Source organism: Aotus nancymaae, unplaced genomic scaffold, assembly GCF_030222135.1.
Source record: "Aotus nancymaae isolate 86718 unplaced genomic scaffold, 86718_ANA_hifiasm-v0.15.2.pri h1tg000040l, whole genome shotgun sequence".
In the NCBI taxonomy this organism is placed as follows: Eukaryota; Metazoa; Chordata; class Mammalia; order Primates; family Aotidae; genus Aotus; species Aotus nancymaae.
This window is the reverse complement of record NW_026988454.1, coordinates 75652441-75724529: the sequence shown is the minus strand read 5'-3', so window position 1 is coordinate 75724529 and position 72089 is coordinate 75652441. Positions and strand designations below refer to the sequence as shown.

Below are 72089 nucleotides of genomic sequence, written 5' to 3'. Positions count from 1 at the left end.
AGAAAATTTAAGTATAGTCAGAAAGGAGGATTAATATCGAATGTTGAATTATAAATGTCCCATGATCAGTTAGCTTAAGTGACCTTTATGCTCCTTTTCAACACTAGGGTGGATTGAGTAGTGCAGGAGAAAGAATGAAAGCAAGAGGGGAAAGAATGAAAAGAGATGTCCCTCACCATTGGTCAGGCTTCCCCTACCCTCCTGCCCCCAGCTTCTACCTTCCACTCCCCGTTACCATGTGAGTAATGCTCAGGTTGGTCACAAGTAACAGAGGCAAGACCTGTGGGGGGTTATTTATTACAAGGGAGAGATATAATGGGAAATAAAGAGGCACAGGCTGCTCATAGCTGAACATCTAGGAGATCTGACATGATCTGGGACAGCAGTAGTCACTCTAGGAGGCAGCACCTTGGAGTGGGTTTGTCCATCACGTCCTCATTCTCAAGTCACCTGCTTTCTGCCTCTTCTACTGAATCTGCTTCTATGTTATTCCTAACTCCTCCTCTTGTTTTGGGTCTTTGAGGGCTTCTGCATACCACTTTTTCTCCACAAAATTTTTCATACCAGCTCTGCTCCACATCTGATCTGTGAGTGTCTTACATTCAAAATCCCTGAGACAAGATCCAATAGGATTGATCAGTTGTCCTTATTTATTATAGTCTTGTTACTGTGTGAATTTCTTCTCACACAAGGTGATGCCACCGGCTGATGTCCAACCCATGTTAGACTGCTTTAGATTCCGATGCTAACCCTTGATTTAGGCATCTAGGCAAAACAGTAGGGTCTCAGAAACCAAGGATCACGCCTAAGGAAATATTTATGGCTGCTTTATTCAGAAGGAGTTGGTGAGTGTGACAGGTGCTCAGGGTTTCTTAAGACTTTTGTTCTAGTGCAAAAACAATGCCAAGATCAACATATAGAATTCCTGCTGGGTGACAGGCATTTAAAACACATTATTTCTGGCTCTGAGAACAACCTTACCACGTAGGTATTATTATTCCTATTTTTACTTCAATAATCACACAACCGGTAAATGAATGGGCTAGAATTTAAATTCAAAGTTTCCATTTTCTTTGATGACATTATTAAGGTTCTTTAAGTATATAGACCTCTGAGTAAGAGAGAGCCTTTTTGTAAAGAAACAGTAACAGCACAGAAGGTCTATATACTATAAAATGTCAAAAATTTTTTGATGGACCATAAGGCATGAATGCATTAACTCATTTATTAATCCATAAATTACTTTATATGGGTACTGTGAATAAGGGACTAAAAAATAAAATGAATAAAAATAATCTTATCAGATACAAATCCAAATGGTTTTATGTGAAATAGCACTAACTGTACTGTTTTGCAATCAGAATGTCTGAATACTATGAAAATATGGCTAATACTTTTTTTGCAAGACAGAGAATTGCTTAATAATGAAGAAAGAACAGAGAAAGGAATCTTATGGGAATAAATGTTAATGTAAAATACTCATGTAAATTTTGAGGTTGACAATTTTATATAACTTTTTTTCTGGAGCTCACGAAAAACTATTGTCCCAAAACATTTCTTCAAGGATAACAGGATCCTATTCTGTAAAGCCCAGCAAATATAAGGCAAAGAAATTAAACTTTCTTTCAAAATAATGTCGTTTGCCATGTGAAAGAACTGTCAATGAGAACAAATATTTTTAATATGCCAAACATGTAGATGCTTTGTCTTTTTTCTTATTTTTTTGGTCAAAAGCTAGGAAAAAAGGTATTAGGAAGAGATAGGGTATTGTATATGAGTCATAATTAAGTAGGTATAAATTCACAGGGATCCAACCAAAATGTGTCACTTTAGCTGATAGGTGAACACCAATTGTACTCTCCTGGTTAGTGAAGGGAAACTACGGAAATAGAAGCCTGGGACTGGTGCCCCTGAATGAGCCCGGGTGTTGTAATAAGTTTTCAAAATAATTATTAAAAATCCTCAACAGGCTTCACTTTTTAAAATGGTCAAGGAAATTACTGCATCTACATGTAGCATAAATGGCCAATTGTGGATATAAATTGAAGCAGTTTGGAGAAAGGGATTGTTCACAGATCTGTTGCTGCTGCTGTGAAATAGCTTATCATTACATTCCGACACAGCTTTAAACACCTCAGAGTACCCCCACCATGGCCTGCCTGCCCCATGTCCCTTGACTCTTCTCTCTGCAACTGAAAACCACATTTTCTCTTAGCCTGTAGCTGGCTGGAGGGCTATGGAATATGAGTTTAATCACAGGTTATCATTTTCTACTTTTTACTTTTTATATTACTGCTGTCTTAACAGAAATAGTCAAGACTATAAATGTATCTACCAGATATCAATTTAAAGACATAATGAAAAGTGAATCAACAATACATTCACATCTGAAAGTCTTGGGTTTCATCTTTCCCTGATGGGACAAGGTAACATTTACTGAAAACAAAAATAATAATCACAATTGAAAAAAAAAATCTGTTAGGAATAGAAGTTCTAGGAGGAAAAAGATTATATCGTGAGAAACATTGTATGTTTCTTTTAGCACATGAATTTAACATTAAAAATGTCTATTGGTTTTGTTTTTCAGGCTGTAGGCTTTTTAAAGCCTTAGGAATGCTGTCGCCTACTTATAAGGGCTGCTATTCAGTTAATGAGAGGATACTGTGAATATGAGAGGACGAAAGATTCCATAAATCATAAGCAAAACAATCCACAGCACTTTGGTTTATGCTATGTCGGGGTCATGGTAGATAAAGAAATGAGAGATCTGGCTGGTTTTTCTTCAGGAAGTTGCTGGAAGGTGATTGAAACCTTGATTAAACTGAGCCGTGGACAGAGAGAGAGAGAGCTTTGTTCTTCTCTTCCTATCTCCAGCTTAGGTAGAAAATACTCACTTTGTGTTGGAAGATTATGAAGAAAGTCCGGACTATCATAACCTTTTAAATAGTGACATGAAGTTCGGATTAAGATGCTGGAGGCTTCTTTTTAAGACATGGGTGGAAGTTCAGCAGGAGGGCACCTCAGAAATAAAATTGGTGCCTCATTGCCACATGTTTGAGGCCTTCAGCTAATGCTTTGCTAGAGGAACTAGGATTTTCTGATTAACTTTGTAGAAGAAGTGCCGGAAATGCTTTTCAACATGTAGGTTATGATATTAACCACAGCATAAAAAAACGCTTTCATGTCTTCTGGGTCAGAAATCAGAGGGGCTTAGCATTCTCCAAATCCCATGACTAAGGTGGATTCAAAATTAAGACAGATAATTTCCTAAAACAAAGTGCTCTTATCCTGTTTTTTCAGACAAAGTTCCAACAACTGATATTGTGTGTGCTGTGACTGGTTTTTTGAAACCAAATACCTAGGTGCAATTGAGAAAAAACACTTCAGCTGCAAATATAATTTGCTCTCTTCTACTTTTTATTTAAGTTGATGACGAACTACTTGAAAAAAAACCCCCACCCACTTCACCTTGTCTTTATGTCTATTTTTTATTGTTTCTGGAAATAAATTCTGGGAGTAATTTTGATAAACATCCTGGAGGCCTTGGCTGTTCTAATTATGTCATTGAATTATAAGGATTGCCTTGGCCTGAGAACCACCCAACTCAAGTTGTGAAGTCCTGAAAACCTCTGCAAGGCCAAAAGCTCTACTGTAGAGATGCAGCATAATTAGCTCTTCTGATATCCTCTTGAACAAAATGTCAGTTCAGAAACCTGAAGTGTGTGCTAATGACAAGGGCCCAACTGTCCCATAAAACTAGGAAAGTGGTGTTTGTTGTCTATTTCAGGAACTGGAAATGAAAATCTTAATGACACAGGAAATGCTCTTCAAAGGCCAAGAAGTCTTAGTGAAAGATAAGAGGATCAATCAGTCTTAAATGCGAGTTTACTAAGAGTGAGAGGGGGGATGCTGCCAGCGTGGATATGTATTTCAAAAGGAATGAATAAAACTCAGCAATAGCGTTAATTTTACTTTGAAGTATATAATGAAACCCCTCAAGTACGGAGACTTCAACACCCCTTTCCTGAAATGACCAAAATTTCCATTTTTGAGCGTTTATCTTTCTGCCTTTTTCTGTTCCCTAAATCTTAACAGAATTTTAAAAGAGCAGCTAATAAATGAAGTATACTTCAGTTTCATGTAATGGATTGGATCAGAAGTGAACAGATAAGATGATATTGGAAAAGCAGGTGGGGGTCGAAAAGCTGCCAAAGTGCTAAGCTGTATGGGTTCAATTGATTCCTGGCGTGCAGACCGCAGTCCCTGGGTCGTTCCAGCTAATGGGGGGAAAGCACTCCCCGCTCTGTTACAACTGCCAGCTCTTCCTTAGGGACCAGTTACCAGCAGGGCCAGAGGTGATGAGGCAGAGATAAGGCCAATTAAGAATTCAGAGGAGGGAAGCAGGAAACAGAAGCCACAGGGTGAATTCCAAAGGAGAAGACGGGAAATGAGACTATGGGTCACTGTAAGCATTCAAGGTAGAATACAAATATGAGTTTTAAACCCGCTCTAGAGAAACTCATTTTAGTGGGAGTCAGGATCAAAGGAGGCTGAAGCTTTGCAATGTGGTTTCTAAAGGCAAGGCACCCGGGCAGAATAATTGAGTAGAAACTTATCATTAAAACCTAGCCCGGTGCTTATCATCCTTTCTGTGTTCTTGGCACACTTTGGGATACTAGAAATTTTAGTGGTGTACTTGAAGGAATTGAAAAGCTCAAAACAAAACTAAACAATTCAGCAATAATTTCAACACAATCACGACTATGGTGTGACTATAATAATGGCACAGTGTTCATAATAGCACCCCAGGGATTGGGAGCTAGACCCGCCTGCCATGAAGGGTAGACAGATGGAGGTCTGGGTACTGGCTCAGTGACACTAGTCCCCTTACTTAATGATTCTCATCATCAGATTCTGCATCTGTAAAATGAGGAAGAAGAGTGGACCTCTTCAGAGGTGTGAGATGGAGAAGTCACTGTCCCTGGCCCTTGCGAGTGCTCATCTTGACGCTGGCCTCTTGGGCCCCATTCCCACCTGTCACCGTCCCCTCTTCTCTGCCCTGAGAGCACCCCTGCTGTGCTCCAGAGGCCAAGTTCTTGCCTGGCCAGTCAATATGAAATCGTTCTTGGGCAAAGGTGCACTGTCTTTTGTTTTACTCACAGCAAGCTGTAGTTTTGCTGTTACTAAATCACACAGCCCACTTGGCAAAAAGTTCTAACATCTGTGGTAATAAAAGTATATGCACTTGAGTAGCAAGGACCAATTTCATACACTCAACAAAATTTGGGGGCATAACTGAAAGGATTTGCAACATACTAGGGGACCCTGAGCTGGTGGTTCAAGAATGGTATTTGCAGAAAAAAGACAAAAAATTAGTTTTCTCCCTAAATCAAGGCTTCCCTTCCACCCCAAATGACTTAATTGTTCTGTCTCCAGGCTGGCTGCTGCGGAGCACTGTAGAAAGTACTTTATATCTATCATCTCATTTTGCCTTTCTTGAAAGCAACCCCTTGAGGCAGATGAAGTTACTGTTTTTAAAAATAATTTTATAAATAAGAAAACTACGGATTAGAACCATTAAGTGACTTCAAGTTTTTATGGTGTCAAAGCTGCCGCTCTAACTGGGTGGTTCTCAATCATTAGCGAACATCAGAATCACCTGTAGGGAGTTGTCAAAACCAATTGTTGGGCTCCACCTTCAAAATTTCCCTTTCAGTAGGTCTGACTTGGGGTCTGAGAATTTGCCTTTCTAAGTTTCCCTGGACGCTAAATTTTCTGGTACTGGAACCACAGTTGAGAAACATTGCTATCATATGTCCTGAAACCCTTGTTGATCCCCTCCAAAAACCACAAGAAAATACAGGCGTGTACTCCTAAAATGAAAACATAGCACTTGTATGAGAAATCAGAAAAATATCTTCATCAGAAAAACTTTGATAACCCTAGTCCTAAATTAGATAGTCACAAAACACGCTATGTAAGATGACTTCTTCAGCCTCGGGAGGTTTTCTGTGGTGAGCTTTGTGTTTCCCAGCATATCTAGGGCATATAACCTTGGTACTGCTTTGCCTAACTTCATGATTTATTGTTGTCATTTGGAATAAAATACATCTATGCTTAGTAAAACAAAGCAAGGAATGACTGCCTAGAAGTGGTTGTGGTTTGTCAGTGGTGACACCATTGGTATGATGTTTGTTTGTTTGTTTCTGAGGTTTTGAAAATTGCTTTAGTAAGCCTGGGGACAGAAAGCTTCACTTAATTAAAATATTTTAAATCAAACCACAGGAACTTCAGTTCATAGAGCCTCAGGGTACAGCCAGCGATTGTGAGAAACTCAAATGGAATAGGGTGGATAAATATAATAATATGGGGTATAACTTTCTGTTATTATTTCTGTCAGTTGTGTTGAAGTAATTAGGCAACAGAAATAGTAACTGAAAATCTTTAGTTAACTATTGGAATTCTGAGGCTATTTATAAATTGCTACACAACTGGTTTAGTGTTTCTCAGAGTGGCCTTGTAGTATTGGGAATAATGTTCACAGGATGCTAAGTGAAGACAGAATTTTCTTTTAAAATAACTTTAGGAAGTATCACCCCACTCTCTCAGAAATAGGCATTGCCTGCTTGCTTAGGAAAGGCTCTTAGAAGTCCTGCATAAATGATGGTTTAACTTCGTTTAATGTTTCCCAAAATGTTTTGATCACACAGCTTGTGACCCCTCCCCACCCCAAATAAAACCATTTTATAACCTATGGAATGAAAAAAAATTCCAGAAAACACAGATGTTTATTTTTCAACCAATTGTGTGTATATATCGTGAGGCCTTCCTCCCCTCACCCCCGGGCCCTGATGTCCTACTCGATCCCAGGTGTTGACTATTTTCTCTTTGCTGAAATAAGAAGCTGAACATATAATACTTCCACACCATTTGATGGCTGAAACAAGGAGCAAGGGATAGTTGGTTTGCTTTCAGAGTTTATCAGTAGGTAGGATTCAGTAAAACCATAGAAGTTTGTTCTAACTGAAGAAAATATCAGAATTGTGTAGAGTTTAAAAATTTCCTTTCATTTCTTCCAACAGATAAGTTTATTTCTAGAATGCTGCCTAGGAAAGAACCTTGGGCTAGCCTATGCTGATTACTAGAAAGGGATCATTTATAATTACAATAGCATTTGTTTGTCTGCTAAACGTACCTAAATTGCCTGAAAACTACTTACTGGCTCAATCAGGTAAACGTTTTTCTCTTTGGAAATATTAATTTGCTTAGCAAATTCACTTTTCCTAGGTACAGGAAAGTAATCTTCAGCCACTTTTCCCCTAGCTAGAGGAAAGGTAAACTTTAACCTAACCATTTTTCTAATTATCACACGTTTTGAATTAATGGGGTCCAAATTAATTAAGGTTTTATTATAGTTTCATCCTTAGGAGACAAGGTTTCATTTCCCTCTTTTGAGGTATTTTCCATCTGAATCAAAAGAAGATTAACCTCACTACTCTCATTGCTTGAAGCCAGTGGGTTTCAACTTCTCTTTTCCCTTCTCAGTGTACCTGAGGGTTATGGAACACTCCCTCTGTAAGGAAAAGATGAGGTGTGTGGGGGGCTATAATTAGGAAAATCTCCCCAGGTGATTCTGATAAGCTCCCTGCCCCTTCTTAAGATTCCTGGCATTAAGGCTTTGATTAAAAACTTGTAACCCTCAGGCAAGAGTGGAATTGGGGCGGGAAGGGCAGTGGTGGCCCTGACAGGACTCCCGCTAAGCAAGTTGGCAGAGGGTTTTGACGCAAAGGGTCGGCTGAGGCATGAAGAAACACAAAGATAACAGGTCACCTAGCCAGCATCAGGCAGAACATTGCCATAAGCATTTTTTAGCATGGTTAGCTGCCTCTACTTCATGTACTGAACACCAGCTGTTGATAACCCAGGAGCAGCCAGGAGGAAGGAAGCTAAAGACCTCAGAACAAAACCTGCCTTTGGCACAAGCAGGGACAGAGATTGACATTTAATCTGCTTGATGCTGGATCTGTGAATGAGATGGAAAAGTAAACTGCATTCAAATACTTTCCCACTTTCTCCAACCTAGTCTACAGTAGCCTGGGGTCTATGATACACAAACACCCTGATGGATATGGGTTCATAAATGATATGGGTGTGTACTAACCTTAGAAGAGGCTAAACTCTGATGTTTGGAGGAATTTATCTGCATAATGGAATATTAAGAGAGTTACCAATTAATATTAGGAAAATCACCATAGTCATTGTTTTCAATTCCTAGTATAATCTATCCCTTGAAGGTTTAGACTGAATACAACATCCAGTAATGATAAACAAACACTGAAAATATTTTGATTTCCAAGCAAATTAATAAATATGAGTAAGGAATATATTTCCTTTGATATTGATGTATTGAATCCTACAGGCTATTAACTAAAAGCCCTTTGGGAAACAACCTGACCTTGCCTAATGCTGTTATTGTTTTATTCTGTTTAAACTTGGATGCTTATTTAATTATATCTATATGATTTAAGTTCTTCCTAACTAGTTGTCCACATCTGATACCGTTGCAGCTAGCTTCTAATACACTAACTTAAGGGTAGGTCTGTTGATTAAAGGCGAAAATTGCTGTAAAAGAGAATCTACTCTGTTGTCTTGAGAATATCTGAATGCTTAATAGCTGTTCTGTTCCCTTGTCACACTGAATTGAGTTTAGGCAACAAGGATTGGGCTAGTTGTCAAGAGGTCCGTTTTCTTGCAGCTCTGTGAACATGAGCAAATCATTTTAGTTCTTTGAGTTTCAGTTTCCTTATCTGTTGAATATGGTTTATTCTTGAGGCTGCTGTTCGTGAGATTTTATAGGTCAGTGATATCTGACTTAAGTTTCAGGTTTTGGACACTAGATGGTGATGTTGTGTTGCAATTTAAAGAGGTCTTCCCCATCGTAGCCAAGGTCGACACTCAGGCCTCATATTTGCTCAGCTTTTAATAAATATGGTGTATGATTAATGAAACTCTATCCATGAAATGTATATAATTGATCATGGAAATAACACAAATGGAAGAAGAAACCAAAAATAACTCTGGCTCCTTTTTTCATCCTACTTATGTGTTAGGCAGTTTATGCATCTATGGAGGCTTTATTGGCTGGCCTGGGCTCCTGATGCCCACGTCCTGTTTCTCACATCTCTTATTCATCCTTTTGAATTCCTAAAGCTACTCACCTCAGAAGAGCTTATGAGACTTTAGGCTGCCCGTTGAGATGCCAGAAATATACAAATTAATGTAATTTTTGTTCAGATAAAACTCTCTATAAGTACATTTCCTCATCCTCAAATGTCCTGAGAGCAGCTCTCTCAGAAGCCTCTTCATGGATGATTTTCTGCTTGTTTACAAAATCAGCAATAGAAGGAGAATGGGTTTATAAAAATGGTGGCTGCCTTTTTCACTCTTCTTGGGAGTGAATTCTTTTGAGCCCAAAGCACAGAAGGACATAAGAGTTCCTAGTACTCCCTTTTTCAGGTCCTCTGTTTCCTGACTCCCAGTCTGCAGATTTTCCTGATGGTTTTAGGCTGGGTGATAGCAGTCACATCACCACTCTGCTATGGCTCCCTCATAGCTACTCACTGAGCCACTCTGCTGCAGAACAACTTGCTCACAACAGGAAATGACAGGTTAAACCCTTGCGAGCCTGGGTCCCCCAAACGTGGAATAGGTATGTGAGGGAAGGAATGAGTTCAATTTGAGCAATTTAACTGTGTTTTAATGTAAGTACGCCCCATTAAAAAATGTAGCTCTTCCCCACAGTGGCATACTCCTTTACTGACATGAATGAGTGATTGGAAATGAGGAAGTCCTTCCACTGGTGATCCTGTGTGCTTCTCAGCAAGAAAGCTGTACCAGACAGGGCTGGGCAGCGATACCACTCTGGTAGGTACTGCTCCCTCAGGCACGGTTGTCCCGATTTATGAAACTGGCAGTTGTCCTGGTTCTTATGATAGGTCGGGTCATCGTATTACATGACCTAATCCTGAATCTCAACAAGAGTGAGTAAATCTCTGCTATCTTTTGGCTAGACGACACAATCGTCACTTTACTTTTCTTTGACTTACATACTTGAACACATAGAACTATAATTCATTTGAAGCTTACAAAAAGAAAAATGGTTTTAAATTTGAAATGTTTCACTCCCAGCAGATAAGGCTGAAGGAAAATTAACTTGACTCTTATAGTCTAGTAATTTAAGGCTAAGAGAAAAAAGCTTCCTTTATAGAGTTCCAGAAACATCTACCTCATGGAATATTTTAATTCCTCGGTCTAAGAAACCTAAGGCAGAGATAGACTCCCGGAGGACCCGAGACTCAGAATTTACAAATTAAATTCTTACACGTCCCCTGCCCCGCTCCCCACTCCATTCAGCAGCAGAAGAAACACAACTAAAGAATGCAAAGAAACAAAAAAACTTTGAGACAAATGTAAAGGGAACTTGGAGTTAATTTTAAACAGCCAGAAGAATGGACTCATAGGGGTAGCACAAAGACCATTTTTGAATGAATTGAGCCTGTACTTGAGTGATAGCAAGGAGATAAATAAAATGTGGAACTTGGCATGAATGAATAGAAGTCCTCACGGCTACTAAAACCATGTCTCTTTTAGTTTCATTGTGTAGTTACAACAGAGTAGTTTAAAAGACCAGAATAAATATGACCAGAACATTTGTCTATCTTAGGTTTTATGAGTACAATTTGAACTAAACTGTGCCAAATCAGTAAAGAAAACTATGAAAATAAATACGTAATAGTCTAGCATCGTACTTAAGATGTAATATAGCTCACTAACCAAATAGACCCCAGATTTAAAATACATTTCAAATATTATTTAGGGCATTTTCGGATCATTTTTTTTTCCCCAGGTACAGCAGATAATGGCAAATTCAGTAGGACCTGGTAAGAGAATTTCATCAGAAGCAATAAACAGGCAGAGCGAAAACTGATTATATTCTGATTTATGTAGTTCATTCATGTTCTGGGCTGTTTGTTCTGGCAAATGTACATTCCCTGATTCAAAAACTTCTATAAAGGTGATTTGGTTCAAAAAAAGGTTTTGTGTCTAGGGACCATAGAGACTTTAATCATCTTCTTTGTGCTCTCTTCTGTGTCTTCTTTGTGAGACTTTTCTACCCTTCAGTACTATTGTTTGACAAGGAGGATTTTTATCGAGAAAAATATGCAGAGAGTAAAAGATTTAAATCTTAATAGAGGTTTATTTTCCTTTATTATTATTTTTTAATTTAAGCTGGCTAGGTGAAATAATAATAATAAAAAAACCTCTTTCCAAAGCAAATGTAGTATTTGAGATGGATAAATAAAATAGGAATGAGTCCCTAGCACATGATCAGTCATTATGGTGAGGAGTGAGATTCTGTTCACTCACTGCAAGAAGGGGACTGTTTTCATAATGTCTATGTGGTGGAGGAGAGGGCTGGAGTGAAAGCTGTGGTCAGGTGTCATGGGGACATTAGTAACCTCTTTAACAAATAGCATTTTGAGTTGTCGCTGCTCAACCTAGGACTCAATACAGTAGTGAATAAATGAATCACCTAGGGGAAGCCAAACATTGAATGACTGAGTATGTGAGGAATGAATGTTGTGGTGGTATGCAGCCTACTTTATTTTTAATTTTTTCAGTTTTTGTAGACATGGGGTCTCACTTTGTTAACCAGCCTGAGTCCCAATCCCATCTTGGCCTTCCAAAGTGCTGGGATTATAGGTGTGAACCACCGTGCCTGACTGGTGCAATGTACTTTAGAATTTACATAATAGGAGAAGGAATAGGACGGAGTTAGCCCAGTGAGGAGCCAGATGGGCAGGAGATAAGTGTTTTTGACAAAGGAAACAAAGCCTGTGGAGACAGAAAGCAAGAGGGAGGACAGCACGTGGTTGGGCTGGTGAAGTCAATCTGGTCCTTACAGTCCATATTGAAAATACTGGTCGCTAGTCTGAGAATAATGGGAAACCTTAGAAGTGTTTCACAGACCGGTGCTTTAACCACTGACCTGTGGAGTCATTTAAAAGCATTTTACAGAGAGGGATGTTATCATCAGTTTTGCCTCTAATAATATTCTGATTATGCTGTTTTATAGTTAAACATTATGAAAATTTTCTGCTATTTCTAAATTCCAGGAGGAAAGTCTCATTATAATTCTTATATAATGGCACAAATTCATTCAAGTTGGGAACTGACTTTATTACCTAATCAGGAGAAGGCCATTAGACTTTTACATAGAGATAGAAATTTGTATTATAGTAACTAACATTGTAAAAAGATAGTCAATTTATAAAGAACTGCTTGTTAAAAGAAGTTTTTTTTTTCTCTTTTTTTCTTCAAATTCTATAGAAGAAGCTTTTAAAAAGTAACCTTTCTAGTGTTTGAATATTTATTCTGGAAAGTTTAAATGTAGTTTTGATAGGATAATATGTACTCATTTGACCAAGTCTTCTAATTTCCAGCACTGTAATTTTTCTCATATGCTTTGTTTAATCTTAAAAATCCAATAAGCAATATAAAAACAGAGATATAAAGACTCATTACACTATATGGACCCACCAGAAAGTCAATAAGCAATCGACTTACTGAGCCCTCTGAGATATGGCATTTTTAAATGCAGTAATGTGAATGGGCAAAATATATCAGTTTAATTCTGGTTTGCATGGATACTATACAGGATATTGCCATTGTTGTCATCTCTTCAGTCTCTAAGAATTCCATCATCCACCAGAATTATCAAAATCAGGATGTTTCTCTCTGTGTATATATGTGTGTGCATGTGTACATATATGTGCATATATATACTAACATGGTTGTATAAGAGATGTCATATTATTTTTCTGAAAATGGTTAAAGTGTTATCCTGAGTGCCCACCACACCAGAGTGGCAGGGAATTTAGTCTTCGTCATGACTAGGTCTCCCTTCCTGAGAAGATTGATACAGAAGTCCAGAATTTTATTGTGTTGGTGCAAAATTAACTGTGGTTTTTGCCATTAAAGCAATGGCAAAACCGTAATTACTTTTGTACCAACCTAGTACATGCAGTAGTATGTTCACAGACCCCTCCCTCTTGTTTTCACATTGGTCACAATGATGTCATTATGATTGTCAAAAATGGTGGTTCTGCTTGTTCCAGGCCAAGCTCGGTTCCAGGAAACTTGGCTGAGCCTGAGAACTCCAAACCAGCTTCACCTGGGGCACCACAAAGCAATCGGTTTCTGTGGTCCTGAGATGTTCCTAGGACACACTGGGGAGAAGGACACAGACTCTCCTATTCTCCACTTTCTACCTGACCTTGGAAAGTCTTTGAGAAAGTCCTCTATGAATTTAAGCGTTTGAAACCAAAGCCAGGGAGTGGTCCAGGGATGTTTTTAGTCAACTTTTGCTTTCAGCCCTAAAACACAGGGCACAAAAGGGCATTCTCTGACTGGGAAAGGGACAAATGCAATAAGAATTAACTTAAAAATGTCAGAGATTACCCAACCTACATGTGCTGATTTTTGCAAGAGAGATGCATATAATAATAATTAAAGGAATGATGAAAATGATAGCAGGAAGGAAAACCCAGCACCTGCCTGCTTTCCATAGGCCAGCCCACAACGACACAGAGAGATTTATAGGTGCTCTCTCATTTTCTCCCCATGGCCCCGTAAGGCAGGCACTATTGTCCTTACCTTATGGGTAAGGAAATTGTAGATTTGAAAGGTGAAGTAACTTGTTCAAGGTCCTACAGGTCCAATGTGGCAGCCTGGACTTGGCCAGTGTCCGGGGCCCTGATGTCAACCCTCTACTCATCTTTTGTGTCTCATAGGAACTGCTCTTGAGGCTTTCCACTAAGATAGACATCCATCTGTCAGCTCCAAAGCAACAGGAGCATGCTCTTTTTTACCACCAAAGTTCTTTTGGTGCAAATTTTCAGTAGATTGCACATCTCAGGAGGGTCTGTTAAAGGTGGTCAGAATCCAGCACTGAATTCGGAATAAAATTTATTTAAAGATTTGTTTACGTAGCTGATATTGAAACATGGGCTCTAGGTAGGTATGTTTCCCAACATGAAACCGAATATATTACCCTTGCTTTCATCTTCATGTCTACATGTTTTCCCAGTCTGCGGCAGGCTTTTAGCTTTGTGAGGATTTATGTAAGACATTTAACGTCAGGTTTAACATTAGATAACTTAGTTATAAATTTGTTTTCTAGGTAAAAACACTATGCATAATTTCATAATGTTTCTCTTTAGGCTAATGAATGAAAAAACAAACTGTAGCCTAAATCTACCAATGTCAGTAAAAACTAATTTACTATCCTTCTGCTTTGCCACCTCAAGTACTTTTTAAAGCTTTCACGTTATACTGAATTTAATATACATACATATAAATGTATATGCATGTATCTATACATATATATGCACATATATATTGGTATATATGTTTGCTTTTCTTGGCATGTTTCAATATATACATTATATTATAATATCATTATTAATTTCATTGCTACATTATCTAATAACTATGACTATTTAAGACCCACACTATTTTAATGTGTGTTAAGCACATTTTGATGAAATATACCGCACACCCTGAAAGTGGTCTTGTGTCCTGTTGTGGGATAGGCATCTATGACAGCTTGGAATCAGCTTGGGAATTTTGCCAGACCCTCTACCTGTAGACCAGCAAAAATCCCGACCAACTATCAGAACAGGCTTTCATTCACTCCCTCATCCTGGTGTGGATGGCAGCTGCAGGCCATCTGGAGCGGTCACTGCCATCGCGCTGGCTACAGCGGGGGAGGCATGGGCAGTGGCAGCAGAAGGGCTACAGAAGCAGCAATGGCGGTGGTTGGTCCCCTCTGCCCATATCCCTGAGGCAGCTGACTCTTGCACGGTGGGGCAGGATTTGCTCCCAGGCCCGGACCTTCAGCTGCTCTGGACCCTCAGCTGCTCTGGACCCTGACCTCATGTTGCTGCTCTCCCCACTGCCGCTTCAGTGAGAGTGCAGGAAGCAGGCAGAGCTGGGCCCAGGGTGGTGCTGTGCTCCATGGAGCTGGTGGGAGCCAGGGACAAGTGAGGGCCAGGGATAAGCGAGAGCCACCCCCCAGGAGCCCACTGCCCTGGAGGCCACTGCAATGGGGCCAGGCAGAGCTGCCTGTCAACGGGGGAGCAGCAAGGTCAGTCTGCACCTATGGGTGCCTGGGAAGGCCCTTCTTTCCCCTGCAGGCTCGGGAGTGTCTGCTCCAGCTGCCTGGCCTCTCCCCAGTCCTGGTGCCCTGTACAATCTTAGAGTGGGATTAGAGCTGAGCAGTCACTGTCACAGCGTGGCTGGGTGTGTGTAGGCTTGGTGCAGTGCTGACACGCCAACCCCATGCTGCCTTGGCTCCCTCCAGGCTTTGGGCATGAACGAGTGTGGAAGGAACCCAGGGGCCGTGTAAGGGTGGGATCCCACTGGCCTGTAGGTGCCCCTTGGTGTGTGCAGCCTGGGCACCATAGACAGTGGCAGGAGGCAGACAGGCTTGTGGGCAAAGGGGGTGGGTCCCTGGTGAGGCCCCACCTTCATGCCAGGGAGGGCCTGAAGGCTGGACGCTGGTCTGGCACTCCCACAGACTGGAGTGGGAACTTGTGGTGCCTTTTCCCGGCCAGCTCATGGGTGCCCGTGGACACATCGGTGTGCACTACCTCCCCTCCGAGTCCCATAAAACCTACAGCCAGGCTCACAGGAAGGAGAGCTGAGGAGACTATAGGACCACCAGCTGTAGAGAGGAGCTACCCTCTCTGCTGGGAGCTGAACATTTGTCGAGATACCCTGGCTACAGAGAGGAGCTGCCCACTGCAGGTATCCTCTGAGCTGTTCTGTTCAATAAAGCTCTTCATCTTGCTCACCCTCCACTTGTTTGCATACCTCCTTTTTCCTGGTAGCAGGACAAGAACTCAGGACCTGATGAATGGCATGGCAAAGCTAAAAGAGCTGTAATATAAACAGGGCTGAAACATGCCCCTTGCTCTCCACGTTGCAGGCAAAGAGGAGAGAGAGCTGTGGCTCTTAGGGAACTCCCTAAGCCAGGGCTGCGATGCCCTCTTTGGGGCCCTGTGGTTCCTGGCATCTCCAAACTTCTAAGTACCACTATATTCCCTGCTTCCAGCCTTTTGCCAGCTGGGGAAACTGCTTGCAGTGTGCCTGGTCCAGCCACAGCCTTGCAGAGAGCTAGTGTCTGTGATGGCATGTGGATCTGCCCAACTCGTGGCAGCAGCTGGTGCTTCTAACCCCCCTCACCACTCCATGCCTGGCTCACCCTTGGCAGGTGTGGAATCCAGGTCAGTAGCATGAGCCTAGCACAGTCTGCCAGGCTGAGTGGGTGGAATGAGCCCAGCAGGCCTGAGCAAAAGTCAGAAAAAAGTGCCAATGGCTATAAAAGTTTCTGGCCAGAAAAGCGACACCCCAGGGATCCTGTAACAGTGTGAGGGACTCACTAGGGGAACACTTCCCTCAATTGTGTTGTTGAAATGAGAGGGCAAAAGGAAGCCCTAGGATGGGGAAGATTCCCACCACTGGTCAGCAGCCTAAATCTTCTCTATTACAGAGTCAACTCTGATTGCCTTAGATTTTTGAGAAAATTCCTTTTGCCTCGTTAAACTGAGGATGGTTTGAAACAAGTTATTCCACATAGACTAAATCCCAAGTCTATACAGAGGAATCAGCTATGTTTGGAAAGCAGCCCTGTGGGCAGTGGGTTAGCTCATTACCTCTATGAAACTCTGGTTGTGCAGGATCAACCCCTAAAGATACATGAATGTGATGTTTTTGATGATGTTTAGCTCCTTGCTTTTGATCCAATGACCCATTTTAATAAGCAGAAATGGTATTAGGTTGGTGCAAAAGTAATTGTATCTTTTTCCATTGAAAGCAATTACTTTTGCACCAGCTTAATACCTAAAATGGTGTGATATTTGTCTAGCGTAATTTTGAAAATGACCCTTTTCCATGCTATTGAATTATAGCCCTCAAATGTCCTTGACGTTTAAATGCATTCCTATGGCTCTTAAACAGACTTTGTGTTTAGAAAATGTAAAGTATTTCTGCTGCTTCTGATAAAACTTTTCACAAGTCTTCTAAGCAGAAAGTCCTTCCAGTTTGGCGATCCACAGGAGGAATTTGCTTGAATTATTTCCTCCCCTGTTTCTTTTCCTAATAATTTGTAATACAAGTTCTAATACGAAATTAAAATTCTTTTATAATTTCATTATCTAGAAAGTGATTCTGCAGTCTGCTGAGGATCCGATGTTGAAGTACAGCACAGTGTACAAAATAATTCTTGTTTTAATACATTGCTATGGCTCTCAAAGGAGTCTGTGCTTGGCTCAGTTCATCATTAGTTTCTATATTACTCAGGTTTCCAAGTCTTTAATACAAAATGAAAATTAAACAATATTCATTTTGCCAGGGTATTTCATAGAGAAATTGGTTTTAAAAACCTTCTATTTTTCAATTAGAAAGGCTCTTGTTGTAACTACGTCTAGTTTCCTTCGTTGTTTAGAACCCAAACACTAGAAGCCAGAAAACCTTCAGAGAATGGACTCAGAGCCCCCGAGCCCCCATTGCAATACACACTGTTACTACTGATGGGCACTAGTTAAAACTTTATGAAACCACTAAGCACATTGCAGGAAACCAAAATCAAACAATACACACCCCCAGTGAGTTCTTCAGGAGATACAAAGAAACATTTTTAGCTTGTACGTAAATTTAAAAATGAGTATTTTTAACTAGAAGTAATTATGGTATTTTGGCTTATTTAGATTAGGGCATTTTTGTATTCAATTATCATAAAGCCACATGGCATGGTGAAAAGGCATGAACTTTGCAGCTTCAGAAAAGTTGGACCAAATTCTGTTCTGTATCTTACAGGAACAAACTAAATTAGCCACTTGAAGCCTCAGTTTGCTCCTTTGTAAATAAGAGATAATCATACTACTTCTTAGGGTTGTTATGAGTATGAGATAAAGTATAAATGAACATCTAGTGTGTAACTTGGCATAGAGCAGTCTCCTATTAAATTTTCCTTTCTTTTCCTTTTACCTATCAATTATTTAAAAATGGAACTGGGTAGAGAAGCATGAAAGTAGAGCCTCCTGAATTTTGCTGCTGAAAGTCAGGCTCAGATACATGGATCAGGCTTTATAAAATCTCACCAAGCCCCCAGCATTGATATTTCTATAGCATTAACAAAAGGGAAAAATGAGATTTTTTTTCTTCCTCTGGCCTATTATTTTTTGATTCTTTTTTTGTTCTCTCACTTACAGTGTATTTAAGTGGAAATCACTTCAAGCCCTTGGACCACCCTCCGAAAGCTTTGCTAAATCTCACATTTTTGGTTTCACTCCAGATACAGTACTGTGTCCCCTACCTTTGAAGTCTTTGAAGTGTCCACATTGTAGGCTGAACCTGTAGTGAAGCCCAAACTGGTGGTTTTGACTGCACAAACCCACGTAAAGCTGGGACAGGTGGATTTGAAGCCTGATATGAGAAGGGGTGGTGTTCGCTTCCCTTTCTTGACCCCCACCTCTCTCCACTCTTAGTCTCTTCAAACACTCCTGCTATAGTCACAGACATATCAAAGACCACTGTACTATGGCTGCAGTGACACTGAGGCTGGAAGTGACTGCTTTACCCGACCATATCTGTTCACTGCCTTAGGGAGTGAACTGAAGCGAGAAGTACATCATCAGGTGTTTTATCGGAGCTGATGACCTCATGTTTCTTTACCTGGGAGAGATTTGAATCAGAAGTAGAAGATGGCATGAGACCTTTGCAATGTGGACTATATATTGCAAATTATTATAAAATGTTACTGTTATAAATTATAAATATAAATGTTATTTATATTTTTACAGTTCTGCAATGTATATGGATATCTTCTGACATTATCATATCTTTTTCAGTTTAAAATAAATGCGAATGGTATCATACTATTTTTTAGTTCAGAAGTAAAAGGTTAGTGAAGTTAAGAGCTAGACTGCACTGGAATACTTCTTTGCCACTAACTAGCTATATCACCTCAGGTAAATCACTTATTCTTTCTGTGCCTCAGTTCCTTCCTCTATTAATGGGATTATAATAATATCAATCTCTCAGGTTTGCTACTGTTGTGACTTGTGCAGAATATTAAATATTAATATGAATATAATTAAATAGTACATAAATTAATATTTATAAGTCACTTAGAACAACACAAGGCTTTGTGTTATAGATACATTGTAAGCACTATGTATTTGCTCTTATTATTGTTAATACTATGTTTAACTGCTGTGTCATATATTATTGTCTAAATATGCCATAATATATTTATCTATTCTCCTACTGATGGGTATTTACTTTTTCCAATGAGAAGTATAAACAATAATGAAAATGAACATTTTTGCATGCAGTGCCTGAATATGATATGCAAAAATATCTGAAGATGAACACTCAGAAGAGGAATTCCTGGCTTACAGGGTATGAACACCAACAGATTTACTTGTTACTGCCAAATTGCTCTCCAAACAGTCAGACTAATTCACGCTCCTAATGTCAGTGCATGAGAATTTCCATTTCTCTATATCCTTGCCAACTGTAACATTTTTACCAATCTGGTGGGTGTGAAATGGGAATGAATGGCATCTCATTGTTTACATTTTATTATCAATTGGGCTGAGAGCCTTTTTCCTGTGTTTATTGGCCATTTGTGATTCCTCTTCAGTTTCCATCCATCTCTTGCCCGTTTTTTTTTGAGTTTTCTTTTCCTTATTGATTTGAAGGAGTTCTTTAAATATTTTTAGATACTAGTTATCTATTCATTATATTGATGTAACAGACTGTTCCATGTCTGTGACTTGCCTTTTAACTTTGATTATACTATCTTTTTGTGAAGAAATTTAAATTTTATAATTAGTTCAATGTATCAGTTGTTTCCTTTATAGGTTGAGATTTTTTGCAACTTGTCTAGAAAATTCTGCCCTAACCCAAGTTGGTAAAGGCATATGCCTACATTTTGGTTTTTATGCATAGATTTTAAGTTCAGTTGGAATTTGTTATTTATGGTGTAAAGCATGTTTCTATTTTTCCATATTGATAACTGATTATCTCAACAAAAGTTTTGAGTGGTCTATTTTAATTTTTTCATAGATTTATAATGCCTGTCCTAAAATGTAGCCGTATATGCTAAGAGTTCTTTCTGGGCTTCCTGTTCCATTTGATTAATCAATGTGTTATCTTGCATCAAGACTGTATTGCAAAATAGCTTTAAAATACATCTTAATATCTGTTACAGTTTTTTTTTTCACTTTCTTTTAAACTATTTTTGACATTTTGTTCTTTTGTGTCAAGTTCCATGAAAAACTCCTTTGGCATTGTAGGCTGAATACATTGGTGATATAGATGAATTTAGAGAAACTGATCTATTTTATATGCCTTCTAATCCACTAACATGACATAGTGTTCTATTTATTTAGGTCATATTTTATGTCCTTCATATTGTCTTCATATTTTATATTTTTATTCGTAAAAGTGTTGAGTCTTATTTCTTAGGGGAATTATGAAGAAGCTAAAGATTCTGCTTGCTATTTTAAATGGAAGGCTGTAGCTTTTTTTATTTACAATTTTTAATTTGTATATGTGGGTATATTTAAGTGCTATATTCTTTTAAAGTCATAATCATAACTTTGTAAGTCTCCTTCAATTTCCTCTGTAGGCAAGCAGTTTGTATCTTCATTCAGCCTTTATGTTTCCTGCTTTTCTTGTCTTATTGCATCATCTATAATATATAGTACAATGTTGAATGGAAACTATAACAGAAGGCTTTCCTGTCTTTATCTGATGTCAGTATTATGCAGTCATAGGCTGCTGATTGCCACAGGTTTAGTTTTATTTTTTTAAGCTCAGTAATTTTTGTTCTGGTAAAAAACACATAACACATACTTTTCTAAACCATCTTTAAGTATACTGCAGGTTTTTGACTGATGTTTTTGGTAAGGTTGAGAAAATTTCCTAGAATATCATTATATTTTCTAACAATTTTTAAATCATGAGTCTTGAATATTGTTAAACTCATTTTTGCATATGCAGAGCTAATCATTTAGTTTTTTCTATTTTAATTTGTCAGCATAATATTTTCCATTAATGGCTCATTTTTTATATAAACTATTTTTGCATTCCTGAGATAAATGAAACATGGGTATGGATGAAGAGGTAGGGGATGGGATATGTAAATGTCTCAAGAAGAGAAGTCCAAGAAGACAGGTCAGTAAGTATGAAGCTATTGAGTTAGCAAGGTGTTTGATATACTTGGAAGACGGCTGAGTAGCATGGTCTGATGAGAGTACTATTCCATCTAGGACGTCTCTGGTGACAAATTATCTAGGCTAGGAATTCAGTGCTTCTCAGGGCAGTGTGCTCCTTACACACCTCCCTTTATCTTCTATCCTAATTATTCTATTGATTCAGACCAGATATGTTACCCTCTTTTGCTCTTTGGAAGCAGAGCTAAACTCTGCATTCTCTCAATTCATAAAGCTATGTCTCTGTGGGCTGACTTCCTCCTATGACAAAAGTCTGTAATTCACTTCTAGACCTTTTGGCCAACTTTTAAACCTGACGTATATAGATAGTGGTGAGTGAACAAAAAGTATGCCTGAGCCACACTGAACTATTTCCTGGGTCTGTGCAGCTAAATACTATCTATTATAAGTGATTGGAAGAACATTAGAAAAATCTCCAAAATGTGATCCTATTGTGAAACACAGGAAGAGAAGATACCATTCTACTACAAGTGAGTTGAATTAATGGAGATAATATATTTTTCTGGACTTTGTTCAAAAGTAAGATGCCCTGGAAGTCTAAGCATAGTACACAAACTCCTTGTATACTTTGGATCTAAGGTTTAGTGCTAAAACTGGAAGGGAAAGAATTGGAAATACTGAGTGGGACACATGTAATACATTTTAAAAAGGCTAGAGGGGGAAAACACTACCACTGTCTAACCTATGTGTGGGGCCAAAGGCAGAATGATCTCTATATGCCTTTTGGGACAGATAAACCCATCCATCAAGCTGCATCTGGTGCACAGACTGAGGCCTTGACACCTATGTGCTGAAGGATTTATTGGCTTTGTTCAGGGACTCATAAACCTACTTCTTGGTTTTCCTCTGGCTCCTTGTCCATGCCGTACTTTGAGTCACTAAGCCTATTGGTTATGCTGGTCGGTGTTTCAATCCTCTCTTTTGTGAAGAAACAGTGCTACACTTTTTATGCCTTTGAGTATCTCACAGGCTTAGGCAATTCCTTAGCAAAGAAATCTTCATACTTGCCAACAGATGACACAATGACAAAGCAAGGGGATTATATTTTTCTCTTCTTACCTTTGCATTTTCTCTCCATTTTTACATTTTGCAGTAGCACAGGGTTTAGCCTGCTAGTTTGATGGGATTTTTTTTGCTTTTATGTTATTTGGAATTGGTGGCTGGCTGCGTGCTTATGAGCGTGGACATGTGGCCCAAACACTCTTCCATCACAGCTCTGTGGCCTCAGGTAGCTAACAGCTCAGACACATTCACCTTTGTCTTTTGACACCCTAGTGTTGCTCTGGCCTGAGACTCCCAATCATATACTTACATGGGCAGGTGGGGTAAATTATTTCTGTCTCAAAAGAACTGTTTGACTAAAAAAGCACTTATCTTGAGATTTCTTTAAATGTTAAACTCTCCAAATGTATCTCTAATTAATTCTATTTGTGAACATTCTATTTAGATATTCAGTAGATGTGGTGTGGTATGAATTGGCACATGTGCCTATTGCAAGTTAACAATACTAGATGTAAAACATATTTGAAATGAATTGTTATCATTTTGAAGCTGTTCAAATTGATGTAGTATTTTAAAATGATAAGCTGTCCTGTGCTGCATTGAAAATCCCTTGAAAGGTGTGTGGGGAATGTGCTATTGGAGGCAGAAAGGTGTCTGGTTTTAAAACAATAGTAACAATAGATACATATTTGAACTTTAATAATTCCAAGTATTTTTCTTATAATGTTTCTTGTAAGTCTCACATTAACCCTTTGAGTTATGTAGTATTTTTATCCCATAGAGAATCAGGATAGTTTAGTGAATAAAAGCTTGTGTCTTGGATCCAGACTGGGTTTTAAATCTGGGCTCTGTTACTTAACTAAATGTGGAGCTTGGGCAAATATACAACCTCTCTGTGTCTTGTATTTCTTATCAGTGAAATGGGTACTTACCTTTATTGATGATTAAATACATTAAAATGTCTAAAACTGGCATACAGATTATGTCTTACAGAGAGGGAAACATTTTCACAGATGCATAAACTGAGATACTGAGGCACAGAGTGGTTAAGTGACTTATCTGAGATTAACGTAAGTATAAAAGCTAGAATTTAACCCTGGAAGTCTCACCCAATGCAGATGTCTTTTCACCAGTACTCAAACAGGGAACTATTCCTTGTTACAGGAGGAGCCAACCTATATATTTTATTAAATGTATTGATTCTGTAAATGTGTAGGTGATATTACCCATTATTATTCTCTGAATGTACTAGAAATCGCAAAAATAAATTCTGGCTAAAGTTTATCTTTAGACAGAGTTAGCTTTGTTTGTAAATGCCAAATAATCTTATGTAACTTGTTTCTGTTCCTTTTTGGAAGAGAGAGCATCACTGCTTTGACAAGATCAATTAAACTAAGCAATGTATATGGACTTACCTTAAGGGTAACAAGGACTCCAAAGACCAAATGTGTAACTTGGAGTCCCTGCTCTCTACCAGCATTTTAAAGCCCCTGTCTTCCTTTCCTTCACTGCCTGGACTCTCTTGTATCAATGTCTCCAAGGCTCTCTGTCCTTAATTTTTTCCTGTCTCAGTATTTAATAATCTATACCTATATCATACTACAAATACCAAGGAAGACAAAGAGTGCTTATTTTTAAAAGTTATGATTATAAGTCAGCTAATAGTGAATATGTTGGACTGCAGAATTAAGAATTAAAATAATAATGGACTATGGAGTAAAGAAAGAAATTTAACAGGAGAGAAATATCATAAGTTAGTTTAATGGAGTATTTGGCTAGATTTTGCTTGATGGTAGTTCATATAATATTTATCATTTTGGGTAATACAAGTTCAAAATGAATCAACAGGCACACTTTTGCTTTAAGAATTTGTATACTTTTGGACAATGTGAACAGATGTAGGGTTCCCAGGTGGAGCAAAGTCAGACATCAGTTGTGCCAGCCATGCTCAATGCATACTGTGTTGCATTTTAGAAGGAGCTTTGAGAAACTAAAGATTTCAGGCGCTGATAATTAGTAGGTCATAAGAGTCATGATTTAAGGGTCTGAAGGATGGTTGTTTTGGTAAAGAACAAATGTAGCATGTGCTTCTGTTAATGTGTTTCCACAATGTCCCAGTTCACATGATTGGAAGGAGGCCCCTGACTGGATTGGCAAGCAATACATTTGTCTCCTAGGAGAGGCAGTTGGCTTTCTGCTGTTGTATGCAGTTTATTCAGTGTGGTGGCTGTGGGTCCACAGACTTAGTCAAAATCAGGAGAAAAAAATGAAATAATCACAGGAGACCTTGGCTTCAAATGGAGCAGAAGAAATGTTGGGATTACCAGGAAATATTTTTGTTGAGTGAAAGGATGTTCTGAATTTCATAATACAATAATCATTTTAATTAATTTAATTATAAGTACATTTTTATATCACATCACTTGGGATGATTTTCAAATTGCCTTATAATTAACTAGAGTGACTCAGTTCTTTCAAATAAGTTACTTTGGGAACGGCTGAGAATATGGTCCTAGACTACACACAACATAGGTGAGCAAGAAACAATTCTAGAAGCAATATAGGGTGAGTATGTATGTGCCTGTGTTTTTAAATGGTAGAGTTGGTTAGTGCTATGTTTTTTTAACAAATCAAAATTGATAGCATCACTTTAATGGCTGTGTTAATTTTCCATTTTACAAATGCATTGAAATTTTAAAAAACAAATCTCTAAATTGAGACATTTAGGTTTGTCAACCTTTTCCTATTATAAATAATATTTTTTCCGTATATGTCTGTACACATTCTTATACACATGTATAATTATTTCCTTAGTACAGGTTCTCAGAAGTAGAATTGCTGGCTAAATGGAATACATCATTTAAGGTATATTTCCAGATTAGTTTATCTCAACCCATATTTCTACTAGCATTTAGCAAGAGTACCATTTTCCCCAGAGTATCAATAGACTCTTAAATTTTTTCCAGTGGATAAGTGTAACATGTTGTTTCCTTATAGTTCTAATTATATTTACTTGTGAGAGTCAATATATTTTGTTAGGTTCATTAATTATTTCTATTTATTTTGGTGAATCACCTTTTCTTTTTATGTTGTTCTTTCAGTTTAGTTTAAAGAACACTGTAGCAGAAGACATTGGTGCTTCACCCACATGCCCTCAGATTTCTTTCCTATTTTTTTCAGACACTGGTTTTGATTATGTTCTTTCTCTCAACAAGAAGCATATTTATCTCTCTGCAGATGCGCTGCACAGAGGCTTCCAGAAGTAGCTTTGCTGTGTGCCTGAGTGGGTGGGCAGTGGTGTCCTCAACCAAGGGCTGACTGGCAGGGCATATGTATAAACACCGAAGCTCCCTCAGCCCGTGAGGGAGGAGATAGATTTGAAGTGTGACTTGCACTGTGTCCAGTGCATGTGCATGAATGATCTGAGGTTACCCTCTGCACGTATTTGCTTGATATTTTACCCTTGCCTGGCTTCCTTTCCTTTCTTGTCCTTCTGCCTCTGTTCTTGACATTTTTTCCTAGTTAATCCCTTTCACACAAATCCTTGTCTCAGGATCTGATTCTGTAAAATGAAACTTAGGGCCAGGTGAGGTGGCTTGCGCCTGTAATCCCAGCACTTTGAGAAGCCGAGGCGGGTGGATCACCTGAGGTCAGGAGTTCGAGACCAGCCTCGCCAATGTGGTGAAACCTCATCTCTACTAAAAATACAAAAAAGTTAGCCAGGTATAGTGGTGAACTCCTGTAATCCCAGCTACTTGGGAGGCTGAGGTGGGAGAATCACTTGAACCCAGGATAGGGAGGCTTCAGTGAGCCGAGATCATGCCACTGTACTCCAGTGTGGTGAAAAGAGTGTAACTCCATCTCAAAAAAACAAAACAAAACAAAAAACTTAGTATAAACACTTTCTTCATTAAGAATATTTTCTCTCTGTTGTTAAGGATTGGAAATATTTGCCATGCTTATTAATCTCATTTTTTTAAACTTTAAGTTCAGGGTGCAAGTGCAGGTTTGTTAGATAGGTAAACTTGTGTCATGGGGGTTTGTTGTACAGATTACTTCATCGCCAAGGTATTAAGCCTGGCAATCATTAGTTATTTTTCCTGATCCTCTCCTTCCTCCCCCTCCACCCTCTGAAAGGTCCCAGTGTGTGTTGATCCCCTCTATGTGTCCAGGTGTTCTCATCATTTAGCTTCCACTTATAAGTGCGAACATGCTGCATTTGGTTTTCTGGATTAGCTTGGTAAGGATAGTACATGGATGGAGCTGGAGGCCATTATCTTTAATCTCATTTTCTTTTGGAAGTGCTTTACCATATAGTTATTGCTGTATTATTTTGTCATATACTGAGGCAAATTAGGTTTTCCTCTTTTATGTACTTTACTTTTGCATATTTCTTAACAATTTATGTATAAAATTATATATAATTTTTTCTATTTTTATATAAATAGTTCATCTTTATTTAGTTTTCTATTTAAATTCTTAGATTGACTCTGCCTATGGTTTGTTGAGGTTCTTAAACAGTTTAGAGTTTTCATCAAATTTGAGACAGTTTCAATATTATTATTCTTAAAAATATTTTTCTACCTCTGTTTGCGACTTCAGTTGTATACTTTAGACTGCTTTGTACTGTCCCATAGAAACCTGATGCTGAGTTAAGTTTTTTAAGTCTTTTCTCTCCATTCATAGCTTCATTTTGAAGAATTTTCACTGCTGTGCTTTCAAGTTCATCGATTTGTAGTATCTAATCTGCTAATTATATCCAGTGTATTTTTTATGTCAGATGCTGTATTTTCCCTTTTTAAAACTTCCATTTGTGTTTTGTAATATCTTCTATTTAACTCCTCATGATATTCATATTTTTCTCTATCTTCTGTAGCTTTCAAAGTGTACATATGGTGGTTTTGACATCCTTGTCTGCTAGGTGTTATCTTCACTGTGATTTCTGTGTCTGTTTCTATTGATCGACTCTTTTTTTTTTCTGGTTTGGATCATATTTTCCTGCTTCTTGGCATGTCTGGTAACATGCAGAGTGTTATCATTCTTCGAATGGCAGACATCATGAGTTTTGATTGGATGCCATACATTGTGAGTCATATACTATTGGTTGTTGGATTTTATTACATGTGTTTAAATAATGATGTGTTTGTCCTGGTATGCAGGTATGTTTTATGTCCTCAATTAGATCTTTTTGAGACTTTATTTTAAGCATTGACAGGGCAAGTCCAGAGCAGCTTTAGTGTACTGCTAATTTAGCCCCATTACTAAGGTAATACTCTCTGAATGTTCTACCCAATGATGCATATCTTACCCGTCTAGTAGTTGAGCAAAACGATTCCCAACCCAGTGAAAGCTCTATGTATTAACTACTCCTTTCTGGTGGTTTCTTCCCTGTCCTCAGATAGCTTTTCTCCTACATGTGCAGAGCAGAGCTCAGTCAGTCTTAGAGTAACCCTTGTGCATACTGGCAGCATTCTGAATGTGGACAGCCTCCTTCTCTCTGCTACTTTGCCCTACACATTTTAGCTGCCTTGGTCTTTCCAAACTGTAGTCTCTGTCTCCTCAACTAAGTGGGACAACTGAAATCTGTTGGGGTTTCTCTTCTCTGCTCTGTGGCCTGAAAATTCTTTAGGCAGGAAGCCTGTGCAATGGAAAGGCTCACCTTATTTGTTTCCCTTCTCTCAGGTACCACAGTCCTGTCTTCTCTCTAGTTTAGTATATGAAACCATTGTTTCATAGACGTTGTCCAGTTTTCTAGTTGTTTAATGTGGCAAGATGAGTATGGTCCCTGTTACTCCATCCTTGCTGGAATCAGAAATCTTTGGTGGTATCATTTGACATCCTTTTCTTCCTTAGTTCTTCATCATCATTTTGACTGTAAACTGAGCAGATAAATGAAAGGTCAGTAGTTAGTGAGGAGTCAGTCCAAGACAGTAAAGAAGATAGGTGGAAAGGAAAAGATAGTTTTAAAAAAGGGCGGCAGAGGGACTTCCATAACTGTAACTGTTCTTGGAATTAGATATCTCTGTGCCTCTTAAATTTCTGTGTTCCATTAGCCTACCAGCTGTGCTTATTAAAGATCTCCAGGTAATAGCCATCAACCTTGTGAGAAGTAGGAACTTCCATATCCCTTGGGACTTCTTTAAGCAATATTTGAATCTCACAAATAGCCACTTGTGCCATTCTCTCAGCATTCAGCTAACGAGAATTTTTTGTCTACTCTAAACACTTCATTTTCTGCCTCTCTTCACAGGTAAGAAAAGTTACACATTGAAGAACTGGCTAATGATTCAGTTCCACACCACTGAACTATCTCAGAGGAAACTTAAAATGCTGCAAAATCATGATTACTTATCCAAAGTGTATATGGGGTTTTACAAATACATTTTTAGTGCCTGGGTGGATCTGTCGATATGATCATTACTTTAATCTCTTTCCTTGACTCAATAAAAAACCCACTGGCATGTTCTATGTTACATATATAGCTACCCTGTATGGAAATTTTAAGGAATAATAGTGTGGCTTGGCTGGCAGGGTGTCTCACGCCTGTGATCCCAGCACTTTGTGAGGCCGAGCTGGGTGGATTACCTGAGGTTAGGAGTTTGAGACCAACCTGGCCAACCTGGTGAAACCTTGTCTCTACTAAAATTATAAAAATTAGCTGGGTGTGGTGGTGGTCACTTGTAATCTCAGCTACTTTGGAGGCCAAGGCAGGAGAATCACTTGAACCTGGGAGGCAGAGGTTGCAGTGAGCTGAGATCACACCATTGCACTCCAGTCTGGGCAACAGAGCAAGACTCTATCTCATAAAAAAAATAAAAAAAAGAAAAGGCGAATAGTGTGGCTTTTAGGATTGACTTACTAGAGAAAATAAATAAACATAAGATAATATTTTCATCTAAGTTTAAAAAATATTTTCATGTGAAGTAAATCATATATTATAGAAAAATATATACACCAAAAATCCATAGTTTAATAAGTAATAGAAGAGAATCTGTAAGGTTCCATGACCTAGGTCAAGAAATATAATGCTGCCAAGACCTGAAATGTCTCCTATGAATTCCTTCATTATTGTAACTCTCTCTCTCCTCTAAAGGGAATGGCTACTCTGAATTGTGTAATAATCATTTCTGTGCTTTTCTTTGTATTTTACCACCTACGTATGCATGCCTGAACAATATAGTATATTTTTATATATTTCTGAACTTTATTAAATTAAATCATAGTCTGAATTCTACTGTCTTCCTCTTTTACTCAATATCATATTTGTAAGATCCATTGATATTGTATATAGACAGTTTATTCCTAAGAGGAGATCCTAATACGGTATTCCAGAATGCCATATTCATCTATCCACTCTACTGCTAGTATATATTTAGGGATATTCAATTTGGGTCTCCTAAGAACAACGTTAAAATGAGCATATTGGGGCATATGTCCACAATGTTTTCTCTAGGGTAGATACCTAGGAATCAGTTGGCATAAAGTATTATCTCATTGTAGTTGTTTGAATGTGTAATTCCCAGGCTACCAGGGAAGTCAAGCTCCTTTTATATGTTTATTGACCATTTAGTGCTTTTCTTTTTTGGGCATGCCCTTTTGATTATTTTGTCCAATTTTAAATTGTGTATATGTGTGTGCATGTATTTGGAATATACATCCTTGTATGTATTGTAAATATTTTCTTCCACTCTGTGATTTGCCTTTTTGCTCTCTTTGTGGTGTTTTTGATGAGCAGAAGTTCTTAGTTTACTGGAGTTAAATATACTAGTCTTGGCCATTATTATCAGGGCTTTTGTGATTTACTTAGGGAATTTTTACTACTCTGAAGTCATATAGATATTCTCCTCTATTATCAAACTAAAGCTTAGTAGACTTGCCTTTAATTCCTAGATATTTATTCCACCTAGAACTGATTTGTGTGTATGGTTTGAAATCGTGGTTTAATTTTTGCCCATATGGACGTCAAATTGTCCCAATAGTATTTGTTTATTTTTATTTTAAGACACAGTCTCGCTCTGTTGCTCAGATCTTGGCTCACTGCAACCTCTGCCTTCCAGATTGAAGCAGGTCTCATGCCTCGGCTTCCCAAGTAGCTGAGATAACAGGTGTGCGCCATCATGCCCAGCTAACTTCTGTATTTTTAGTAGAGGTAGGGTTTTGCCATGTTGTCCAGGCTGATCTCGAACTCCTGGCCTCAAGTCATCTGCCTGTCTCAGCCTCCAAAGTGCTGGGATTATAGGCAAGAGCCACCATGCCCTACAGATATCTGTTTAAAACAAAGTCTGATCCATTCTCACTGATTGGCATTAACACTTCTGTTCTCAAGCAAATGTCCATACATTTGTAGTCTGTTTCTGGGCTTTCTTTCTTTCAATTTAAAAAATTTTTATTTTTAAATTTTTGTGGGTAGGTGCATATATATATGGGGTACATGAGATACTTTCATACAGGCATGCAATAAATAATAATCACATCATGGAAAATGAGATATATAGCCCCTCAAGCATTTATCTTTGTGCTACAAACAATCCAATTGCTTTTAATTATTTAAAAAAATATAATTAGATTATTATTGACTATAGTCACTTTTTGTGCTATCAAATACTAGGTCTTATTTATTATTTCTAACAATATATATAGTAACCTATATAGAGTTATGTATCTCTATATATAGTTATTTCATTTTCCATGATGTGATTATTTATTGCATGTCGGTATGAAAGTATCTCATGTACCCCATAAATATATGTACCTACTATGTACCCACAAAAATTTAAAAATAAAAAGATTTTAAATTGAAAAAATATATAAAAAATATATATGTTTTGTACCCATTAACCATCCCCATTTCTCCAACCCCTACGACCCTTCCCAGTCTCTGGTAACCATCCTTCTCCTCTCTGTCTCCATGAGTTCAATTGTTTTGATTTTTAGTACCCACAAATAAGTGAGAATATGAGAAATTTGTCTTTCTGTGCCTGAGTTATTTACTTATTTCACTTAACATAATGACCTCGAGTTCCATACTTGTCTTTTTTTTTTTTTTTTGACTTCTGAACTTTTTATTGGCCTCCTGCTCCCCAAAGGGTCCCCTGCTTCTGCTGGCTTAATGTCTCAGAACTTTGGTGTTTTTGGTCTCAGATACCACTTTGCCATCCATTATCCGGCTGGTGGTGGTCTTTTGTATGGTTTGCATGGAGTTGCTGCTGTCCAGGGCATCACCAAGACTGAAGTACTCACCATCTTCCAGCAGGTGGCGGTAGGTGGCGATCTCAGCCTCCAGCTTGACCTTGATGTTTGGCAGGGCCTTATATCCCTAGGCCTGGAGCTGTTCCTCTGTCCGGGTCTGTGCCAGCTCTCACTCCAGGTGCAGCAGGATCCTGTTGAGCTGCTCCATCTGCAGGGTGTACCTGGCCTTCACCTCCCTCAGGCTGTTTTCCAAGCTAGCCTTCAGATTTCTCTTGGACTGTACATCTCAGCTCCCATCTCACAGCTCCAACTTCGGTGGACTGTGTGGTGACCACTGTGGTGCTTTCCTCAATCTGCTTAGACCAGTACTTGCCCAGCTTCTCTCGGTTCTTCTGACCCAGGTCGTCATATTGAACCCTGATGTCTGCCATGATCTTGGCGAGGTCCTGAGATTTGGGGGCATCTACCTCCACCGTCAACCCAGAGCTGGCAATCTGGGCTTGTAGGCCTTTTACTTCCTTTTCATGGTTCTTCTTCATGAAGAGCAGCTCCTCCTTGAGAGCCTTGATCTCTGTCTCCAGCTGCAGCCGAGTGACACTGGTGTCATCAATGACCTTATGGAGCCCCTGGATGTCACTCTCTGCAGGCTGGCACATAGCCAGCTCTGTCTCATACTTCACTCTAAAGTCAATCAGTAGCAAGACAGGCATTGTCGATCTGCAGAATGATGCAGGCATTGTCCACAGTATTTGTGAAGATCTGAGCCCTCAGGTCCTCAATGTTCTTGAAGTAATGGCTCCAGTCTCTGACCTGGGTCCCCTTCTTCTCCAGGTGCTCCCGAATTTTGCTCTCCAGCTTCCAGTTCTCAGTCTTCAGGCTCCTTATTCTGTCCAGGTAGGAGGCCAGGGGGTCATTCAGACTTTGCTTGGTTTCCTTCTCATTCTGAATGCCCTGCTTTCCTGCCAGACCCTTGGCCATCCCTATGGCCAGGCCCCCAGACCCCATGCTGCCCCGGAAGCTGGTGGCGGGGGACATGGAGATCCAGGAAACAGAGTCCCCAGAACCTGCATAGACACTGACCACCATGCTGATGACCAGCTGGGCTCTGTAACTGGGTGCCTGGACAGAACCCAGGGACTGGTAGTTGGGGGAGAAGGTGGAATGAATGGTGAAGCTCATGCTGTCCAGGGAAGAGAGCGAGAGGTCAGGACTCAGGTTTTGCCAATGACCTCCATACCTGTTTTTTCAAATGACAGAATATCATTCTTTTTTTTATGGCTACATAATTGCCCCATGTGTATACATACCACATTTTCTTTATCCAATGATCTACTGATGGACGTTTAGGTTGCTTCCAAATCTTGGCTATTGGAAACAGTGCTGCAACAAACACGGAAGTACTGGGCTTTCTATATTGTTGAGTTGCCTGTTATTCTATCTTAGCATCATTATTACACTGCATTAATTACTAAAGTTCTATAATAAATATTTATGGTTTGGATAAGTTTCCAAATTTGTGTTTCTTATTTAATGCTGTCTTGATTCTTGGCTCTTTTCAGCATATAAAGTTTCATAGCTGTTTTTCCTTTTTTTAAGGCAAAATTTCTAGAATTTTGGTTGGGTTACAATGAATCTAAAGATAAATTTTGAGAAAGTTGACAATCTTTATATTATTGATTTTTTTCAATCCCCAAAGATAATCTATTTCCCTATCCATTTATGTATCCTCTAATATTTCTTAATAAAGTTGTATATTTTTCCCCTCAGAGATTTTTTACATTTGTGTAACATTTGTGTAATATTGCTACCTAGTCAATTAATATTTTTATCTAATTATAAATCATTAAAACATTTTTATTTCTTCAATTTTTTTCATCTATTATGATTATATGATTTTTTTCTTTTACTCTGTTAGTGTGGTAAATTGCTTTGATTTAAAAATGTTACATCAAAATAATAAAAGCTATTTACGACAAACCCACAGCAAATATCATACTGAATGGGCAAAAACTGGAAGCATTCCCTTTGAAATCTGGCACTAGACAAGGATGCCCTCTCTCACCACCCCTATTCAATATAGTATTGGAAGTTCCAGCCAGAGCAATCAGGCAAGAAAAAGAAAAAAAGGATATTCAATTAGGAAAGGAGGAAGTCAAATTGTCACTATTTGCAGACAACATGATTGTATATTTAGAAGACCTCACTGTTTCAGCCCAAAATCTCCTTAAACTGATAAGCAACTTCAGCAAAGTCTCAGGATGCAAAATCAATGTGCAGAAATCACAAGCATTCCTATACACCAGTAACAGACAAACAGAGAGCCAAATCAAGAATGAACTGCCATTCATAATTGCTACAAAGAGAATAAAATACCTAGGAATACAACTAACAAAGAATATAAAGGACCTCTTCAAGGAGAACTGCAAACCACTGCTCAAGGAAATAAGAGAGGGCACAAACAGATGGAAAACCATTCCATGCTCATGATTAGGAAGAATCCGTATCATGAAAATGGCCATACTGCCCAAAGTAATTTATAGATTCAATACTATCCCCATCAAGTTATCAATGACCCTCTTCACAGAATGGGAAAAAAAACACCTTAAACTTCATGTGGAACCAAAAGAGAGCTCCCATAGGCAAGACAATCCTAAGCAAAAAGAACAAAGCTGAAGGTATCATGCTACCTGACTTCAAACTATACTACAAGGCTACAGTAATCAAAACATCATGGTACTGGTACCAAAACAGAGACATAGACCAATAGAACAGAACAGAGGCCTTTGGAGAGGCAGCACCATACATCTACAACCATCTGATCTTTGACAAATCTGATAAAAACAAGCAATGGGGAAAGGATTCCCTGTTTAATAAATGGTGTTGGGAAAACTGGCTAGCCACATGCAGAAAGCAGAAACTGGACCCCTTGCTGACACCTTACACTAAAATTAACTCCAGGTGGATTAAAGACTTAAACATAAGACCTGACACCATAAAAACCCTGGAAGAAAACCTAGGCAAAACTATTCAGGACATAGGCATAGGCAAGGACTTCATGACTAAAACACCAAAAGCATTGGCAACAAAAGCCAAAACAGACAAAGGAGACCTAATTAAACTCCAGAGCTTCTGTGCAGCAAAAGAAACAATCATCAGAGTGAACCAGCAACCAACAGAATGTGAAAAAGATTTTGCAATCTACCCATCTGACAAGGGCTAATATCCAGAATCTACAAAGAACTACAACAGATTTACAAGAAAAAAACAAAGCCATTCAAAAGTTGGCAAAGGATATGAATAGACACTTTTCAAAAGAAGATATATGTGAAGCCAACAAACATATGAAAAAATGCTCATCATCACCGTTCAGTAGAGAAATGCAAATCAAAACCACATTGAGATACCATCTCACCCCAGTTAGAATGGCGATCATTAAAAATTTACTCTACAGGTAAGAAATGAGGTAAAAAGATTTTTCTGTGCTTATAAAAGTTAGAGAGGCAGTTGCCTCTCCCCTCCTAAATGGGTTTCCTTGGAAATGTAAAGGGCTTGAGTTCTAACCCAAACCCTTTGATGTGGAAATACAATTCTCCAGGAACCAGATAGGTCCATGTGTCTCCAACCCAGAGATATCTCTAAGTTCTGGTCTTCATCTCCTTTGATGTGTAAATATGTAGAAAGTTCATGCTCCCTGTCATTTTCAGTGCTAACCTAGGTGTCTGTCCCGGGATTAACTGTTTGGCTTTTCTAGAGGTAAGAAAAACTTTATTATCCTTTGAATCAGTACAATTAGGGAAACACATGGCTACAGAGCTCATTTTTATATATGTGAAAATGTTTCTATTATAATTAAAAGGAAACAGTTTCCATCTTTAGAGTTTATGTGTTGTAATGGCTCAGTAAGAAATCGAGCAGGAAATCCAGAGAAGTTTTATTTCCTCCTCACTGGCCCAAGGAATGCTTTTTATGCCACCTTGGGTGAAAACGAGGACTTTGCAATTGGTGTTCCTATCTCTTATCCTTGGGTTCTTGGACTTATTCCTGGAGGGGAGCTACTCTCCTCTAATAATAAAAGACAGTAAGATATCATTTTCGTAGAACTCCTGAAAACAATGAAATGCCTCTAGTCTTACCAATGGAAAACACGTCCACTTTTTATTTTTGGTCAAATAAACTTTTGATTTTCTTGAATCTAAGCTGGTCATTTTGTTTATAGATTCCTTTTTAGAAGGCTAGCTGATAATTACTTACACCCATAGAATGATCAAATTTCTTTGCATCAGTCAACTGTTGCTGAAGAAATGCTACATGACGAGCCTCCAACCTTAGTGGCTCATAAGCTTTTTTATTTTTATTTTTATTTGACAGAGTCTCGCTCTGTCACCCAGGCTGGAGTGCAATGGCACAATCTCGGCTCACTACAACCTCTGCATCCTAGGTTCAAGCAATTATCCTGCCTCAACCTCCTGGGTAGCTGGGATTACAGGTATGCACCACCATGCCCAGCTAATTTTTGTATTTTTAGTAGACACAGGGTTTCATCATGTTGGTCAGGCTGGTCTTGAACTCCTGACCTCATGATCTGCCAGCCTTGTCCTCCCAAAGTGCTGGGATTACAGGCATGACCCACTGTGCCTGGGGCGCACGCGCGTGTGTGTGTATATGCGCACGTGCACATGCTTGATATTTGACTGGATTTGGCTGAAATCAGCTGTGCTTTGTTCCAGACTAAGGTTGGGTTCAGGTTTTCTCCACGTAACTACTTGCTCTGGAAAGAGTGGTTAATTGTGGTATGTTCTTCTCACAGTGGATGGCAGAGAAACGAGAGGCTGGCAGACAAGTATGTTTCTTAAAGCTTAACTGTAGAACAGGGACACTGTCACTTTCACCCACATTCACTGGTCAAAGCCAGTCATCTTATCAATCCCAGTATCAATGGGGTGGTAAAGTGTTTTCTCTGCCCATAATGGAAGACAAGTATTCATGGCCAAGGGCATGGAAGTCTGATTCTCTTAATGGAGGAAAGAAAAGGATGGGATAGATAATCCAATCTGTCCTGCCAGGTTTTGATGTTTAGGATAACTTAGAACTCTTCTAGTAGATGTTTGAAAGTGGAATTTGCTATCTAGGAGGGATGTGGCAGAAAAACAAATATGACAGAGATAGATAGCTGTCCACCAAAAATGTATGTTCTCCCTTCTCCAGAGTGGTTATTTTGCTGGAAAACACATAACTGACAGGGAATACACTTTCCAGTCCTTTTTGCATTCGTGTATGGACACATGACTAGTCTTCACCAATGCAGTGTGGGCATAAATAAGCACCACTTCCATTTTGAAGTGCAGGAATGTCTTTTCCATCTTATGTTAGCTAGAAACAGAGGGCACTGAGATCCCAGAAGAAGTTGAATCCACAATATCCATAGGACCCTTGCTTCCTCAGTTGTTCTCTAGAGAAAAGCCACTTGCCATGCAGAAACTTCCACTTTGACTGATAAGGAATGATGAATATGTTGAGCCCACGAAATTTTGGTATCTATTAATTACAAAAGCTCATGTTACCTTCACTATTCTAAGTAACTCAACGAGAAAAGTGTTTAAAGTCATGTGAAAGCTGGGCAACAGGAAAACAGTGACTATCTAGATTGGAAAAAAGGTCATAACTTCTGATTCCTGCTCTGCCAATAAGGAACTGCTTGACACTAAGGACGTTTTAAAAACAAAAGGGTTTAGGGTTAGTTAATCTTTAAGCTCACTTTCAACTTCAAGATTTTAGTTTCTTCCCTCCCTCCCTCCATCCCTTCCTCCCTCCTTTCTTCCCTCCCTTCCTTTCCTTCCTTCCTTCCTTCTAAAACTGAGTCTTGCTCTGTCACCCAGGCTAAAGTGCAGTGGTGGTATCTCTGCTCACTGCAGCCGCCACCTTCACCTCTCGGGTTCAAGCAGTTGTCCTACCTCAGCCTCCTCAGTAGCTGGGATTACAGGCGCGTGCCACCATGCCCAGCTAATTTTTGTATTTTCGGTAGAGATGGGGTTTCACCATATTGGCCAGGGTTTCAAGGAGCCCTTTCCACTGTCTTCAGAGTATATGGAGCAGAAATAACATTCTGTATCTTACGGGACTCTAACAGATAGAAAATGGGCAGGCCATTTTCTGGGAGAGCATGAACAAGAGAGACTTTGTTTTTCATTCCCAAATAAGGCCCTACAGTGATTTGAACCTCAGCATCAGAGATGGATTAGAAGCATCTTTAAATGGCCTTGGGTAAGTCATTTAAACTCTTTGAGCCTTGGTTCCTGTCCACATAATAGAGATACGATAGTGACTTTGCAGCATGGTTGTGAGAATTAAATGAACTATTGCACATAAATTCCATGCTGCAGTGATTGGCACATAATAGTCATACGATACATGTTCATTATTATTATTGCAGTTATTCCTGTCTAGATTAGGTTAGAAGTACAGGATCTCCCTGGATACAGGCTACTCATGGGACTAGAGAATTGAATCATTAAAGCCCAGGAAAGATTGAAGAAGGTGTCTTTGTGGAGGGCCTAGAGTCATGATAATGAAACCCAAATGACATAGATCTATCACTGCCAATCCACTGGGCTTAGTATTGACAGGAGAGGGTACTTACACTGTCAGTGTCTTAATGTGTCAGAGAACTTTAAACAGATTTTCTAGGTTATACTGTCCAAGCAGACACAATGCTAAGTAACTACACAGGGAGGCCATGTATCTGAGTGATCATCAGAGAGTTATCTGCCTTGTTTAGCTTTTGACAGCCACTAAAGAAAGCAAGAAAACCAATGGAACTTTATAATTTAAAAACAAATAATAAAGGGATAAGTCTTTGGAATAAGGTTAAGAGTAGCAATTCAAATCTACTGTTTCTAATGACCATTGTATTTTGAAAGAAGAAAGCAGCTTCTGCCTGAATCTTCAAGACAGCCTCATTGTGCTACTAGGGGCCACATAGTGTGAGTCACTTACTGAGGGCAGATGGGAGCCACAGGCCACTTTGTGCCAGGGAGGCTTTTAAACATGAGAAGGACTGAGTTTTGCTTGGAGATCAATTAGACAAAGTTAAAAATTCTCTTGAGGGAACATATGGGATCTCTGAACCATATCCAAATAGCCAAATCTCCCTAGCAGTAAAGACACTCAGTTCCGTCTTTGCCATCTTCTTTGTCTCACTTGGATCTTTTCTCTCCCTAATAATGTCAGTTGTAACCTTAGGTTATCATTTTTGATACAATCTTGAAATTTGTTTTGCATGCATAAACCACTTCTTTATGTAGACTGCAAAATTTATGTGTGTGTGTTGGGGGGCAGTGATTATCTCATTTCATGCAATCTAGTGATCTTCAAATGTGACTAGCAAAAAGTTAAATACCAGGAGTTTATTAAAAAAAGAAACAACTAATTGAAACGAGTTTCCAACCACCAGTGTAGAGGACATTCTGCATTTTTCTTTTGGTAAAACAGGATTATTTTTGAGCTTTTAAGGCAATACTGAAGGTGTCTTAAGAATGCAAATTCAGAATTTACATTTCTATTTTGTGCTAACGCAGCAGCAGCTCAAGATTCCCTGAGTTGCCCACCAGGTATAATATGGTGGAACTGTGGGAGTTGAGAAAAAGACAAGTTAACTTGGAATATTCTTGACTCTCTGAGTTCAACTCTGAATAGCATATACTGGAGTCAACATTTTCAAATTGCCAGTGATAAATAGTTTTAAAAGCCTATTTTTTTTTTTTAAATTATGCCAGTTTAAAAGATGCAATTGGAACATAAGGCACATGCTTTAGTGAAGTCTAGTAGATAACTTTTGGTATGTGAAATATTTTTGTAAAAGCAGAAGAAAATGGTAGGAAGAGTTGTGTTGAAAAAGACTAATTCTACTGTCTTGGTGATTTATTTTCTCTAATATACACTCACTTTGAAAAGGATACTTGGTTTAGAAGGAAAAGGAAGATTCATTCTCATAATGTGAGAGTTCTCCGAAAACCTCTTTTCCTATTGACCCAGGATCCTTATTTTACTTTGCCTTTCAGTGCTAAATTATCTTTAACTACTATGACATTAAAAGAGACATATGAAGAGTCACCTTGATTAAAGAGAAATGATTGGGTCAAATTTTGCCTCTGGGTTCCAGAGCGTATTTTTAGGAATCGATTTGCTACCAGATTTGTATCTTCTGTTGACTCCTTAGGTGACACAATTTATAATGCCCATAAATGGAAGACTAGGGGCACTTTGACTAGTTAACAGGCTCACAGTCATTTCATTGTAAAGACAGTCCTTGATAGAACAATGAGGAAAGTAATTATGATCTACAAAGACTACAGATAATTACTATACTGATGAGTACCAAGGCACAGGACCCTTCCAGGGTCGTAGAGAGCACAGATGGCGTGCTAAGAGCCTTTAGGATTTGCCTCCTAAGGGTAAAATGTACCCTTGGTTGGGTAACACCTATTAACCCTGTGTGTTTTACGATTCTGTCTGAAGTTTGAAGATAGAGATACTAACAGTGGCTAGGAAATTGGATTCGATGTTGGAAAGAGTCATTTGAAGGGAATATCAGGGACACTGAGAAACAACTTCGTGTTCTCAAAATAAACTCATGAATAGAGGGCTGGTTTTGTGCTTCCAAAGTCTCTAGCTGCTGATCAGTGCGATAGCTGTAAATTTCTTGATTACAATCAGCAAGGTTTTTCCCAAAGGACAATAATGGCCTCAATTGAAAAGTCTATAAGCAAGTTAGTTTGGACATTTAGACATGGCTCTTAGCTATACAAATAATGAATTTATGTCTTGCAAAGCTGAACTGAGTGAAGCATTGTCCCTCCTTTCGCTACTCTTCTCTGATGCCCAATCCCAACCACAATCGTTTAGCCTGAAGTTTTGGTTATCTAAGTCTTTTTACTATCTTACAAAACAAATTAATTTTATAGTTTCTTTCACTGCAGTTCAGTCAAGCTTGTCTTAAAGTAAGAACAGTGTTATTTAAGATTTCCTTATGTCATGTGAGACTAATTGGTCTAATTCATTATGTAAAAAACTATATGGGCCATGAGACAAATGAGGTAATGTATTTTGAACACTGGTGTAATTGCTAATGAGATCTAATGTGAGTAAACTGCCTGTAACTTAAGTGTTTCAGGATGATGGATATGTTATACTTTACTAGGGGAAGAGCTGAAATAAGTTATAGCATCAGTTAGCAATGCACTTACAGATAAAAATAGAGAGCAAGGGATAATATAATTTTAATTAAATATTTCACTTTAAGGTTAATTTGATGTGTGGTGTTTTTCCAACATATTGGATTTAAACAAAATGTTAGCTCATGACCAAATGCTGCTTTTAATGGCTTTTGGACCAATGTTGTTGCACATTTATTTTAAGTAGGGTGTTTCCAAGGGGACAGCTGTTACAACAGAGCCAAGGTCCAGAGAAATCTGTGGTGTTTATCAGTCATAATTGAAAAGATTTACATTCCATTGTGCAGTGACAAACCTTGGATGGCAATTTACAAATAGTGTGCAGTCTACGTACTTGAAGAGATAGAGAACCAGATGCAGGAGTTTCTGTGGCTATGGTTTTGCCTTCAATTTTCTATTTGATGACACAGATATGTATGGATTAACAACAGATACTTGGGTGAGGATAGGGGTGATTTCCCAAATGTAGGAAATGAAAAAGGATGTCCAGCCAAGTAGTAAAGGCATAAAGTCCATGAAGGTTTAGTAATCTTTAGTGATGGTCAGAAAAACAGCATTTACAAGTCCTATAACGGTATTACCAGGTCTTACCTGGTGACTTGAATATGAAAGTAGGACTCAGAGATGTGATGTTCAGAGACCAGGTGGGCCAACCATTGGTGTGTATCCAGTCCCAAACTTCGGAATATTTGGAGTTAATGAAATGTTTCTGGGTTTTAACTCAGGAAACTGGCAAGAGCTGGGAGGAATTCAAGCCATAGAAAAAGACTGGAAAATAGATTTATCAGAGCAGAATCTTAGAACAAAGATAAAAGTGAAGAGATTTTCCTATGAACTATGGGACTTGGCTTTGAAACTCAAACAAATAGGTCCTGTTATTCAAATGACTTCTTAAGATGAAAGAAAAAACATACCAACCAACATTTGAGAATCAGTGTGGGAAGCAAAAGGTTCACATCCAGATTAGAGCTAATCTAATTATAGATAATTTAAAGAGCAAAACCGTTAAAATGTAGATTCTATGGGGAGAAGATATCTTACCTGCCTTTTCATTGCTGCCTCTCCAGTGCCTAGAAAATAGCCTGGTGTATAGTGAGTGCTCATTGTATAGTTTCAAGGGATTAAACAGGGGGTATAGAGTTCTCCCTGCATCTAAAAGTGGTTTTGATAGAGCAACTTAGTTATAGTTTACCTTAGGCAAGGCTAAGTCAGGGTAAGAGAAAATCCTGCTTTTCAGATAGGAAACCAGAGGGTGCAGGGGGAGGCTGGAGAAGGAAAGTACAGGGTAGAAAAGAGAGAAAGACTGGCTGACTCAGCCGTGATAGAGCTTCTCAACTACTCAACCACTGGGGTCATTGTCATAACTTGAGAACTAATACTGAGGTCATTTCAATTTTTTGGGATTTTGACAGTAAATTAGATTAAATTCCAATCTAAATCCTATATAAGTGCACTCTCCAATCCCAGCAAGAATGAGGTGTAATCTGGAACAACTGGTTATCAACCAGTCCCTACCTACTTACTTCACTTGTCTTGCCTCTTTCTGGGACCAGCCATTAAGGCACTGAGGTGGGAGAGGGAGCTGTTGGTTGTGTATCTTTTTCGACCTCTTCTATTAATCAAATGACTTAAGGGATAGAGGAAGATGTGTCTTTCAATGAAGGTGCCACAGGTTCATAAAACATGTAACAATATAAAATATAAACTAGTTGCCTTGTAAATTCTTGGTGATAATTATAAAGAGAAAAAATGATGTGTCATCCTTAATTTATAAGTCCTGTACCTAGATACAGGAATATCAAGGTAATTGAACATTTTCTTGACAATTAAGAATAATGAATGAACAAGAAATAGGTGGTTTTACTTGGAGTAATGACAACCAACTAGAGGAAGTTACTAGAAATATAGTAAAATGGAATACAATAAAAATGATGCCAATTAAAATACCTTCATGGTGAAACATGGAAGCAGTAGGACATGTGATATTATGTCCAATAATTTAATTATCGGTATTTCTTGCTGCCCGATGTCTCCCTATGTAAAACTCAGGAACAGATAGATTTGGCTCACTTAACACCCCTCTCTATCTGAAACCAATATCCAAACTCAGCAATATATGCTCAATAACTAAATAGATTCACATAGAGAGGGATAGGTATATATGATAAACAATTTTAACTGATATAAATAATAGTACCCAGGACATTTTTCTCAGTCTATAGGATACAACAATTAATAAAAATAATAGCTACAATTATTCCCTGGCTTAGTACCCATAGGCTGGATGCTTGGAAACACAGCCCTTCTAACTTCTATGCTTGGTCTTGGATATTCCTTTCAATCTGACATGGGCATCTGTTCCTACTTCCCTGTGGGTTACTGACCATCCCGGGATTGTCTCAGTGATTCAGTGTAGCTGCATACTGTGGTCACTACTTACTATTGTTCCTATTCTTGTCATCCTCATCTCTTGGGTGGACAGACATTATTCAGGAGCTGGGATGATGCCTTGGGGACAGCTCATCCTCATCTCTACTCCTAGTCATGTCTATAACCTCTTTTACAAATTTTCAGTTACTAATTTGTGTCAGAAACTGCTAATTACCCTCCAATATCCATTTGACCTTGACAGAAGGCCACCTAGCAAGAACCCACATTTCCTAGCCTTTTGCATTTCAATTTGGCTATGTGACACATGAGACGAAAATTTGGACAATGAAATTGTGTAATTACCTGGGTGACAAAATTATCTGTACACCAAACTCCCACGACATGCAATTTGCCATGTAATAAACCTGCACAGGTACCCCCTGAACCTAAAATGAAAGTTGGAAGGAAAAAAATTTGAAGTGAGAGAAGTTTGTTCTACTTTTGTATTGTGTATGCCATTAAGCAAAGGAATCGTTTTCCTCCATTCCATTATTTTCTTTCTTTTGCCTGGGAAGTGGTGACAACTGGAGCTGCTATCTTACATCCAAAGATGGAAGGCATGTGTTAAGAGTTCCCCCACTTACCCTGAAATGTTTCATCTCTGGATTATTACATGAGAGTCTAATATAATGTGCTGTATTTGAGGACTCAGTCATAGCAGTTTAGCCTGACTCATGCAAGCAGCTCCTTCTAGGGAGTTTTGTATCTATACCACATGTGAGACTTGATCAGCTTTTCTGGACCTATGGTCTTGAGTCATGTTAGTATTTTTAGAACTTTGATTTTTTTTTATCCTGGGCAAGACTGTGGACCATGCACTTCTTTCTCTTAGAGTTTATGATGCCAACTCTGTCTTCTATGAAGCTAGTTTCCATTTCACCTCTGACCTTAGAACCTGATGGAGGGCTTGCCCACATGCCTTTAACTTCTCAGTGGGAATTTACTGTTGAGAGCTCATCAGCGATACCCCACTACAGGATCCTGCACTTGTGCCTTCTATCTGGCATGCTTTCTCTCCAGATCTTTGCATCTCTTACTTCACTTGAATATCATAAGCCTCACACCTCACCCCACACTGCACTCTTTCCTTCATTACCCTCTTATATTTTTTATAGCAATTCCTACCATCTAAATGATTGATTAGTTTACATGTTGAATGATTGAATCTCCTAAAGGACATTAAGATTATAAGTTATAGCATCCTCAAGTAGGTAGAAGTCAAGCTAAATATACAAAATGATAATCTAGAATGACTGAAGTTTTAGTAAAATTCCAACTGTATCTGGAATGTTTCCTTACCAAAATTTTTCTTTATGTGTCGTAGCTCATACCTACTAATTTGTAGAGCTCTAAGACATGACACAGAATGACTTAGGTAAGGCAAGTTTTAGAAATTAAAAAAAAGAAATTAAAAAAAAAAGAACAATTCCTGGAAAAAATAGTAAGTGGGTGTCTAATAATAAAACATTCAATTATAATTTCAATATCAATTAATTTATTTATCAGCATAAGTAAATGGATCAAATTATATTAGACAAATAGTTTAAAAAAATCCTCTTTTCCCAAATAAGGGCACCCATTCTATTTAAACTGATTATGATATCTTTCCCTCCAGTTTGTCATGTTTCTGTGTGATTTCATCAGGATTTAAGCCACCATCTAGGTCCCAGTGGTCTAATCAATGCATGCCTCTTCTACTTCTACTACATTTTCTACCATCACTTCTACTTGTAGAAGGGGTCGACGTGGAAGTTCTGGTGTTCACATGTTTTGGTGTTGATGATTTGCTGACTTTCAGTTGTTAACCATGATAACGTCTTTGTGGTCCTTTAAGTTTCTTCCCTCAGTGTTGCCTTTTCTTTGTGGTAAGCATCAATAATGAGTAGAAAAGTTGAAAGTGTCCCCCTAAGGTGCGTGTTTGCCTGGAATGTCAGAAATAGGATATTTGCATATATGACTAACAAGGATTGAGATGAGATCCTACAAAAAAAGAAGGCCACGTGGGGATGGAGCAGAGATTGGCGTGCGGTGCCTGCAAAGCAAGGCACAGCAAGGATTGCTGCCAGCCACTAGAAGCTGGGGACGAGACAGGGAACGGATCCTCCCCACAGCCTCCAGAAAGAAGCAACTTGGCCGATACCTTGACTTCAGATTTCTGGCCTCCAGAACTGTGAGAGAAGAAATTTCTTTTGTTTTAAACTACCTGGTTTGTGGTAATTTGTTATGACTGCCCTAGGAAGCGAAAACCGAATCTCTCTGGTTTATGACGCCATAGGCTGAGTGACCCCTCTGAGCTGTGCCTTGGGTAGAGGAGGCCAGTGTTGTGACTCAGACATGGTCGGTTTTCATTTCCTGTTCTCAAGGCTGTCTCAGATACAGACTACAAACTAGCTACCTTTTAAAAGTGCAATATTCTTTAAACCTGTAATTGACAGTAGGATCAATTATAGTCCAAATTCAGCCTTCTGCTATCTAATCCTTGTTTCATAATTTTGTGAAAATACACCAGACATACTTAAGCTTTCATTATTTCTAGTAATGAATGAGTGTAAAAGAGTTAAAACAGAAATGAAAACCTGATTTTGAACATACGACTTTTTAAAGGCACTTTTTAAAAATATGAGGCATTCTGTGTCCAATGTAGCTCCAGGAACCCTAATGTACTACTGGAAAGAATGTGGGTTCCATAACCTGTCATTTTCTCTATTTAATTTCTGTTGAAGAATTTCACTGTGTCCTTTGGGTATCTCCATTTCATTCATTAATGAGTCCTGGGGATATGAAATGAATGATGGGACTAAACTGTCAGGCAAGAGAGAAATACTGTGAATTTTTTTCCCTGTGTGATATTGCTACTTTAGTCTTAATTCTCCTGCTTCAGGTCCCCTTCATATTAGCCCTATATTTTCAACAAAGGACTAAATAAAAGCCTAATGTTAATTTATTTTGGTTTCCTACTTAGGGTTAACTCATTCCCATTTTCATTTTTAGGTTTTAGGCTCTTATTCTAAGTTTGTTGGCAGGTTATAATAAATTGTTTTAAATTATGATGATTTGGGTTTTTAGGCCTTTTGGGTGAATTATTAATATGGAAGATAGAGGAATAGAAAGCCTATCATTTAGTTTTATTTTTGTTAACTCCCTATGAAGTGTTTCTTGAGTAAACGTTAGGATGCAATAGAAAAGGCAAAGACATTTGCATTTAATAGTCCATGTTTGAGCTTTTAGAAATATCTGCATATCATCATTTTTTGTTGTTTTTCTTTTGTAGGCGCAGATTGCTGTTCCACTGTTAGGCTAGCCTCATAATTCACCTAAATGAATGGTTTTGTATTCTATTTTACTTGAAGAAGAAAGAGAAGCCAATTTTAGACACTAGTTCGTTGACTATGCATTTTCACATCCCTGTGATACACTTGTTCTTTCATATAACATATGCTTATTGGTAACCTTTTAGTGTCAGAGGACCAAATGTAACCACCTCAAACTAAACAACCTTCTTTTACCTGTTTCCCCAACCCACCCATTAGTTTTATATCCCTGATCAAGACCTATGGTATTGTTACCCACCAGGCTCTTCTCTCTCTGTCTCTCTCTCTCTCTATCTATCTAGTAGGATCAATTATAGTCCAAATTCACTATCTATCTATAGATAGATAGATAGATAGATATATGGTATATATACATTTACCTTAAACTAAACCTCAAATCCCTTTAGCCTCACCTTTCCATATCCAATGAGTCACCAGATCTTGTCAATTCCATCTTTTAAATATCACTCACATTTTGCCTCTTTCCTCAACTCTGTTGTGCACGTCTTAATTAGGGCCCCATTATTTCTTGCATGCTTTATTTTATAAACAACGCATATGTAATGCTACCATCCCCTTCCTAGCCTTGACACTTCCTAGTATCTTATATAATTAGAAGGGTATTTATGTGCTATTAAGTCACTGGACTTTTTTCATGTACAATGAGACTTCTTAGCATGAAAACTTGGTTTTGTTAAGAGATGAAAGGGTTTTTTAGATTCAAATATATCCCTCTATCAGTCTTTATGCACTTACGATTGTCCAGCCAGACCATAGCATATAGAATTTTATATGTCTGTAGGCACAGATTACTATTTTACTGATAGTTGAGCCCCATATGTCACTCAAATGAACGGTTATGCATTCTGATTTTACTAAGAAAATTTTAAACATGAACAAATTGACTGAATTTTCCTATTACAGTGCTGGGAGAGCAACTTGGAGGGGAAAAGAGAGGGGCAAGAGATGGGATGTGAATGTCTAGGCTTGTGCTTGATTGTTACAACTCTTGGAATAGAGAAATTATAGAACAATGTGGATAGGGTGGAGGAATCAAGGAAAGCTGGAACTAGAGTCCTCACTTTCTGCATATTCCTGGGGCGACTGCATGTCTCTTGGCGGAGAGCCCTGTCAAGCACTGGGCTGCTACCAGCAGGATGGTGGAGAAAGGTATGGAAATGAATGGAGCAGAATGATAGCCTTGCAGTTACCCATGGCCAGAATATTCTCTGCCCACTGTGGGAGACAACTGGGAGACAACTGATGAACTCATGACAGAGGTCATGGGTGTGTGATTCTTCTGTGGGTATGATTTGGTATGATTTAGTCAAAAGCATGATATCTCAAAAGACCAGGAGGGAGCAGCCACACTTGAGTGCACAACCGCACAGCTCTCAGTGAAGTTGGCAAGGACTAAGATGAAAGGGAGCCGACTGGATACCTGTTTTCTTCCTCCTTGATAATGCATGAACTCTACTGTCCTGCTACCAAACATGAACTCAGAACAGAAAATACAGAAAAGAGACCCCTAAAAGGAGGAATTAGCCCTAACAGAGTTTAAACTTTGAATTGATTTCAATGTGTAGCATTATTTTTAAGCTAGAAGAAACCACTTATCTTTTCTAAAAAAAATTAGATATCCTTTAGTTTCTTACAATGATGTTTTGCAGTTTTCAGTGAATAGGTCTTGCACTTCTTTGGTTAAATTTATTAAGAATTTTAATTTTTTTGATGATGAATTTTTTTTTCTCAGTTCAACTTTTGGGTTATCCATTGCTAGTCTACAGGAATCCTACTGACTTTTGTAAGTTGATCTGACATCCTGCAACTTTGCTCAGCTTATTAGCTGTAATTGAATTTATTTTTTGGTAGATTCTTTAGGATTTTCTATATATAAGATCATGTCATTTGCAAATTGAGAGTTTTACTTCTTCCTTTACAATCCACATGTCTTCTATTTCTTTTTCTTGCCTAATTGTCCTGGCTATAACCTCTAGTACAATATACAATAGAGTAAGTGAGAATGGGTATCTTGCTTTCTACCTGATCTTATGGGGAGAATGCCCCGTCTTTCACCATGGAGTAGGAAGTTACTTGTAAATGTTTTGCAGATGCTCTTTATCAGGTTGGGGATGCTGCCTTCTATTCCTTGTTGTTAAGTATTTTTATCATGAAAGGGCTTTGGAATTTTTGTTGAATAATTTTATCTTTTTTTTGTTTTAGAGAGACACTGTCTCCCTCTGTCACTCAGGCTGGAGTGCAGTGATGTAATATAGCTCGCTGTAACCTTGAACTCCTGGGCTCAGGTGATTCTCCTGCTTCAGCCTCCAGAGCAGCTGGGACTACAGACATGTGCCACTATGCCAGGCTAATTTTTTTTTTTTTGTGGAGATGGGGGTTTTCTGTGTTGCTCAGGATGGTCTCAAATCTCTGGCCTCAAGTGTTCTCCCACCTCAGCCCCCAAAGTCTCAGTATTACAGGTATAAGCCACCACACCTGGCCCATTGCTCTATCTTCAAGTTCACTCATATGTTCCTGTGTCATTTCCATTCTGCTATTGAGCCCATACAGTGAGTTTTAAAAATTTCAATTACTGCATTTTAAAGTTCTGAGGTTTTCATGTGGTTCTCTATGGCTTGTTTCTTTGCTGACACCTTCTATCTTTCCTTTCATGTTAATACTGTTCACCCCTTCTTTTGGATTATTTATGTAACACTTGCTTTAAAGCTTTCATGAGCTAATTTCCATATTGAGGTCATCTTGGCATTAGCAGCTGTTGATTGTCCTTTCCACTAATTGAAGTTTTCCCTGTTCTTCGTGGGCCATGTCATTTTGGATCACTTACTGGACATTTAGAATTTTATGCTATGAGACTCCGGGTCTTATTTAAATCCTATGGAGAATGTTGATATTTCTATTTCTGTAGGAAATTAATCGAGTTGAGACTAGCTCACAGGTTTCTACCAGCTTCCTCTGAGTTTTGGTTTTGATGTAAATTCCATTTTTGAAGTCTTTGCAGTGGCATTGAGATTTGCCACGTGTATGCCACTCAGTGGCCAGTCTGGGGCCTGAGATGGGCCTGTCCCTTGACGGCATTCCCAATGTCTTTGCTGTGATGGTTAGGATCACATCTGTGCATTTTCAACCTGATGAGCCCAGGAGTTCAGGAACACGTTATTGGGTTGGTTTCTCTAGTTCTTCTCCCTCTCTCCTTATGGCGTCTATAGTACTTTTTGGTTCTTGGGACATCACCACTTCTGTCTTCTGGCTGAAAGCCTGGGCATGAGGCAGTCTTTTTGCTGCACATTTCCTGGGACTACGCCTGTGTCTAGAGCCAAAGGATAGGAAGACAGGAAAAGGAAATGCCAGGGTTCGTTCCACCCTCTTGGGACATCAGCTTCTTCTTAAGGAAGGCTCCCCTCCTTGGTATCTGAGGCACCCGTGTGCTCCCCAATCACTGCTGGTGGTGCCAGGGTCTGAGCAAATGCTGGATAAGACAACCAGCCCCCAGCACTGGCTGGAGTGCAGGTTTCACGCTCGGTGTCGTCTTTTGCCTGGTCTCTTTGCTGCTCAGCTGGGACACGCATCCACGAGAGCAGATCTCTCTCCTGCCTGAAAGCTCTTCCTGACCCACAGCCGCCATCTTGGCCACTGCAGCTGCCTGTTTCTTCTCAGACAGGCTCAAGCCCAGCTCCACGGTGGGGCCTTCACTGGCTGACTCTTTTCTAAGAGTGATCTTCCCTGTACACCCCTGTTTCTCTCCCTTTCATCCTTCCCCATCCTACCTCTCTCCTCCTTCTCTCCGCCTTTTTCCCTTTCTCCACTTCCACTCCAGCACCCTATGAACACTCCCTCCCTCCCCGGTCCCTCCCCCATGTCCTCTTTCTACCCTTGCTCCACGTTTATGGGGCACTCACTCAAGCCCTGCCCACATCACACACACACAGTTTTCTTTTGTGTCATCTGCAGTCTTTGGAAAAAGAACCTTTGGAAAACCTCGGCTCAGAGAGGCCAAGTAAACTACCCAATGCTGTGTAGCCTGCTCCTGGAAGAGTGGATCTATAAGCCACATCTCTCAGGCTCTGGGTCCCTTTCTTTTTCTACTACCGATTTCCAGACTCTCAAGCTGCCTTTCTTTTTGTGCCTCTTGTTGTCTTTCTGCCCCGCAGGCCAAGACTTAGGTGAGGGTGAACCTGAGGCCTCTTATAGCCAAGCTCCGTCCTCACTGTGCCTGCTTGTTCCCCAGGTTCCTGCTTTTCCAGGTCACCTTGCAGTCCGCATATTCCACCCTGCCTGAGAGTCCGATCTCTTGCAGCTGTCTGCATCCTACAGGACAGCCCCTACCAGGCCTCACGTCCCCCCCACCACCCCTCCCAAGCTTAGCATCTGTGTCAGTGTCCCATGGCTGCTGTAACAAAGTGCCACAGTCTTGAGGCTTAAACAACAGACGTTGATTCTTTCCCAGTCCTGAAGGCCAGTCAAGGGGCTGGGAAGGTCACAGCCCCTCTGGACTCTCTCCAGGAGGCACTTTCCTGTTCTGGTGGCTCCAGGCACTCCCTGTCCTGTGGCCATGTCCTTCTGATCCTTGCCTCTCTCTTCACACGGACTCCTCCAACCAGTGATCTTTAACTGGCATATTATTATTATTTTTTTTTTTGAGAGTGAGTCTCACTCTGTCACCCAGGCTGGTGTGCAGTGCTGTGATCTCAGCTCACTACAACCTCTACCTCCTGGGTTCAAGCAGTTCTCCTGCCTCTGCTGCATAGCTGGGATTACAGGTGCCTGCCATCATGCTTGGCTAATTTTTGTATTTTTTTAGTAGAGATGAGGTTTCACCATGTTGGCCAGGCTGCTCTTGAACCCCCAGCCTCTGGCAATCTGACTGCCTGAGCCTCTCAAAGTGCTGGGATTACAGGCGTGAGCCACCATGCCCAGCCCAACTGGCACAATATTATTCTTTACTTTTGTCATCAGCTAGTATGGAGATTTATAGGAAATAAAGGGATTTATAGGAAATAAAGAAAGCTATATTTCCCCTCCCCTCAGATCTGAGTGGTTCTGAATAAATAGAGACCCAACTACAATTGATACACTTGTGTGCATATCCCTAAAGGATCCTTCCTACCTAGAATATAAAACTCACACTTTTTTGCTGCCGGCCAGGCCACAAACAAGTTCTCTATTCTTTTATCTCACCACTGCCCTTCTAATTCCTGCCTTCCAAGCGCTCTGAGTTTCTGTCTACATCTGGAAACCAAAAGTTGATTCACTCCTTTGTGACACTGTGTGCCATCTCTGGATCTGGAGTGTCCTTTTCTTGGGCTGTATATGGCAACCAACTACTAATTTGCTGAGACATGAAGAAAACAGAATTTTCTTCCCAACTCTGCCACTGTACTTATATTTTATTCTGGCTCTCTTTTTACATATTTGTCTGCCATCACATGAGCTCAGTCTGCTTCTGAGTGCAAAGTGAGGAGGCAAAGCATCACTAGCAATGTTCATTGAATGAATTAACTGATGGCACTCATAAAATCTTATGACAGAATTGTTTTCCTGTGTTTATAGTATATTTCCTTTTAAATACCCCATTGACCTTATATGCTTATCAGATAATTGTTTTAAGCCCACTTTGTTACATAGCTGTTACATAGCTATGATTAGTGGAATTTCAGTTCAAACAAAAGCATTTAAATGCATGATGCTAATGGACATTAATATTCTCTCTTTAACACATTTCTCAGTTTAAAACAAGGATTTTCAAATAAATCATTATCATTCAAGAAAGTTTCTATTTCTTAGAGCTTTCTGCTTTGACCCTGAACAAAGACAAAAGACTGAAGCCTTGTTTTGGGATGGGTTTATGCATGGTATCTCAGAGTATAACTTTTATACTTAAATGAAATAAACCAAGAATAGTTTGAGGAGGAAAAAAAGCAAGGTGAATAGTTTAGCAAAATGTGGCCTTTCGATATATTCCACAGTATTGCCCTAAAGTATAAAGGGAAAATTATTCCCAGGAAGCTTGGCATTAAGTACTTAATATTAAAAATTACTAGCTTTATATGAACCAGAACGTAACAGTGTTTATAATATCTTTAGAGACTACTTTCAATCAGCATAGATTAGCTAGCATAAGGTAGTGCCATACATTTTGTGTAAATATGTGATTTTTTCCCCAGATGAGCTCAAAATGTTAAAGGAAATTTAATCTATAGTATTCCAAAGGACACTATATTTACAGGCAGAAAACCTGCATTTTAAACCCAAATTTGCCACTTGCTACCTGTATGACCTTGAGCAACTTAACTTCTCCAGGAATGGAGAAGTGTGATAGAGGCTCTTCAAGGTCACATCTTAAGTTGTGATTTGGTGGTATCTAAATCAAAACCTACAAGTAACAGATTAAAGGAGGGGAGTCATAGCAAACTGAAGAAATGAAAAATGGAAAAAATAAAATTAAAAGGCATAGATTTCAAAAGCCAGGCAATCAGTAAACCATAGATGTTTGTGGGAAAATCTTACACCTTTAGGCATATTTTCAGTGAAACTAATTCCATCTTAACTTCTTCCCTTGAAACTTTATAGCATATTTTCAGACTAGGGCAATATTTTCAGATTTTTAAAATCTAGGTCAATTCTAAAGAATATATATGTGTGTGTGTGTACCCACATGCATACACACACACACACACACACACAAACACACACAAAGTCCAGCTCACATTCCAATTATGAGTCCTGTGTTGAAAATTCCAAGGTCATAGTGTCATACTATTTCTTCTATTATCCTTCTTTCTTACTTTGTTTCTTTTTTCGCTTTACAGTCTAATGCAAGGAAACCCAAAGTGGAATGTGTGTCACTCTGTGGAGGCAAGATAGTGCATTTGGAGTGAAAGATGAAAACATTTGAACTTCTGGCAATATTTATTTTTATGCCATTGTTTTCTAATTTATATTAAAAGTTTTATAAGGGTCATAATGATATAGAATAGTACATATATAATTTCAATAAATAATATACACAAATCATAGTCACGTGATTGAAGGTTTTTTACTGATAGGGCTCTGTGGAGAAGCTAAAGGGAGAAGGGCCCACCATCCAAGATTTCTTTCTTCTGAGATTTGTCTATCAGTTTACCTATCTGCATATATATCCAGTTTATATATTTATGTTTTATTATAAAAGTTAAATATTTTCAATCAAGAAAATTTGGAGAGTACAAAAATATGTAAGAGGGGACGTAAATAACATAAGCCCCATGTTTCACCACCAGGGTGCGCACTCAGTCACTGATCTCGCAAGGTCTTAATTGGTAAAAGTCTATTATAATTATATATGCCCAGTATAAGTACCATAAAGGTGAAAAACTTCCAAAAGTATAATTTAAAAAATTTATTTATTATACTTTAAGTTCTAGGGTACATGTGCAAAAGGTGCTGGTTTGTTTTCTTTGGAGAATTGAATGAATTCTTATAACATAGTTTTACATTTCTTTCTTTTTTTTTTATTTTTAGTTTTTGAGACAGAGTCTCACTCAGCTGCCAAGCCTGGAGTGCAGTGGCATGATCTCGGTTCATTGCAACCACTGTCTCCTGGGTGCAAGTGATTCTCCCATCTCAGCCTCCTGAGCAGCTGGGATTACAGGCACCTGCCATCATGCCCGGCTAGTTTTTATATTTTAGTAGAGACGGGGTTTCACCATGTTGACCAGGCTGGTCTTGAACTCCTGATCTCAGGTGATCCGCCCACCTCGGCTTCCCAAAGTGTTAGGATTACAGGCGTGGGCCACCGTGCCTGGCCAACATTTTTTTTAGTCTTTCTTAGAATGTGCTATCAGAAAGTGAGGGCTGTCTGTTATTTAAGCCTCTTGTTTAACTAAATTGGCACCTTAGTTTAGAATACATCTTAAGGATGTTATTTAAGATATGATAAGTAAATTTGTAACTAAAAGAAATGACTTTCTTTTTTAAACCTTGAAAAATTATCAGAACCAGTTTGACCAATCATTGAAGCAATTATTGGTATATATTTAAAGTCACTGCCACAGCATTAAGTAGAACTTTCTGTAGTTCTTTCTCCATACAGTCTCTGAGCCTGGTTCCCAGAGGAGCAGGGCTTTTGGTCATTTTTGTTGTGATATTGAATGTCACTGACATTAGGCATCATGCTTTCCAAATAAAATAAAGATATTTGGTGGGAGAGAGAAGTTTCTCAGAATGACTTTTACTTGTATTTTTCCCACCTGGAAAAGGGGACTTGGTTCTCATTCTCCTTTATTCATGCATATATTTAATGCAATAAATATTTAAGTGATTCAAATATACAAAACACTCTGCCAGATATAATCTTGATATCCTGGACAACCTTTTCTCTCTGCATTTTATTTTCAAAATGTCTTGACTCACTATTTTCCATGGACTTTGCTATGTATCTTATTAGCATCCTATCAGCATGAAATTTATCCATGTGCACTCTCTTGGGAATTGATATATTTTAAAGTTTTAGTTGCTATAATATTTTGAAACTTTTTAGTTTGATTTGTAAGATACATATTCTAGAAGTTATTTGTTTTTCTTGACTTACTTTGGCTTCAAAGAGAATGAGGTGAGCATGAGAACCGGAGTGCAATTCTCAACTAGAACTTGACAAGGCCAAGATTGAAACTGAGATTGTATGCAATGACTTTCATGGTTAACGTCTTGTAAGATATAAAAGTCAAAGATTACTTCACAAATAAATGTGTAAAACTTTGAAAACAAATGATTAAATACAATAAGTACCTAAGTCTTTTGATTACTTTTTCTCTAAACATTATTTATTATTGCTTAAATCAGTAATTCCTATGTACTATTATTCCACAAAGCTAACCATATGCGAATCATTGTTCTTCTACTTAAATAAGTCATTCCTAACTTTTCTGAAAGCATTATTTTAACAGATATAATTTTCTAAATGCATATGTCTCTTCTTTTTTGTGTGTGTGTGACAGAGTCTTGCTCTGTCATCAGGCACCAGGCTGGAGTGCAGTGGCGCGATCTCGGCTCATTGCAACCTCTGCCTCCCATGTTCAAGCAATTCTCCTGCCTCAGCCTCCCTAGTAGCTAGGACTACTAGGGAGGCGCATGCCACCGTGCCCGGCTAATTTTTGTATTTTTTAGTAGAGACGGGGTTTCGCCATGTTGGCCAGGATGGTCTCGACCTCTTGACCTAGTGATCCGCCTGCCTCAGCCTCCCAAAGTGCTGGGATTACATGTTTCCTCATCTTTAAAATGGGAATAACACTAAGAGCTGTCTCATACTCTTGTTGAAAGGATTAAATGAGTCAAGAGATGTGAAGTACAAAGTGCTGTGAATAGTGCCTGATGTGTATGTTCCAAATATTACATTTTTTCTTAAACTATTGATAACTAATTACTTTCACTTACCTGATTGTCCTGGGAGACAATAACATTTGCAAACCAGTATCAAATGAATACAAATGAAATTAGGAAACAACCATGAATCTTTGTTAAGCATTTTGTTTCTTTCCATGGACAACCATGCCTGTGATATTAATTCCATATTACTCACATTATAAATTTAGGAATAAAATTTCCCCGATTGCATATAATTACATTAAATTAATAGATAATTTTCTGCTGTGAGCAAGTACTCTAAACCTGAGCATATTTCAGAAATGCCATTTAAATTTTTCATTGAATTCTTTTCTGTTGGAAGCCTCTTTATATTTGAATGTACACATCCCAGGATCATTAGAAAATCCTATGTAAGGTTGGGGGCCAAAAGTTTTTCCAGAAGCTTCTCCTCAACCTTGAAGTTGCCTACCTTTTCTTCTCACCACATACCAGAGTGCACAGGGTGGTCTTCCAGTCATATCGTTCTCCTCTGCCTCAATTTCCCTGTCTTTGGATCCATTAATAGAGGAAAAGAAAGGCAGATCTCCTTGATGGAGTGGAATGATACTTTCCTAGCTGTGAGGACTTTGCCTGCCCTGTCCTTGGTTGGAAAAGTTACTTTCAGCTTCCTTTTTTTTTTTTTTTTGGGAGACGGAATTTCGCTCTTGTTACCCAGGTTGGAGTGCAATGGCACGATCTCGGCTCACCGCAACCTCCGCCTCCCGGGTTCAGGCAATTCTCCTGCCTCAGCCTCCTGAGTAGCTGGGATTACAGGCACGCACCACCATGCCCAGCTAATTTTTTGTATTTTTAGTAGAGACGGGGTTTCACCATGCAGCTTCCTTTTTAACTTTCACATTGAGAATGCTTTGCTTGAGATTTTTCTGTTTGTCAAAGAGCTCTAACACCTTGACTTGGTCCTTACAAACTCCCAGGCCATATGCTGTTAAAGGAAACAAATCTTTTTCCACAAGAATAATATTTAAAAACTTTAAAATAACATAAGTAATTTGACTAGTTTAAAGTTCAGTGTTTTTTTGTTTTCGTTTTTTTTTGAGGAGAGTTTAATTCCACTGCTGACAATTATATCGGGATGACGTGGTTTGGCAAGCACTGTGTCTTTCTTTTCAGGCTGTCCCATTTTCTGGATTCTCACATTCAGAAATATTTGCCTATTATCAAACACTCAGATTTTCTAGGCTCTCAGCTTTGATTTCAATAAAAATTGCAGGAAATTTTTTTAAAAGAGTGGGAGGGAATAGCTACAGTCTAAATAGATTAAAATTAGGCCCTGGTCCTATTGGTCACTGTTTATTTTCATGGTTATGAGATCCTTGTCTTATTCAATGTAGTAAAAATCCAATACCTTTAGGCAGTTGGCCCAAGTTTGATTTTAAGGCATTTTGATTTATAAATTGAATTCTATGTAACCTTTACAGGATTCCCAACTCCATTATCATGTTATTACTTTTGTAATGTGTTTTGAGCACTGCCAATGTGTTCAGAATTGAAAAGCATATTAAAGTGGGCCCGTTCCCACAATGGTCTAAACATTTTAGCTGAACTTTTTGTTTTTCCACCTCTGCACATTTTGAAAATGCTGCTGTATATTATTTTCCCCCAAACAGATAGGAGTTTCTTTCAAAGTGTTATTTGAGCGTTTTCATTTGCTAGTGTTGCTAGACTCTGGATGACGCTCTTGGGTGGTCCTTAGGTAGCCTAAGGTGACAGCCATCATCCCATTGTCATGCCTTTCAAAATGTTTCAGCATATTATAAGAAATAATCTTTGAAGTGTCCCTATTTTTCTCTAATATCTATGTAAGAAAAACAGCCATTTTTTTCTTTCAAACTCCTAAATTTTCTTGTTGATCTAAGTCCATTTTTAGCAATGGATGTGTCCACCTGAATGCATTATGACTTTTTCAAGATTAAGAGGCCAGACACCAGAATAAATACCTTTGTCTTTCAAGTGTTTCCTTCATTTAACTTTGCTAATCATTGAAGATGATGCTCCAGTTGTTCATTTCCCAGGGAAGCATCCAAGAGTCACTTTAAAGTGATTATCTTTTTATCTTCAGGCTCACTGAATCATTGAATCCTTATGCTGCTTCGAGGCCTGCAAGACTATTATGCCTGAGATTTTGACTGTATAATAATAGATTCAAGATATCCAAGGTTTAGTTAGTTATAATTTGCATGTCATTCACTTAACTAAGAGGCACAGAATTTTATACTGACTTTCAGTTTCCATTTTGTCATACTAGGCTTGTCAAATTTGGGAAAACTATTACTTAGGTTTCACCTAGAACCATTTAGGTTGATTTGAAAAAGTGGTCTATTCAAACTGATTATGGCACATATTTATTCCTTGATTTTCACTCCCATGGCTCAGTCCTACTGCCAGGTACCAATACATTTGGAAACAGTGTGTTAGTCTATTAAATTGCAGAAGTGAGAAAATGATTAAAATAGAACATTTTAAGTCACTATTTGGTAACTTAAAACTTGACTGGTGACGTTTATTTGACCTGTTCAAAGATCAAACTAAAGGAATAGCTCTATCATTGTTTTTACATTAACAACAACCAACCACTGAGACATGCTTGACCTTTATTAAATGATTAGTTGAAATAAGCAAAAAGCACTTTCCAGTTCTGCATTTGTACCTTTGGGATAAATGGTAGAGTAATGCTTATGATTAATGAAGATGAACCTGACAATTATGGCTATTTGTTCACATTCCAATGTTAAAACCATACTTTAAATCTTAATGCTGTCTTCACTCAAAAAACTTTAGTTTTCATCCCTGTTGCATATTTTTAAATGAAGGAAGTTTTATAGTAACTGCTGAAATTTAAAGGGAAATAGAAGCATGGTTCAGGAAAAGAATTAATCATTGGCTGACAAATTATAGTCAGTATGTAATATTGCTAAAAATTGATAAAATTGGGGTTAGGGAGGGAAATTAGCTTAGTATTCAAAAGTGTTATTTAATTCATGATTAGAACCACTCATTTGTGACCAATTTGCTTTTGATCATTTCATTTAGTGGCAGAAGCAAAATTTTAACATTCCTAAAAATCTGACCAAATAATTTGAAGAAGCATAAATAACAAAAATTAATGTAAAAATTAAAAGCCAGAATAATTAACAGAAATTCAAAAAGCTTATAAAGACTGCAAAACTATCCCAAGATTTTCCTGAAATTATCTAGTCTCTTCAGCCATTTTCCACCAGTGGTTTGTTTGAATAAATAGACAACAGTGCTTAAAGGCATTCACGAATTTGCCTTTTCTTTACTCCTCCTGAAACACACCCACAAATTATATCTACCTGTAAGCATGGAATTCAAACTTCAAAGCATATATGTCTCAGGAATTTCTAAGAATTCTGCTCTATCAGACTTTGGAGTTGAGTAGAAATAGATCAGGTTGATAAAGTTTTGTTAATAAGAGGTTCAAACCAACCTAATATTTCCATGTATTGACTAATGACAGGGAAGGGAGTGACCCAGCAGTCCAATAGAGTAGGGAAGCAGAGTCTTGTAGGGAGGTAGAAGGTACAACTTGGCTGGAGTGTGAAGTTTTAGTCTCTTTTTGTATTAGTTTCTTAGGGTTGGGGTAACAAGTTACCATAAAGTGGGTGACTAAAGAACAAAAATTTATTCTTCACAGCTCTGGAGGCTAGAAACACAAGATCAAGGTGTTGGCAGGTTGGTTCCTTCTGAGGCCCATGAGGAAGAATCTCTTCCTTGCCTCTTCACCAGCTTTTGGTGGTTTCCAGAAATTGTTGGCATTTTTGGCTTGTAGAAGCAGCACCCTGCCCTCTGCCTTCACCTTCATGTGACATTCTCTCTGTATGTAAGTCTGTCTCTCTGCCAGTCACGTTAGATTAAAGCTCCTCTAAGGATCTCATTTTAGCTTGCTTACCTATTTAAGGATTATATCTCCAAATAATGTCACAGTCCAATGTATTGAGGGTTAAAACTTCAACACAAAAATTTTGAGGGTTTACCATTCAACTCATAACAGAGTTGAAGTTACTTGGGCAAGGAGACTATGCTGGTGGTGCTTAAGCAATCCTGGGCAGGAATAAGATTTAAAACAGGTTAGAGAGAAAACATAATTCCTTGCTCTTAGGTTTATTCATCCAATATATGTTCCATCCAATGGGATGTCCCATCTAATATATGTTGCACTGTATCCCAAGCACTGAACAAGTGCTAGGATACAGTGGTGAACAAACTAGACTTTCTTGACTCTGCCCAGTTTACCTTTATAGTCCAATGGCCAGGTATCTGATATTCAGAGACAGGTGAATTGTAGTGATGGTCAGAAGTGATAAACAAAATTGCCTTCAGGTGCCCAGGCATGGAATATAGTAACTGAAGCCCATCAGATGTGACAAAAGGCACATCAAGAACTCAGTGGTAACTGGCAACTGAAACAGCTTTAGTGTGAGGAGCACAGCAAATGCAGTGGGCTGTGACCCCTGTGGTATGCCCCATCCTGCTTAAGGGGGTCATCCCTCCTGCTTGCAGATGTATGGGCTATGGTAGACTACTGCATATGCTACCATGTTTCAAAAGAAATCAGAAATCTGTATTTTATATAAAGTCTCCTGATATTTAAATATTGGCATCTTACATATTAAGTAGCCATCTAAGACATATCTGCTGGTGCAAGTAACCTTGCTCTGTTGCGTTATTCCTTCAGCCTAGAGAAAGGAACACATCACCTGGAGTCTGATGGCACAACAGCTGTAACCACCAATCATATCAGGAGGGGAAATTGAGGGTCTTCCTTTTTAACACTTTGCCAAAAATTAATGGAGTGAATGGAGTGTGTTCCAGGTAGTTTGGAGAAGACCATAGGTCAAGGGTTGTTCTGCCAACCACATCAAAGGAAGATGAAAAATAGAAGATAAATCAGGCTGTTAAATGGAAAGTAGATTGTATTTCACAGGAGGGCAGAATCACTGCAGTCAGGGGCTAGCATTCCTTCTGACCCTGGTCTGTAGCCAGCATCTAATCATGTTAAATAACTGAGATATTTGCCCATGTTTACGTATTAGACTTGCCCTAACTAGGTCAATAAACTTCTCGCATACCATCTGAACTCTAAACTTGTCTTTTTTCTTTTAGCCTCTCCTCTTCATCAAAGTATGTATATTTACAAACTTTGCTTGATTTTTCTTTTTCAATCTGCAAACAATTAGATTTTTTCTGATGTGCTAGTGAAGAAATTATGGAAAATATCTGATTTTTATCTTTTGCTAAAAACTTGCTTATTTAACAGGGATTCAGAATGCCTCCATTATATAAAGATGTTGGTTATAGAAGGATTCTAACTTGAGATGAGATAATTTTACATGGGGAGGCAAGGATCCAGCCATTCCAGCTTCCTTTTTGTACACATTTTTGGAAGGAACATAAACCTTTCGGGAGGCAGGGTGGTGAAAAATTCTGAGAAAAGGGCTGGCAGTTGGAATGGCCCATATTCTACCCTATGGTGGCAGAGTCTGGAGAACAGATACATAGGTTGATGAGACAGGCAACTTTGTTGAAAAGTAGTTTTTTCCCAGGATAATCCTGTTGGAGGTCATATGGCATCAATCAGTGTAACTAAGCCTTTTCAGTATCCCTTTATCCCTTTTTATGTTACCTATGCCACTGAACTAATGTCTCATTAGGTCTGTGTAAGAAATACCATTACCTTTCTCAAGTTTAACTTCTGATTTAAATGAAAGTACATTATCTGAACGGTTGAATCAAGGAGTAAACAACTAAATCCCATTTTAGTATAATCTGTATTTCATGGTGTTTTAACAGGTCAACAGCTTCCTGTGAAGATTGCTTCATTTAAGTGTTTTTCCCAGAATTGGGACATAATTTTGTCTGAACCAAATGGCAACCAGAATTTTGTTGAAAACTGCACTTAATTTACATCTTTATATCAGTTATTTTCCTTCACAAATGTAAGTATAAATGATATGTTTCTCTGCAATAAAATAGTGAAGAAAATAACATTATATGGTGATTGTACAGCTGTAACAGATCAGTTACTGTAGAAAAGTAAAACACACATGCACATGCAACAAAAACTAGGCGATAACTGAGGATTTCAAGATATGTATATATCTAGATATGACTTCAAGAACTATCTAGAAACAAGCAAAAGATAACATACAATCAATTCAAGGTATGTTGAAAACTTGAACTGCTTTGTGGATTTCCAGGCTCTGATAAAAATCATGGGATATGCTAATCGTAGAAGTGTCATAGACGAGATGGAACTGTAGCTGTGCCTCAAGTTCCTACAAAATGTAGATTGCTGGGTGAAGATTACAGAAGGTGAGGACTCTTCATGCTAAAGTTGTGAGAGTTTGCAGGGTAGCAGGGAGGGGATGTCAAGTAGAAGGTGCTTCATTCTGAGTCAAAATGAGTCATGGTAACAGATGAGATCAAACAGTAATGTTAGGCCAGTTGCTGTCCTAGGACCTATTCAGGATACCATGTTTTATTGAGTCATCATGTTTTCTGAGTCTCTTTCAAATTTGTAGGGGTTTCTCAGTCTTTCTTTGCTTTTCATGACTTTGATATTTTATAGAGTCATACCTGTTTTAATTTCTCCTTGAATAGTCTTATAACAAATATTTTTATTTATAATGTACCAGGAAAACAATCATAATCATTTTATAAGCATTGTTCAGTAAAAAATTGCTACCAATTTCATGATTTGAGCAGAGAGAAATAGTATTTTTTAGTGTGTGGCTCAATGCCTTCAACAGTGTAATGTGAAATTTTTTTACCTTTATGTCATCTCAGTATCCCTTCATTTCTAGTGGAATATATATTGTCTCAGTCAGCTTGGGTGGCTATAAGAAAATATCATAGACTGGGTGGCTTAAACAACAGAAATCCATTTTCTTATAGTTTTAGAGGCTAGAATTATATGATCAAGGTGCCACCATTATTAGTATCTGGTGAGGGTTCTTTCTCTGACTTGCATGCACCCACCTTCTTGCTATGGCCCCACAGGGGGAGAAAAAGAGAGAGAGGGAGTTTGGAAATTACATAGCTAGAAATGATGTCCCAGTTATTAATATAATCCTGGATGGCCCAATGGATACTGTATTTGCCATAGCAATTTACATGAGCATCATAACTCACTGCAGTGGGCATGGGATTCTGCCTTTTGGACCTCTGCCAATGATGCCTCTGAAATCTACATATTGTTTCCAAGACTCTATTGTCTGCACAGGAGTTGATTCTTAATGCCCTTTTCTTCACTGTTCTCTGAATCACAGCCTTGCACAGGTGCAGCTCATTATCAGGGCCTAGGTCATGTGCCTGAACCTAGCTGAAAAGGATGCTGAGAAAGCAAGTTTCTGACATTGATGCTATCGGACTCAAATAGAGATGCCTCCAAACATAGGAAGGGTATTCCAAATGCACCAAGTAATCAGAGATCTTGTAGAAATGGTAATGTTACATACATCATATGCAACAACCACACCTTACTGATTTATTCCTCTTAATAATGGTCACCTCAGCTGACTCCAACTCCCTGTTTCAATAAATAACTTGACAATGGACAATCTCTTTCTCTGGGATATATCTGGGCTATAAGTATTTACCATGCATAGTACCTCATTTTATTTAACCCTTCCAAGCTTCTCTTGAGCATGTCTGTACCAGCAGTAATTTTGGATACCAGTTTTTCTAAATGTTTGACAAATATTTATATTATCTTATGTGAAATGTTTTCTGATTGATGTGTTAATTGTATATCTCTGATTATTGGTGAGGTTGGGCATCTCTTCATATACATTTTAGATATTTGGGTTTCTACTTTGATGTTTTATTAATATCTGCTTTTTAATCTATTAGATTTCCTGTCTTTTGTTAATTCATAAGTTACTTTTATAGTATTTTAGTTATTAATCCTTTGTATTTCAAAGAATTTGCATTTTCTCCTAGCATATTATGTTTTATAACTCTAAGATATTTTGTTAAGAAAAAATTTTTAATTTTGATATTTGATTTTTTTAACCTTATGCTTTGTCATTTTGGGGTCTTGTTTAGGATTACAAAACAAGTTTCCTACTTTTTTGCTTTTATAATTTTTATCTTTAGAGTTTTACTTTTCATATTTCTTCATTTAATTCATCAGTCCTTTCGTTATACATGGAGTCAGATAGGGGTCTGGCTTTATTTTTCTCCATACTGAGTCAGTTTTCTCAATGCCATCTACTAAGCTCTCTCCTTCTGATTTGTGGTGCTATCTTTTACTTTCTGTATTTAAATGAGTCTTTTTTTTTTTTTTTTTTTTTTTTTGCTTTCTAGCATGTTCATTTTCTTCTAGTGTATAAACCTTAGTATATTATTATTATTTTAAAAATTATTTCTAAGGCTCTGTAGAATTTCTTGGTCTTTTGTTAGGTACATTCTTTGTCTTTTTTGTTGTTTTTCCAGAATGGACTTCCCTGTTGATGGATCTTTAATTTTTTATATAAATTTAAATGATTTGTTAGTTTTCTCAGACATTTTTTATGCAATTTATTTAGAATTATCTTTATAGATTAATTCAGAGAGCATTGCCATTCTTTCACAAACATAATATTTCTTCTGTTTTCTCTGAGTCTTTGAGTTTTAAAAGTTTTTTTTTAAAGGTCATGGGCATTTAAAAAAATCAGAATAATGGCTAGATGTTTGATAGTTTTATTTGTATTGTGAAGAAAATCTCATTTTCTATTTGATTATTAGATGGGTAGATAGTAATCCAAACAGGTAATTTAAAGAGCTAAAAAGAGCTAAACTAAACAACTCTTAACACCCAGACTGTTCACCCAAACCCTCTCATGCTCTTATACATCAAAATTTTCCATCTTTCTAGCATTTTGTTGCCATTTAAAAATATTGTATTGTCAGAACTATCAGCATTCCCTTTGATTCTGTACATCTCTGAGTCTGGGTTCAGGGAAAGGTGCCAGTTGCCTGTGTTTGTTCACTGTGTTATCAAGGACCCTTTATTTTATTTTCCTCATTTATTTTTGGAGGAAAGGTGATGAGGGTAAATGGTTACTGACTATTCTATTTGGACCTGCTTGCCCATCCCTCAGTTTTTCTTTTCAGGTTATGTCTTGACAATACGATTACTGGAAGATCATTTATAATACTTTTCCTTATTAAATATTCAAATTCCTGTGTTGTACAGTGTGTATATCCCAAAGTCCCCCAAAGAAATTATTTTCGCAGATTTTAGATTGATTTTGTATTTCATGACAGTGATTTCAGGGTTCATAGACTGAATCATAATTTCAGCTGTTTCAAACTCATGAATCAGTATTACTAAGGTGTATCTGAAGAACTGAAACACTTTCATTGCAAATCTAAGTGATAATATGGGCCTCAGGATTGCCCTGGAATATGTATGAGAACCAACCACTTAGGAACAAATATTCTGCTGATAACAGCCAGCCAGCCAAACGCAGCCCCTGATAAAGATAAATAACCTGTACTCAGGGAAATTTTTTGCATCATTAAACATGGTGAGCATATTAGCTAGCAGGGGGTGGAGTCGAGTCCCCAAAGAGATAAATCTAAATTATGTGCGCTGCAGTGATCATAACAGTAATGCACCATCTTGGCTAACTAGCTGACATCAATGGGGAAGGGAATTTCAGATTTAAATGAACCAAACTAAAAAGCATTTCAGTGCACATACAGATTAATTGGAGCATATTCATGAACTTTTCAGCCCTATTATGCTTCTTTTTTTTTTTTTTGACTGGTGCCAAGTACAAAGAGCTTAGAATTTTCCTGTCAAATCTTGCATCTTTGTTTCTTCTTTTCATTTTCTTATGCAGCTTGATTAATTACTCCCCAATTTGCTCTCCATTAATCTCCCTCCTACACGGTTGTATCAGTACTTGCCAAAATCTCTTTTCTTTATATGTGACTAAGATGGATAATATAAGTTTAGTGACACTTCTCTTAAATGAGTCAATGTAGTCATTTGTTAATGCTATGCTTTTGAAATGCAGAAAATTCCAAATTCAAAGTTAAGAAGTGCTGTTAATTGTGTCAGAAAAAGCATCTTATTGATAATATGAACAAATTGGAAAGTCTGAGAAAGTCTTATGATGACCAAACTTGATTTTGTTATTCTCTCTTATTTGTGTTAGACAATCTTTTGAGATAAGGGACCTAGCTATATTCAATGCAATATCTGATTTTGTTTCATTCGGTTTTCGTTGTGTATGGATAAACACAGAAAGAAAACACTATTGTTTGTGAAGACACATTAGTCAATGTTTAAAAATATGTGTTTCCCTATTTTAAGTAAAGATAATAAAGTGAGCTTCTGCTAGACTGTAAGATATACATGACCATGTCTGTTTTGTCTGTTTTATTTATAGTCATTGTTCCAATGTACAGCACAACCATGGAATAGTTAGGTACTCAATCAACATTTGTTGAATAGATGAACAATTTTCAAAAATGATCTTTTTTGTCTAAAATGAATAATTTATGTAAATTGGAGATAGTGAGTGGCATAGCAGTAAAAGTTGACTTACAAGTTTAACCAGAGAGAAAACTACTTGCAACAGACACCACCAAACCATTTCTCACTGATTGCCTATTCACATATTTAGGACTATGCCACTCAGGCTCCTGATTACGTTTTATTTTTTAAAAGCAAATTGCCCAAATAGCCAATGACAGAAAGATCTCTAGAGATAATCAGGGTTTAAACTGCATTTTAGCCACTTACTGTAGAATGATTTCAGTGGATACTTCAATCTCTTTCTGTCTCCTTTGACTGTTCTTCAAATGGGTGGCAGGATACTTACCAGCTGGCAGTGTTGTGAGAGTTATGTGAAGCATCTAGCACACTACGCAGAATGTATGTGCTGCCCATCATTTCCCTCTCCTCTGCTTCCCTGCTCTCCCAACCGCAAGACATTGTCTTTTTTTTTTCTTTTTCTTTTTTTTTTGACATGGAGTCCCACTCTGTCACCCAGCCTGGAGTGCAGTGGTGTGATCTTGGTTCACTGCAACCTCCGCCTCCCAGGTTCAAGCTATTCTCTTACCTCAGCCTCCTGAGTATCTGGGATTACAGGCACATACCACCATGCCTGGCTAATTTTTTTGTACTTGTAGTAGAAACAGGGTTTCGCCATATTGGCCAGGCTGGTCTCAAACTCATGACTTCAGGTGATCCACTAGCCTTGGCCTCCCAAAATGCTGCGATTACAGGTGCAAGCCACTGTGCCCAGCCCACAAAACATTTTCCAAATCATAATGTTTTATTTAGAACATTAAGGATTCCATAGATAATTAATATTTTTTATATTTAATTCTTCTTTTTAAAGATTCCAGAAACATGACTATGTACAAGAATATTAAAGCATAAACCAGGAGTCTGTCACATTGAAAATAAATAAGATTTAAAGCAAACCTTTTCTATCTCATCTTTTTTTTTTTTTTTTTAGTGGCAGCCAGGCACAGTGGCTCATGCCTGTAATCCCAAAACTTTGGGAGGCTGAGGTGGATGGATCACCTGAGGTTAGGAGTTCAAGACCAGCCTGACCAACATGGTGAAACCCCGTCTCTACTAGAAATACAAAAAAATTAGCCAGGTGTGGTGGTAGGCACCTGTAATCCCAGCTACTTGAGAGGCTGTGGCAGGAGAATCACTTGAATACAGGAGGAGGAGTCTGCAGTGAGCCGAGATTGCACCATTGCACTCCAGCCTAAGTGACAAGAGCAAAACTCCTTCTCAAAAAAAAAAAAATGAAAGTGTCAACTTAACCTAATCTTTTCTCCTCATTACTGAGTAGGTGAGTAGGTGGCTTTTTTTCGAACTCACCTGAAATCTGTTACAAATCAATTCATGAACCTCCTGCCTTAATTAGTCTCTGGTAATTTCTTCTTTGTATTTCTGATCTGGTATGGTTTTTGTATGTCTCAACAACAGAAACACATTTAATGAAAGGTGTTTATGCTTGCTTGTTCCCTTGTGTATGTCTACAAAATGGGGAATACTAACAGCACTCATGCCTTTTCCTCTTAACTTTCTTCTAATAAAGTATTTCTTACTCACTGCCCCTGTGCCTTTAACTCTCATTTTCAGAGTGCAAGCACACACTCATATGAGAGGGAAACCGACAAAGTTGCCTGTTTTCATAGCAACACTCTTTCCTTTCTGACAGATATTTTTTCTACCAAATTTCTCCCTTAGGGTAATTAAATAAAATATTTAAAAATACATTTACATCTATTTAGGCCATTAAATAAAAAATTAAATAAGTTTATCATTAAAAGCAGAAGGGTTCAGTTAGAGTAAAGAGAATAAAAAGTTAGCAAATGAAATTATTGTGACAGTTACATTGCTCTGTTTACATGTACTCTGAATAAAATATCTAGTTTGGCTCTTGATCCAAATAAAATTAGTAAAGAAGTTAGATTCCTTTGGATAGTTTTTATTTTTCTTTATCTTTGGTTTCAAGAGACTTAGCCCAGTACAATACAACCAGAGATTCAGCACTGGGGATGATTATTGGGCACGCAAAATTCGTGGGGTGTGGGAATGGGATCTATCTCAGTTCAATTTAAGCTGTCTTAGGGCTACCTATTTAATACCCAGTACAAGAATAACAGGACAGAGGTATCCATCTCTTGCGTTCTTAGTTTAGAACCAAGTTCTAATTATTCCCACTTTCCAACCTCCTCATCGCCCACAGCTGTTCTTTTCCTAATGGTACCTTGTTGAGAAACTAGACCTCAGTGTCTATTGATGGTGATCCTGATTCTTCCCTGCTTTTTCATTCATCCCTTAGGGTCCCTGAGAGTAAATACATTCCCAGGGCTCGATTTGGAACTTAGTTTGTTCGGGCACAAGAACAAGATAGTGGTGATTGAAAGACAAAGATGTGTTCTTCATCTCTCTGTAGCAAAGCTGTAAGAAAGGCATGTAAAAACTTCTCCTTTTGTTTGTGGAGACATTTTGTGTCTGATATGGTTCAGCTCTGTGTCCGCACCTAAATTGTAATCCCCACGTGTGGAGGGAAAAACCTGGTGGGAGACGATTGGATCATGGGGGTGGTTCCCGCATGCTGTTATCATAATAGTGAGTGAGTTCTCATACAATCTGATAGTTTAAAAGTTTGTGGAAGTTCCTCCTTCTGCTTCTCTCTGTCCTGCTGCCTTGTGAAGAAGATACTAGCTTCTTCTTTGCCTTCCACCTTGATTTTAAGTTTCCTGAGGGCTCTCCAGCCATGTGGAACTATGAGTCAATTAAGCCTCTTTCCTTTATAAATTTCCCAGTCTCAGGCAGTTTTTTATAGAAGTGTGAAAACACATTAATACAGTCTCTTTATGCATACCATTTTGTATCCCTGTTTAAAATAATAGCTTCAAAACATATTTCTTACATCTTTGCTATAAGAACCTCTGATATAACTACCAAGTGCATTATATTCTTATGGGGTAATTCTTTGTAAATATAAATGAATCAACTATGTCTATCACTAGTTTGATTGCTTTTTGATGATTTATGCGTCACAATTTTTTTCTTTTTCTTTACCTTGTTCATAATTTAGTCCTTTGTTGTCATTATGTTAATTTTCCTTTTTTTCCAATAGAAGCTCCACAGAATATTTCCTTTAAGAAAAGAAAGAGTACAGAACATTAGAAACTTTCAGATATTTATGTGGTTTATACATTGCATAACTCTGGGGCAAAGTTTGTGTAGTCAGCCAGATATGGGTTTAAATCTTGCCACAGAGAGAGATTAAATAATATAATTATAATCGATTTGCTTGAATAAGGTTTCGGACATTGTCCAAATGTTGCATTTGGTTTTGGTTGTCTCATAAAATTCTTTTAATGTATAATCTTTAATCTATAAGGCAGTTCCATCTGCCTTCCTCTTTTAAAAAAGTTATCAACTAAGATAATGTATCTACTATGGTTTAATATATAGTGCAGGATAATCACTCAAGATGATAAGTACTATTATTATTGTTCTCATGATATCTCAGAATATCAACTACACTTGTTTGAAATATGTTGTATTTCATGGATTTGAAGATTGGTGTCCTTTGACAATTTTGGAAAAATTTGAGTCATTATTTCTTCAAATATTACCTAGCTTCCATTCTTTCTATGACTTCCCTCTGAAATTCTGATGAATGACTATTAGACATATTCATTTATCCATCATTTTATTCTTAACCCATATTTCATGTTTTCTAATTCAATGCTTCATTGAGTAAATTTTATCTGTTTTAGCTTCCAGTTCACTAATTGTTCATTTCAGTCTAATTTAATGTCATATCCTATTCTAATAAATTTCTAATTTCAATGATATTTTAAATTTCTAGATGTTTTATTTATTCTTTTTTTGGTAATTTTTTGATAATTGCTATTTTAATATTTATGTTTTCAATTCTTTCTTTCCTTTAAATATATTTAAAAAACTTTGTAGTCTATATTAAGATAATTCTTATATGCCTTTTTGTGCCTGGTTTTGTGGATTGCTCTTTCTACTGACTCTGCTCAGGGTACATTGTTTAATCAATTATTTAGGTTTTTTTTTTTTTTTTGAGAGTTTCTATTTATTGGAACTTTGTGAGAATTATTTGAAGACTGCATTTCTACTGAGGATAGAAATGCAGGGTATTTCTCAGAGTATTTCTACTTGTCAGTTGCCATTTCCAAAACATGTCTGCTTTAAAATATTAACTGGTGTTTTATTTATTTAAATCTTATAGATAGAATCAATATGGGCATTAAAATCCATGTAAAGACTGGTTCATGATTTTATTTTCTCATGGGAGGGTTTTTTCCTTTAGTTCATTTTCATTTCTATTCATAGCCAAAGCAAAGATAGATATTTTCCTTGTTCTCTTTCTTCACTGGTTAGATTTCATATTTATTTCTCCTTTTCTTGGGTGTTCAGCTTTATTGGCTGGAGGGCTTCTCACTCTTGTCCTCCAAAAATCCTTTAGTACTGATACCATAGAGCAGTGGTTTTCGGTCCTGGGATGGGAAAGAGGGGGGTCCCCAGGGAACACTTGGTGAAAACTGGAGACATTTTTGTTTATTATACCTGGGAGAAAGTGGAAGGTGTTACTTGTCTCTAGTGGGTAAAGAAGCCAGAGATGCTCCTAAATATCCTACAAAATAGGAGACAGTCCCAACAAAGAATTACCTAGAGACCAGGCTGAGAAACCTCATTCTAGGCCAACAGGCTTGATAAGTGCTCTCAGGGAAGCCAGTAGCTTTAGCTTAGTGCCTTGAACTCTGACTTCTGCTTAGTCTTAGGGGATTTCCTTACTTTCTGGAAAGTTCACTCATGTACTTAAATGAACGTCAAAATTACTTTAATCACTTAAAAAAATATTTAGTATTTAGATGATCTTGCCTGTTGTTTTGCTTGAACTAGTTCTCTCCTCGTGCTTCATGGAGAGTGTTTCCTTGTCTAGTTGCATACTTTGATTAGCCTCTAGTTATGGACTTTAAGGTAGTTTTTAATCATTAAAAATGTAGTGATTAATCATTTTTAATCACTACAAACAGTACTCCAATGAATGGCACTTTATATATATGAGAATATATCTGTAGAATAAGCACATGGAAATATTAATGCTGGGCATATACATTTGGAATTTTTATAAATACTGCCATTTTCAATATAGGATTTATCAGTTTAAACTTCTACTAGCTTCATGAAAGTAACTTTTTCTTACACAGGTTTAAATTCAAACTGATTGGTTTGAAAACTGAACCCCAAGATACACAAACAGAAAGAATGAACTTTCAGATAGCCATCTGTCAAATTCAACAATTATGAGGATTTTGCCAAATTTTTTCAGTGATCCCCCCCTCCTATTTTTTTTTTCTCTTTTCAATCCTGAAGTATTTTGAAGATCCAAACATAATTTCATTTCACCCCATAGTTCAACAAGAATCTCCGAAACATTGGACATTTATTGCATAACCACAATGTAATACTCATATAGCTCTATATCATCTAAGAAAATGTCATAAGGAAATTTCCTCAGATGTGAGGAAAAAAATGCTCTTTTAAAACTGATTTGTTTGAAATAGGATTGTTACAAGATTCACCCATTGCATTTGGTTTTTAT

At 38.0% G+C, this 72089-nt stretch overlaps 1 pseudogene; it reads right to left on the bottom strand.

Moving 5' to 3' along the window:
* Positions 1-31813: 31813 nt before the first annotated feature.
* On the bottom strand, positions 31814-49626 carry LOC105711421 (keratin, type I cytoskeletal 18-like; annotated as a pseudogene).
* Positions 49627-72089: the final 22463 nt, after the last annotated feature.